The sequence below is a fragment of the Mytilus californianus genome, unplaced genomic scaffold, assembly GCF_021869535.1.
Source record: "Mytilus californianus isolate M0D057914Y unplaced genomic scaffold, xbMytCali1.0.p SCAF_22, whole genome shotgun sequence".
NCBI lineage: Eukaryota > Metazoa > Mollusca > Bivalvia > Mytilida > Mytilidae > Mytilus > Mytilus californianus.
The window spans coordinates 3,363,326-3,435,414 of record NW_026262671.1 but is presented as its reverse complement, the minus strand read 5'-3'; the positions used below and the strand labels follow the sequence as shown (position 1 = coordinate 3,435,414).

The following is a 72,089-nucleotide window of genomic DNA, read 5'->3' as shown; positions in this document are numbered from 1 at the left end:
TATATATTATTATTTGTTCATGTTGTAAAACAATGCATATCTATCATTTTTTAGCACCGAAAACACGTGAATTTGTATTGAGACACAGTTCGGTCGAATACAATCAAATGATCTAAACGAGTTTCAATACCAAATTCACGATGACACATTTAAATAAAGGCCTAGACTAACTTTGACAATATTTTTTTTGTTCGAAACAATGTTGATTACTTTATCTGTATATGAATAATCCCATCTGAGATACCAGGCTTTACATTTTATACGTCTGAAGCGCGCCTCGTATACAAAAGACCAATCAGTGACGCTCGAATCAAAATAGATAAAAAGACCAAAAGAAGAACGGAGTTAAAGAGCATCGAGCTTCCGGAGATGACATTCATCTTTTAAGAAACTAAGAAAATAAATTACACAACGTGAAAAAAGATATATATCACCACTTTAAAAAAAATTCAGACAAATTATGAAACGCCAGACATTCAAGTAGACTTTGATTTGAGTTTTAATAAATATTGTCTAATATGCTCACACAACTACAAAACTAAATAAAAAGTAAGTTAAATCGTATTCTATGAACAACAGATATTGGTTATCATAAGTAACCCGATATCAATTAATTTTCAGCTCAACGTAAAAGATTAGTCTTTACCAAAAGACAATGTTTTATATATACTTACGTTGCATGTATGATTCATTGCGATACGTTATTTTCATTGGCTAACAGCAATCTTGCGTCATTCTTAAAATAACATTCATTTTAAAAAGTACAAAGTTGAAGAGCATTGAGGACCTAAGACTCCAAAAAGTTGTGCCAAATATGGCTAAGGTAATATATGCCTGGGATAAGAAAATTCTTATTGCAAGCAGCTATAATAAAGCTGAAAGATATGTATAAGTTAGAGAGTATGATAGCTGTAAAAAATAAAAAGATAACTGAATTTGACAATGTATGGAATGTTTTCGAAAATCTTTTATCGAATACCAGCTAATGTCTATTTTTGTTATAATAACTTATGACTATTTAATTATAATATATTTTAAAGAAAATATTATTGTCATGTTATGTACTTGATCTGTGCTGATGGCTGTTACGAAAGAAATATGTCTAGTTAAATTTTGCAAATATTTTTCAACATAAAGATTTGATATTTAAAATATAGATAGGGATGTAACTGGATAATCCTTTTGTTTTTTTTTATTTTTTCCCCCTTCTTCTTTACTCTTAACTCGAATCTGTTAATTATCATCATTTATTTATTTATATATTTATTAATTTTTAATTTTTTTTTTCTTTGATTTTTTATATATCTTTTCAATAAAACATGTAAAATATTTCCAATTAAGATGTATTTATAATACTGACATTGTTTATATCTTATATGTATTATATTGTATGTATATCATGTATATGTTGTAATTGTATGAAATAAAAAAATCAAAAGTTAAAAAAAAAAAAATAGTGTTGCGAAAAAATACAATATCAATTCAAAAATTTATTATTGATATTGAAAATACTATTAACTAATGAAATGTGAACGTTGGTATTTGACAATTTGATAATAGTTCGATAATTTGTATTCGAAGGTCATACACTATGTCGTTATCATCGTCAGATGTACAACGATTTGTATGAAATAAACCATATTCATATTGGATATGATTTTTAAAAGTGATAGTGAAGCATCAAGATGGTTTTGTTTTGACAATTAATAACGAATAATGGATTTCTCTATTGAAACAAGTAACAAATAATAGAATAACTATATTATCTAAAATATTTGTGTTTGAATCTTACAGAAACACTTCAGATGGAATAGTGTTGTATAAACAATAAGTATCAGCCGCTCCATGTATCATTGATACAATTGCAATAGCTTGCAATTGTATGTTACATAACTATTTATACTAGTCACTGTCCTCATTAATACGTTAATATGCAAGAGAAGTTTTAGTATGTATGAATCGCTTTTTATTTTTCAAAAACATTAGAACATATGTCCATTTCAACACCAAACCCATTGTAAACATGATTTTCAACTTCAATAGAGCATTACAGACTATTACCATGAAGACCGTAAAATAAAATAATCGGATTGCTCCTGGTCCTAAACTGATACAAATATAAACTGGTTATGGCATGTTATAATTGTGAACCTTAGCATCGTACAAAAATAAACATTAAAGGGTTGTAAAGACCGAATTTCTTATCCAATAAACTAAAACAAAACCTCCAGACTACTGATTAATGTAGGTGAGGTCTATTTCAGGAAAATGGTTGAGCTACATGAACCTAAGGTGAACATTTCATCTAAACTGATCATAGTGGTTTGGTCATGCATTCAGATGTGCATTGAAAAGTATGATAATTATAAACTCCTCGTGAAGTTCGAGTTTTTCAATTTTTTATCCTCTCTTCGATAAACATAAAGTTGCTTCAACAGAAAAATCCTCCAACGATATCATCTCTTATGCAAAAATCATTTTTTAGGAATCTCTTACTAAATAACTTTTAATTTTGCACAATCGTAAAATTGTAGATGTCATTCATTCCATTGGTATTGACATAAAAAAGGACGATATCAAAAACAGCGTAATATATGTGAACGAAACATCTGGAGCTCTTACAGTCATTCTTTCCACACTAAAAGATTGCCGTCAGAAATAAACTGACGAAAATATATAACATAGGTTATAGCAAATGTGTAGGTGAAATGAGGTTTAGTTTAATTACTGGAAATATAAAAAATATCCGTGATATTTAAAATTACGGCTTTCAACAATTCGAAATACCCGAACCATTAAGTCACCTATAAAAATCCCTAATATGACAAAATTCGAAACAATCCAAAATGACCCGATACATAACAACAACGACTAAATTACAGTCTGCGGTTTTGTAACAGGCACACAAAAACTGTGATGTAGTTATCATGTTTGTGATCGACCTTTGTTCCCCTTACCTGGGACAGTGGTATTACAAGATAATATCAAAATAAACTAAAAGTCAGTTGGAAAGGCCTGACTCAGTAGAAAAAGTTGATTTTTCATTTCGAATTGTTAATTATCCATTTTTAGATGGTGACGTTCCGTTGTCACCACCTTATGGCGTTTATATATCTCAACTTGTTCAATTCGCTCGTGTATGTAACAACGTATTTGATTTTAACGAAAGAAATCTTTGTATCACTGAAAAATTATTACACCAGGGTTTTCGATATCACAAACTAGTCCAAACATTTAATAAATTTTATCATCGGTAGAAGGACATCGTTCGTAAATATAAATCAACATGCAGACATCTTATACGTTCAGGTATTTCACATCCAATCTGTTAAGGTAATAGTCTATACAAAGCACAAAAATATCGACATTTACCTCAAAAGCTAACTAAACCTTCAAACAGACTTATTTAGTAGGAAAGTAGTTATGATTCTGTTGTCAGATCATTAAAGATGGCACATTTTGGTATTAATATCGATTCACTCATAGGGTCTTTGCATCGGAAATAAACACATTTATTCTAAAATCAGTTGTTGGCATGACACGGGTTATGTTCTTCTCATATATTTTATGAGGGTATGATACTAAATCCCTAACGAGAGGGATTGTGCTTGATTTTAATATGATGAAGACATAATCTTTCAATCAGTGTATTTGAGGTCCTGAGCTGGAATGTCAGTAACTGCTAGTAGTCCCTTGTTAATCTATGTATCATTGTCATTTTGCTTAATTTCTTTTGTTACCTATTCTGACATCGGACTCGAACTTCTATTGAACTGAGTTTTACTGTGCGTATTGCTGTGTGTTTATTTATTCTACATTGACTAGGAATATAGGGGGAGGGTTGAGATGTCACAAAACAAGTTTAACCGCGCCGCATTTTTGCGCCTGTCCGAAGTCATGAGCCTCTGTCCTTGTTAGTCTTGTATGTTGTTTTAATTGTAGTTCATTTATATGTTTTGGAGTTATTGGGACGTCCATTTTTATTGAACTAGTACACATTTGTGTAGGGGCCAGTTGAACCCCGCCTCCGGGTGCGGGATTTTCTCGCTGTGTTAAAGACCCATTGTTATCCTGTTTTCTGCTCTTTGGTCTGTTAACATCTATGTTTATTATATATTTAGTAAAATATAGGACAAATGTATATATATATATATATATCACTGCTGAAAAAGCTTTAACCAAAAAAATAGATAATACCAAAAGCAGATTCAAAATAGAATATAATTGACCAAAGCTCTGCTGGTCACATTGGTGTATTTCACGTGAGTATTATTATTAAAGAAAGAAATGAAACGTCTGCAACACAAGTAGTGACAACAAGATTTATCGAAAGTCCACGTTGAGACATTTAAAAAATTTCCGTCAATAAGATTATGTAGATCTGTTTTCTATGAGTAGCTGCAATCTGTAGATTTAGAGGAATCAGTTTTCTTCAACAATCATGATAGATTAAGGTCTTTGAGGTATAACGCCACTAATTCATAGCCCAATCGCATTCTATGTAACATATTGTAATTTCAAACATAAACGGCTACTTTGTCTTAAGTTTATACAAAATGACAGCTATTTCATGTCAAAACTATACCTTATCCTGACTTGTGCTGAAAAATTCATCATACCTTAAATTGCCTATTAGAGCGTACTGGTTCCCGGAAGTTAATTAATACAAAAACAGGATCTTCTGATCTGAACAACAGGGCAAATGTACCCTTCTATTAAAATTTTATATACTTCTTTACTATTCAAAAGAAAATTTCAGCAAGTGTTCTACAGTGATCCCAGATCCCCAAGCTTTCATTTGATACCAAAATTACTCAAATATTTCACCTATTGACAACGATACAGCTATACAGCTATGCGTATGAACTATTTTGTTTCAATATGTACTACTGTCTTGTATGTTCTTTCCGATCGGGCCTGGATTAGTGGTTCTTTACCTTGAACGATCAACTGTTTGCTAATGTTTTTTCAAAATTTTCTGCTCTCTTACCATTAATCCTGTTTGCCGTCCAAACGTGTTTACCAGTAACACTTGATGTCAACGGAAATCGATACTGATGAAACATATTCTAGAACACGTGCTGAGTACATGATAACTATTAGATACGTTATCGATGAAAGTTGTTCAGATACTCATGTTGTGTGCACAGATATCAGTTGTTACTGCAAAAATATATTCGAGTTACAAATGTTATGCCCGCGGCAATCAATATCCAGAGGTATAAACGGTAGTTTTTTCCACGTGTTTCATGCCCTGACAATCGATATCCAGCTTCACTGTCAAATGTATTCCTGATATACGTGCTGTGTACTACAATATTTAAATCAGCCATTACTGATGAAAGTTATACGAGTAACACGTGGGGTGTACAGGAATATTGATATTATACTTTATTCTAGCTGAACGCGTTTTGATCGCAAACAATCGATATATTTAGCATTCTGGTGACAGTCATTCCTGAGACATGTCTTTTTATGTTGTAATGTTACACTACTGTCTCAGGTTAGGGTGACGGTTGGCGCCTGTTAAAACGTTTACACCCGCTGCATGGTGAAATAGGATCTTAACACGTTTGCGGTCACATAAGATCACACCAGTTCTTGGTTGGGTTCGTGTTGGTCAATGATGATTTTGTTGGTGGTTTGTTAAAATTTAGTTTTATGCTACAAAGTTAGTAGTTTCTCTCGACTTATAAGTTACAAATGTGCCCTTGGTATGTGCTTTTTTTTAAACAAACCATTTAAATGTAGGTATAACTATGAAATTGCTATGTTAGAAAAAAATATGTATATAATGTTTATAAACAAGTCTAAATTGAAAAATACATACATAATTTTAGAACATCTGTTTAAAACCATATAAAAATCATTTTTTTGCGAATTTCAGCATATAATTTGCAAATCAATTAATATTTGATTTGATTTATTGCAATTTTTAGTCAGAAGTCACTATAATGTCAATGTTGATTTTCATGAGAGTAATTCGTTAAAAAAACTTCCCTTTATTGATATTCCTTTTTGTCTATTATGATATGAAACTTTCAGTTTGTTCCATTTTATGATCTGATTTAGTCGTCTTTTTATTATTATGAAAACTGTGAGGCTTCTTGCATATTCCTTTAGAATTCTTTTTGGATTATGGAACATTTTAAATGCAGGTAGGTAAAAATGAGAAAAATAATTCCATCAAATAATTAACTTGATGAAAAGAAAACATAAGGGTTCAACAGTTAATTATTATATAAAATATTTCATTCATTATAAAATACATTTCTTGAACTTTCATCGTCAATATTAACCATAACAACGTTCAAAAGTAGTAATAAAAACTATGCTTGCAAGATCAATCAAAGGGTTATTTTTGACTATATCTGTCAACTTTCTTATTTGGGAATAAAAAGATCCCAATTTTAAATGCAAATAACGTACTAGATACGCGAGGATCAAGCTTAAAACGTATAAAATTATATTGTGCAACATAGCCCAAAAAATAATATAAATGATATATGACCATAATGTTTCAAGATGACTTTACAAATTTGAGTTAAAACTATAATATTCGATAAATTGACATTTAAAATAAAAGAGAGGCGAATGATACCAAACGGACATTCAAACTCATTAGTAAAATAGTAAAGAAAAACTGACAAAGCCATGACAAAAAACTAAAACAATCAACAACAGTATACAGAAACAACATAGGAAACCAAAGACTAAGCAATACGAGCCCCACTGAAAACCTTGGGTGATCTCAGGTGTTCCGGAAGGATAAGCAGCCTCTGCTCCACATGTGATACCCGTTGTGTTGCTTATGTAAGTACAAAATCGGTGATAAGTCTAATTTGGTATGTCACATTTACACAAAATCTACATCTTATTCTATTTATATTTTATCAACAAAACTGATACGCATTTATTCAATATAAGTTTATATATTTAATGTTTTTACATTTAAAATTTTTGTTCTATCTATCAGATGGTAAAATAAAAATGTTTTTAAATTCGCTATCTTCACAAGGAAGTTTTATTTTATCTTTCGTTCATTTATAGATTCTCGTGGGACAGTTTGTTAATTACATTGTGAAAGGAAATTAATTATATTATTTGTAAAGAAACTACTTAAGCCGTAATTCATGCATTAAAATGCTGTTTATAAATACAATAAACATGAAAACGAGAGGAAAAATTGAACTAAATACACAATATTTCCTCTTTATTCAAAATTAAACATGCATCAAAAATATCACTTACAATGTCTAAATATACACTAAACCGAGTCGATGGTAAATGTGTGATTTAAAGCATCTATTCTGCTACAACCAATATCTATTTTTGTCAGAGACATATGTTGAACCGCATTTGAATTGGCTTTTAGTAACTACTAGTACTTTTATATCGGTTATTTGTGTCTATTCTTTTATGTTAGTTGTTTTATGCCATGCATCGATTTGTTTATTTAAGTCAATTGCAATAGATATTTACATGCTGTTCTAATGTTGTGCTGTTACACCACTATCTCAGGTTAGGTGAGAGTTGAGGGCTCACACACATACAGAATTTACCCGCCACTTTCTTTATATGACTCTCCTGATAAAGAGCCTGTAGTTCAGTGGTCGTTGTTGGTTCATGCCTGTCATATTTATCGTTCGTAAATTGTTTTGTTATTATGTAGGCCGTAAGTTTTCTAATTTGAATTGTTCTTCATTTTTTTGTCGGAGTTTTTTATAGTCGATTTTTTTTTCATTGTCGAAGGTGGCTTATTATTGATTATATCCTATTCATGTAAACTGTAGCCGGTAGTTGTCTCATTGTCAATCATGCATGTACTACACCTCTTTATTTTCATATACTTGTATGTCTTTCTTGTTTTAATGTGTTATTTGGTTAATGTTTTATTGTTTTATACTCTGACATCTTTTTCATCAATGTTTTTCAAATTTCATTACAATTTGTTATGTACATGTATATATCAAGCTTCCTATACAATGGCCATCGTTGCAGAACGTTTGATGGTCTTGAAATTTCATTTTATGATCTGATTTAGTCGCGGGTTTCCTTTTATTATTATGAAAACTATGAGACTTCTTGCATATTCCTTTAGAATTTTTTTTGGATTATGGAACATTTTAAATGCAGGTAGGTAAAAGTGAGAAAAATAAATCCATTAAATAATTAACTTTATGAAAAGAAAACATAAGGGTCCAACAGTTAATTATCATATAAAATAATTCATTCATTATAAAATACATTTCTTGAATTTTCATCGTCAATATTAACCATAATAACGTTCAAAAGTAGTAATAAAAACTGTGCTTGCAAGATCAATCAAAGGGTTATATTTGACAATATCTTTCAACATTCTTATTTGCGAATAAAAAGATCCCAATTTTAAATGCAAATAACGTACTAGATACGCGAGGATCAAGCTTAAAACGTATAAGATTATATTGTGCAACATAGCCCAAAAAATAATATAAATGATATATGACCATAATTTTTCAAGATGACTTTTCATATTTGAGTTAAAACTATAATATTCGATAAATTGACATTTAAAATAAAAGAGAGGCGAATGATACCAAACGGACATTCAAACTCATTAGTAAAATAGTAAAGAAAAACTGACAAAGCCATGACAAAAAACTAAAACAATCAACAACAGTATACAAAAACAACATAGGAAACCAAAGACTAAGCAATACGAGCCCCACTGAAAACCTTGGGTGATCTCAGGTGTTCCGGAAGGATAAGCAGCCTCTGCTCCACATGTGATACCCGTTGTGTTGCTTATGTAAGTACAAAATCGGTGATAAGTCTAATTTGGTATGTCACATTTACACAAAATCTACATCTTATTCTATTTATATTTTATCAACAAAACTGATACGCATTTATTCAATATAAGTTTATATATTTAATGTTTTTACATTTAATTTTTTTTTTCTATCTATCAGATGTTAAAATAAAAATGTTTTTAAATTCGCTATCTTCACAAAGAAGTTTTATTTTATCTTTCGTTCATTTATAGATTCTCGTGGGACAGTTTGTTAATTACATTGTGAAAGGAAATTACTTTTGTTATTTGTAAAGAAACTACTTAAGCTGTAATTCATGCATTGAAATGCTATTTATAAGGACAATAAATATGAAAACGAGAGGAAGAATTGAACTAAATACACAATATTTCCTCTTTATTCAAAGTTAAACATGCGTCAAAAATATCATTTACAATGTCTTAATATACACTAAATCGAGTCGATGGTAAATTTGTAATTTAAGGCATCTATTCTGCAGCTGTGCAGCTATGCTATAAATCTTACAGTTTTTCTGATCTTAAATGTATGTTTATTTGTTTATGCCCGTTTGTGATGAAATAGGTAGACATGAAAAGGTAGAATGTTCAACACCACAAAGTATTATTTGTTCATTTCAAATCCTTGAATCTTCGTAAACTGGATGCGATTAAAAGCTTATATAAAGTACAACCACTATCTATTTTTGTCGAATATGTTGAACCGCATTTGAATCGGCTTTTAGTAACTACGAGTATTTTTATATCGGTTCTTTGTGTCTATTCTTTTATGTTAGTTGTTTTATGCCATGGATCGATTTCTTTATTTAAGTCAATTGCAATAGATATTTACATGTTGTTCTAATGTTGTGCTGTTACACCACTATCTCAGGTTAGGTGAGAGTTGAGGGCTCACACACATACATAATTTACCCGCCACTTTCTTTATATGACTGTCCTGATAAAGAGCCTGTAGTTCAGTGGTCGTTGTTGGTTCTTGCCTGTCATATTTATCGTTCGTAAATTGTTTTGTTATTATGTAGGCCGTAAGTTTTCTAATTTGAATTGTTCTTCATTTTTTTGTCGGAGTTTTTTTATAGTCGAATATACGGTACGATTTTTTTTCATTGTCGAAGGTGGCTTATTATTGATTATATCCTATTCATGTAAACTGTAGTCGGTAGTTGTCTCATTGTCAATCATGCATGTACTACACCTCTTTATTTGCATATACTTGTATGTCTTTCTTGTTTCAATGTGTTATTTGGTTAATGTTTTATTGTTTTATACTCTGACATCTTTTTCATCAATGTTTTTCAAATTTCATTACAATTTGTTATGTACATGTATATATCAAGCTTCATATACAATGTCCATCGTTGCAGAACGTTTGATGGTCTTGAAATTTGGTTAATAGTTGTATTGTGGTGAACGGCTACCTTTAAACTAACATAAAAATAATATCTCCTTGGTTAATATTTCTATAAAACACAATGATACGAATTTATTCTTAAATATGTGAAAGAATTAAAAAAAATAGCTAGTATATTTTATGTTTTCTAATGATTAGAATAAAAAAAGGATTTCCTATCAGATTTCAAATCGGACATAAATGGATAACCATCTGACAGAGATTTGTGTGACATACATGTCATGTAGCAATAGATTAAACACCAGTGAAGAGTAGACAAAATCAAATTGCAGTGACTAAAGTAATTATCAAATATACAACATTCGTACATTGTACATGTATACATGTTACAGGACAATATAAAATGTATTTGTAGAAACAGAGAAAACTGAGACTCGCTGAGAGTTTTTTCTCTTTCATAACGAGTTCAAATGAATTGTATAGTTTCCTACAACATGTACAGGTTCTCTACATCTTATGTATTTTTTAAATACAAACACTAGTACTTCGCCGACGTGAAAACTATTCCTTATCACTAGATTTTAATTTTTAGAATATAATTTTAAAGTCTTAAATTAAAATGAGGTCACAAAAAAATTCAAAGGCGATGTCACAAGTAGTGCGTTTTTGATTGAATGACGTCTGCTTATTTCCACGGTGACGGTCTGAGTCATTGAGGCTGTGTTTCACATTTGCAGTCAACGTTTCATAGATGTTTCAAATGATTTACATTGAGCATTTTACGACAATTTTGGAAGACTTTTTGGAAAGTTGAAACCGTCAGAAGATATTTCACGTTCACCATGGAAACTCAAATAATGTGTTGTTACTTGTATCGTAATCCCAGTACTTCATATGCATTTATCATTTTAGAACCTTACACTATGAAGTACAAGGAGGGAGAAACCGCCCATTTAACGTGTTCAACGAAATACAACGAAACAATGGAAATAGCAACAATCAAATATGAATATGGATCTTGTAGTCACAATCATGTATATGGTATTAAGAATATGTGTAATGGAAACACAGAATGTATCTTCGACGTTACTAACAGTAACGTTGGAAGTTCCTGTGGTACTAACGGATTGGCAACATTTGAAGTCGCATACAACTGCTTACGTGAGTTTCAAATGACTTCCCTATCTTATTGATTGTTTAGATCTGAATTCATTGTTGTCGTTTAATATTTTTGGTGTGCCTTCATGAACGATTGATCAAGTTATGTATAATTAAAAAAAAAAAAAAAAAGGTTTAAAAGGAAAATGTATAATTCAATGATTTTTAAGTTCTTGCATTTTGCAATTAACACACCACATATGCATAATAATGTTTATTTTAAGTTAAAAAAAAAAAGATCCTCAAATATTACTGAGAGGAGGTGAGAGGCAAACTTACTATGACAGTAAGCAAAATACGAAAATATTATAATTGTATAGACATAACTGTCAACATCAAATTAACTTTTGTTCCCGACTCCTCTTGGACAAATTAAACCAAAATTCGTACACATAATGCTTGGAAAGAAATCAACAGTGACTTTTTTCTACCTATAAATATATTTATACTACCCAATACATAATCAGTTTTTACAAGAGAAGTTAAACAATTCCACAAAGCAATCACATTTAAGTCAAAGAAGCACAATCGGAACAACGACTGTTGACAAAAAAACAGCCTTAATAACACGACATGGACACTTATGAAATCAACCAAATATGGCTGTGAACCTGTGTATTCCAGCTAATTTGAACCAAGCTTGGCTAGAATTATGTACTGCAGTCTACATAAAACATGGTTACCATAATCAGCAAAAACCTTGATTATGGATTGAACAATTTCAGACATAACGATAAATGAGATTAGAAAAAAAACTCGAAAAAAAAACCAAACAATTTCATTCATATGTGAACATACATTTAAGTATTGCAAACAATACAAGTTATTTTGTTTTGAAAGATTCTTACGTATAATGCAGGATGTATATGTCGCTTGCAGTTGCGCAAGTACGTTTTGTCCAATTTAAATGGAAAATATTTTTCATACGTTAAAAACAAACATTTAACAGTTCGAAAATAATGAAATATATGTTAATTGGTTGTAAGGCAAATGTTTTAACAGTTATTAATAAACAGCTGTCGATATGTCTGTAATTACAAAATGGCATTTGCTATCGCTGAAGATAGAGCAACGTGCCCCCTAAAGTATCTGAGTTCAAAACAGAGTTGTTGTGAGTTGTTTAATATATTAACATTCTGAGTAGGTTAGTTTTGTAATCGTTATTGCCCAGCTTTCTTTGGTTTACGCTTTTTAATTGTCTCCTTGAAAACGTAATAATTATGGTACTTATTATTGGGAAGATGTAACCGACAAATTCTAAATTTAGAGATAACTATATTGTATTTGAATCTTTGCGGAAGTCCATCGGTAGTTTTGCTGTCGCAAATTTAGTTTACCTCGCGACTCGTAGCGGAGACAGGTAAACGGATATTAGCGACATTTAAACTACTGATGGACGTCTGCAAAGCTTCAAATACAATACAGTTATCTCTATTCTAAAGCAATGTAAAACAAACAAAAATTACGCGAAATGATGTTATCTTCTTTGGCGCCTAAACTAAATGACGTCATAAGTATTCATCCCGCATCAAACGTAATCACCGGGTGTTTTCTGGCTTCTTGTCCGCTTCAGAATGTCAAACAAAAAGAAGATTTGTAGGTGCAAAATGGGTGAATTTTGCTTAATATTGGAGAAATTACATTTCAATACATTTCGGTATTCAAAATGTCGGCTTCGATAGTTACAGACAGGGAGATAGAGAATTGTACGCTTATTTTCATCCAATCAGAACCATTGATACAAAATAATTGAATTAGAATTCTTGAATAGTCAGTTACCATTTTTTTCTGATTTTCATTTCTCAAAATGAAATATGAAATGATAAATATGTAATAAAATTCCATCGATTTCTTAACATCTGTACTAGGAAAAAAAAAATTACAAAGTCCAACAATATCGGAGCGCATTTTTTAACGACTCTTCAGTGACGAGGCCAAAATATTCCAAAATCCAAAACCTAATACAAACTTCTAAGAGCTGATAGAAGATGAATCTGATTTATGCAAAAAAGAACTTAAATTCTTAAAACGATATGATTTCTTAATTTTAAATCTATGAATATCATGAACACAGTATCCATCATTTTAGAAGATTACCAAAATACTAAACTACAGAACCTTTATTTGTGCTTGACTTTGTTTTCAGAATTTGATACAGTTCTTTTTTTTTTATGATGAGTTATCTTTACTAGGAAATGGTGGCTGGTCAGACTGGGAAAAAACATCAACAGCGTGTCTTGATAATTGTGGTCGTGCTTTACAAAACATAACACGCACTTGCACAAACCCGTCCCCAAATATATATGGAACTCCTTGTTATGGGATCAGTTACGACGAACGGATATGCAATGACTTTTATTGTCATAGTAAGTACATATGTTTATGGTAAATTAAGTGTGCATTATTAATTTAGTCTTAGATGCATGATTTTCTTTATTACTTGTTATTGGCTTTGAACTAACTGTCAGTAACTGCGAGTACTCTCAGATCTCTACTTAGTGTCTTTTTGTTGTTGGAATGTACAAGTACCCGGCCACGTCCACTCTGTGTTTTTGTTAGATATATTTCTATTTGTATCCATCTGATGATTTAAGCCTTGTTATATGATTTTTATAGTTCGTTCTTATGTTGTACGGTTACACCAATGTCCAAGGTTAGGGGAGGGTTGGGATCCCGCTAACATGTTTAATCCCGCCACATACTGTATGTATGTGCCTGTCTCAAGTCAGGAGCCTGTAATTTAGTGGTTGTCGTTTGTTGCTGTGTTACATATTTGTTTTTCGGTCATTTTTTGTATATTTATTAGACCGTTAGTTTTCTCGTTTGAATTGTTTTACATTTGTCATTTCGGGGCCTTTTATAGCTAACTATGCAGTATGGGCTTTGCTCATTGTTGAAGGCCGTACGGTGACCTATAGTTGTTAATTTCTGTGTCATTTGGTTTCTTGTGAAGATTTGTCTCATTGGCAATCATATTTTAAACTTAGGTAGACACGCATGCACCATAAATTGGTCGACGTAAAATGAGTCGCTACATTTAACATGTTTATCGTCATTAAAGTACATTTCTGACACAAAAGAGTGCAAAGTTTGTTGTTGTGATGCCTTTAATAGGTAATGTCGCAAAATCTATGGTCAAGTGTCACATATTTTCAAATTGTGAAAGAGTATGAATATTAAAGTTTATAAGAATGAAATGCATCCTTGATCATTAATGACACATATTTCCAATAACGACCATCCATTCGCGATGTTAAACTTTTTGACAAAGGAAGTGCCACATCGTGTTCTACTAAAATACGAATTCATCAACAATTATAGTATCATAGATATTCGCCAAAAAATGTCTATCTGTCTATTTTGAGTTTGTCACACATCTATAGGTAATAAGTAGATAAAGGAAGATGTGGTACGAGTGCCAATGAGACAACTCTCCATCCAAGTAACAATTTTTATAAAAGTAAACCATTATAGGTCAAGGTACGGTCTTCAATAAGTGTCTGATCATCTAATAATGATATTTTGTAATGTAATACATATCTAAAAATTCAATAAAAACAATCCTTCAACGTCCAGGGTAATAAAACCTCAGAATTCATTTGAAGACAATGTCTATATAGGACAAGTATTTAACGCATTAGAAACAGCTATCGTAGGAGAGTCTGCAGCTTTTTTTATAAACAAGTCGAGATGATACTAGAAAGGTCAAATATATTTTCTTCGTAATAAGTTCTTGCATTGCTAGTAGCAGTCTATTGGTAAATTGTCACAGGTTTTTTCTGATTGAATGTTTTGATATGATATTTTTTCTTTCTTAGAAACGGGACACATCTGTAAAAATCAAACACTTGTGTTGACATGTGCAAATGGATACCTACAAATGAATATTGCAAGATGGCAGACAAGTGACAATTGTGATGGATATGTCTTTTCAAAATTTTTTGACGTTATCCAACCTATGAAACAGCTTTGCGAAAACAGAAAGACTTGCACCTTTACGGCAAATGATGACATTTTTCAAGTATCTTGTTCCAAACGTATGGAAACCTGTTCACAATTTGCATATACATATTCATGCATAAGTTAGTATTTTTTTTATCATCAGACATAACGTATGATTCATTTTCGTGAACTACAGTCTACTTTTTCCGCATCTTTGCTAGCCAAGGGTTACGATCCAGTCCCTTCCTCTCCATCCTTAATGTATAAAGATATAATTTTGAATCCACGAAGTAATAGATTTTCATTGATCGCATTTATAACTGGCTGCATCCAATCACAAAGCGCCTTTAGGATGATCAACTGTGAATGAAGAAAATTAGAATAAACAATTGCCACGTGCTGATTGCTCAACAAGTCTTTACCCACAAAACATAGGACGATATTCAAGGACAATTTAAAAAATTCTAAAGAACTAATTGAATTTCTTGGGGATGGTTTTCACTCAAATGTTGGAATGTCAACGTCTATTGTTCGGTTCCTGCTTCACGAAATTTGTAATTACTAGACAAAACCGTTTTTAAACCTCAACACTGAAGAGAATTCAAGTGCCTCATTGGTTAACAATGATGAAGTCGGAATAGGCATGATTTTTATATAATAATAGATGGCGCAGCATTCTAATCACAAATATTGCATTTAACTGCCAAGGGTGTAGAGGAGGGGAAAGGATCGTAACATCTGGCTAGCGAAGATGTTCTTTCCGGTTATTTTCATTGTTACAGAACAAAGATGAACTTTTTGGTACGGCATACAAAAAACGCAGATATTGCATTTGTTTTCTTTTTGTTTAAATTTCTTTTGTTAAGCAGGAACGAAATGTCAAAGTTACAATATTAATGAATGTGTAACATGTTGCAGCGGCAAAATGGAATGAATGGACTAAATGGTCGGAATGCTCTAAATCCTGTGGAACTGGTAAACAAGTAAGAACACGCAACTGCTCAGATCAGTTTAACACAACAGATGGTCATTTCGTTGACTGTGATGGACCGTCTACAGAAAGAAGACTTTGCAACACTGTCAATTGCCAATGTTCGTATACAATATGTTTGTATTTACATTTGTTAGTATTTGTTAATACATTATAAAATTGTAAACGAAGAAGTAAGCACATGCGTCTTTCCAGTAGTTTTTGCAGGACTCTTATAGGTAGTAAATAATGTTATGCATTTCCTTTAACATTATAGTATTATAAATATATACGCCAATGGTTTGTTTATCCCAAAAAAAATATTTTGAAATGTATTATGAAATTATAAATGCTTATAAATGGCTTAAAATCTTATTATGAATAATAATTCAATATTATAAGTTTTGATTTCGTTTTTCAATACAAAATTACAAGTCCGAAACACTTTTTTATTCACTTTCTTATTCACCAAAGGCAAAAATGTCCAGGGCTAAATAATACTTTAGTTTTGTTGATAATTATAAAAATGATTGAAATTCACAACTTAAGTATTTGAATTATATCAAGTTTCCTGTAGCTTGATTTCTCTCTTTGTGTGAAATAAATGCATCATATATCATTGAACATAGATTAATGTGGCCGCTAAAATAATGTTACTGCAAAAATTCCTTCAATGATATAAGAGCATGTTCATTGTATAAGCACATTTTCTGATATTATCTTTAAATCAAAATTAGGTAAAAGGTAATGTTCATTATTTTGTCATTTAACACATCATTTAATGCTAAAAGAACGCTTTTACATTTCTTTCTAAGGGAGGTCATCAGAATGCAGTTCAAAACTTTTTCCTACAACGGGAACAATCACTAACATGCATCGATAACATTCAATTTGGGAGCAAACCTTAACTTTCAATACTGTACGGATTAACCAGATCACTTTTTCAACGTACCTTTTAAACATTGGTAGATTGATACAAATGAATGTGTAAAAAGGTACCTGGAAATAAATGCGCTACTTTCTTTTATTTCACAGATTGCAATGATAGTATGTTTACACACCAGATGTCGAGTAATATTAACCTGAAGAAGGATTCGTCTGTTGGTAATATATAAACAGTTTTTTCTCCTTGATATTATTGACTTTGCGAACGGTCTTTCTTTTTCATAACTGTATAACTAGCAGAATAATTATTCGAACGAAGAAAAACGTAATTCGTTGCGATTGATGAGGAAAAATAAAACAGACTATATTAAATATTTCTTAATCAAATCAACAAAACATAGAAGATGAAATAATTGTTGTTTAGAAAAAAAAATACTGACATAAAAAAATTTCAGTTTGGGAAGGGCGTGAACTAATATGCAATATTGTTTATAGGTAAATTATCTTGTAAGCTGTGGTATATAATTACATAATGACAGTGGCTGGAAGTTGATTCTAAAAATAATTTTAAAAACCTGATATTTTACATATATTATTTCATTGTTTAATTTTCTCTTCGCTTCTTGTAACTCTAGTCTTCTGATAAATTCATTGTTAACCTGTATTGATGTTTACTTTGTTTATGGTTAAAATCCGCATCTTGACTTTTAGGCATGGGATATCTAGGAATGACAGATATATATAAAATTAAATGCTGTGGTACATTGAACATATTCAATTTTATTCCCCTAAATTCTGGAGTGATTAAATTTATTGTATGGAGGTGGATAAGAGGTCACAAATATAAAGTTGTCGGACAGAATACAATATTTATTGCAGGTACGTAAATAATTTTAAAAAATATAATGCACAGCTTTAAAAATAAGAAAACAACACATCATAAATTTCATGCGTCCGAAGCGCTTTTTTGTATTGACCTTCATCTGGAACGCTTCAAGCCGAATATTTAAAAGTGATTAAACTCATCATTTTGGCTACAAATCACACATCAGTGACGCTCGAATCAATATATGTTTATAAAATAAACTTAATCTGATTTTTTTCAGAGCCAATGATACATAATGCATGAACCACGTCAGGGGCATGACAATTGTTAACATTCTCTCTATTGGTTAATATAGTAAAGTGTTAGATTTTGTCAGGTGCTATGACCTACCCCGATTTGCGATTTGTATTTCATAGTATGCCAATAAATCATCACAAAGGATATTATTATTTTGAACCTTTCTAAATCCTTCATTACACTTTATGCTGTATAACAGTATTATGACAGCAGCTAACGATATTTACATGTAATTATCGAATGTTTCATAGGAAGTTAACTGATTCAGGCGGTTGACTTGACGTTATAAAGATAATTAACTCCTTTGTTATTTAGATGTACATCGTTCATGACCGAGAGTTGAAATCATTCCGCAGTAAAGGACCTAAATATCGTCCCCCTTCAATTATTAATTGGAATGAGTGTCGTAACATCATCCACGACTCACTATGTACTTACTGCTTGAAATGGATAAAACGAGAAAAAGTTGACAAAAATCTTTAGATTCTTTTTTTAATTCTGTAATGAGCATAGTTGATATTCGTATAAAACATTTCAAAGAACATTTTACTCCTAACAACAACCATAATAGCCCTATTTCTCGTATCAAACATAAGCTAAAAGAACTCGACAAGGAATTTGTTTTTGTCCCGGCTGAAAAGGCTTCTTATAATATCATTATTGTTTGATGTAAATTTTACATTGAGGTTCTGCAAAAGGAAATCACGAATTCACCAACATTCCAACTGACTCCATTTTCAGAAAATGACATCTGTAACAAACATAAACTTTTAGCTACCTCTTTTCAAGCAGAACCAAATGCAATGACAGTTCCAACTGTGTAATGGCTTCCGAAACTGCACAGAACACCTTACAAATATAAATTTATTTCGTCTGCAAGCCATTGTTCCACTACTAAACTGTCTATTCTACTTACCAGTACACTTGGTACAATCAAAAACATCGTTATAAATTGTTTAAATAAGGTCTTTGAAAAAAGTGCTATCAATTACTTTTTAAGTGTCAAAAATTTGTTGGAAGTACTTGATAAATTGCATGCTTATATTGGTGATATCTGTTCAAAGTTTTGATTTTTCTACCCTGTATACCACTTTGCCTCATAATCTTATTATGAAATAAATTAACACACCTAATTCCAAAGCCAGATTGCGAATATATATGTTCAAACTCTTTTAAGTCATTTTTTAGTAACAACAAACAAAAGAACTATGTCAATTGGACCTTCTTTGATACTATAACTACCCTTCAATTTTTACTTTATTTTAACATTTTTGTTTGCTATGGCGATTCCGTATATCGTCAAGTTATCGGAATTCCAATGGGGCTAACTGTGCACCACTTATTGCAGATCTGTTTCTGTATTGATATGAGTTACAATTTATGACTAAAATAAGCAAAGACCTATCGAAACAACATTTGATAAAAAAAATTAATAACACTTTTAGATAGTTGGATGATATATTGGCTCTCAATAATGACGACTTCAGTATGTATACTTAAGAGATTTATCCTGCTGAACTGACTTTAAATTAAGCTGATACTAACAATGAACACTGCCCTTTCCTGAATCTTGATATCTATATCTTTAACAGGAAGCTTAATGCCAAAATTTATGATAAAAGAGAAAAATTTTCATTTCCTATTGTTAATTGTCCATTTTGAGATGGTGACGTTCCCTTGTCACCATCTTATGGTGTTTATATATCTCAACTTGTTCGATTCGCTCGTGTATTAACAACGTATTTGATTTTAAATAAAGAAATCTCTATATTACTGAAAATTATTACACCAGGGGTTTCGATATCACAAACTAGTCAAAACATTTACCAAATTTTATCATTGGTACAAGGACATCATTCGTAAACATAAATCAACATGCATACATCTTATACGTTCAGGTATTTCACGTCCAATCTTGTATGATAATGTTCCATACCAAGCACTTACATGTCGGCTTTCACCTCAAAAGCTAAGCAAACCTTTAAACAGACTTATTCAGAAGGGATATCGTTACGATACTGTTGTCAAGGCATTAAAGATGGCATATTTTGGTATTAATATTGATTCACTCATAGGGTCTTTGCATCGGAAATAAACACATTTATTCTAAAACCAGTTGTTGGCATGATACGGGTTATGTTCTTCTCTTATATTTTATGATGGTATGATACTAAACCCTAATGGGAGGGATTGTGCTTGATTTCCATATGATGAAGATGTAATCTTTAATCAATTTAATTGATGTCTGGAGCTTGCATGTCAGTAACTGCTTGTAGTCCTTTGTTAATTGATGTATCATTGCCATTTTGTTTAGTTTCTTTTGTTACCTATATTGACATCGTACACAGACTTCTTTTCGACTGAGTTTTATTGTGCGTATTGCTGTCCGTTTGTTTATTCTTCATTTGCTTTATAGGTATGAGGTATAGGGTAGGGTTGAGATCTCACAAAACATGTTTAAACCCGCCGCATTTTTTGCGCATGTCCCAATTCATGAGCCCCTGCCTTTTGTGAGTTTTGTATGTTTTTTAATTTTAGTTCATTTATAAGTTTTGGAGTTTAGTGTGACGTCCATTTTCACTAAACTAGTACACATTTTGTTTAGGGGCCAGCTGAAACCCGCCGCCGTGTGTGGGATTTTTCTCGCTGTGATGAAGACCTATTGGTGGCCTTCCGCTGTTTTCTGCCCTTTAGTCGGGGTGTTGTCCCTTTGACACATTCCCCATTTCCATTCTCAATTATATGTAGAAAAATCTAAGAAATAATTTGTTGATTTTGTTTTTGTTTTCAGCGAAAGACATTGGCAAGCATATTCAATACAACTTGACACAATATGAACGTATAGCTGTGGTGCATGAAGACATAATTGGATGGTCAGATAATACAGTTTATATTCTTCCTTCAGATGTTGTTGTTACAAATTGAATCAATCAGAGTCCTATCAAAATTCTAGATTCTTGTCTCAAGTGATGATCCACACAATTATTCAACCTGAAGTAATTTATAATCAAAAACCGCTTCCAAACAATAGCTTAAACCGTACAAATCAACAATGAAGTTGTACTTAAGTACTGTAAAAATCGTGTTGTTGTTGTTTACTGATTCAGTATTTTTGAATTATTGATTGTACAAGTAACGTGATGCATCTCATCCTGTCAACACTTGAGGTCCTATATTATTTAATAATTTTTGTACATTTTGTTTCTTAATATGTTTGATTTGAGGGGGGTTCTCTAAATCCAGTCATCTAACTTTATGACAGATCGACTGAAAATTGTAATGTATACTAAAAAATTAAACGATAGTAAAAAAGGTAAACATTTGCTGGCTATACTGCGAAGTTGGTTAGTTACTAGTATCTGACAAAAAAGACAAGGGACTTATTTTATCATTAAAATTTACGAGTGTAAATTAGTAAAAAAAACTTAGTTTATCAAAGACAAAAATATCTTGATGATATATATTTATCGGTCGTCCCACTGTCTATATCTCTCTGTTCAGCTCTTAATAAAATTGCTTATCACGGCTTTGTGACGTCAAATACGTTGACCCGGCCTTCATAACTTTGACCCGGACTCGACTACGTCATAATGTTTGAACCGACGTTAATACGTTTGACCCGAACCTATCAAGACGTCTTCCGGTTTGCTGATGAACAAAGATAACACTTGTTTCTATCATACAAAATACGCAAATACAAGCCGATGAATCAATTATCGGGTTATCTGCATATTGATATTGTAGAATATCAGCTGCTCGACACAATATAAAGCCTTTTTGAACTCGTTCGCTGCGTTCACTCGACGAAAAGCTTCATATTGTGACTCGCAGCTGATTTTTTACGATATCAGTATGCAAACAACCTGATAAGCGGTACATATTTTTAAACATAAAAAAATAATAAAAAGACATAATCATATACATTATACCTTTATTGTTAACATACATGTAGGGCTATGCATTATACGTGAAAAAAGGATATAAGAGCATAATTAATACGTAAGAAAATCAGAGCTACCTTTTCTTCTTTCAAATGAAATGGTCAAACTTCTACTAAAATGCATCCCTCCATCTCAGAAAGAGTATGTATGTATTCCTGGTCGAGTTTTGTCCATTGTCTGTCATGATCTATGACTGTATCCTTTACGTGTTTACATGTCAATCAGAAATGCTTCCCCTTTTTGCTCAATCTTTTGTTTTCTATGTTATATATGTGTGCTGTTTTTCTTTTCTTCCTTTTTTGTCTTTTAACCTGATTGTGTCTGTTTTGTTATATTTTTGATGATTTTGGTTACTCTTGTAACTTAAGAAAAGGTGTTTCCATGTTATGGATTAACACTCCTGCGGTTCTTTGCAGGCAAATGATAAAAAAAGATTTGTTGAAAATGTTACAGGTACCACTAAGGACGTGGCAAGCTAATTACGATAGTTACAATCACGAGCTAAAATCATGTCATTTACAAACCATGAGTCATTTCCAAATTAAAAACAAACAATGAATGCTACCAAGGTTTTACTATTTGAATTGTTTTACACTTGTCATTTTGGGGCCCTTTATAGCTTGCTTTTTGGTGTGAGTCAAGGCTCCGTGTTGAAGGCCGTACTTTGACCTATAATTGTTAACTTTTAATACATTTCGACTTGGATGGAGAGTTGTCTCATTGTCACTCAAACCAAATCTTTTTATTTATATTAACATACAGAAAACAATTATATATTTACACATATTAATACAAATGATAATAATAAACGTTAACCTTAAATTATGATGTTTGCGTTAACAAAAATTGTGTTTCACTGTTTAGCTGTGTGTGATACTCAAAATCTCTTTTTATTCGAACACAGCTTTGTCTACATTTAATCTTATTATGATCATTTCTATATAAAGCAAAATAGATGATGCATCTTCACTGGTACTATATTACAAAATAATTTATAAGACAGATTATTAATGTTTAACCTTCCTAGCGAAAATGAGCGTTATCCTTCTCTAATTACAGGTATGATGATGGCAATAATATCATTGGATACTATGATTGTTTTCTGGCCAATGCAAACTGTCCTGTATTTGCATTGCTAAACAATCAAAATCCCATAAATAATGGTGATGAAATTGATACAGATGGCTTATTTACAATATCTGACAAAATATTTGCGTTAAACTTTTCTACAACTGGAAGTAAGATTATTATTTTATGTAGCTGAAACGTTTCGAAAAAAGGAGACTCAGCAATACAGAAAGAAAGAAAAACAAGTAGATGTACTGTATATGTTTTTCTTGGTGAAAAACAAACATTTGGATTGTAAATTCCCATTTCCTTATATCATAAACTACTGAAAGAAAGTTGAACCTTCTTCAGACAATGCGTCAGATGACGGCTTGGCAGTTCTTTATAGGCTTTTGTCGTTATTAAGCTCGCAAAGTTATGATCTTTTTTTAATTTTCAAATTTTATGTCATGAACCTGTTGGAGGTAGTTAAAGAAACCAAAGTTATGCGCACGGTAATCACATTATAATATGTTTCAATCGTATTTCAACCGGGACTTCATTAATCAATTCGGAATTGATTTTTTATTGCAGACGTGCCGATTGAATTCCAGTTAGCAGATGAATTAATTGACATCCCGGACCATTCTGCAGTAGACACTTATGTCACGAGTATTCGAATTCTAGACCCAGATTTCGGAGATTTTGTTGAGAATATAAAATTTGACTATGACAACCAATATTTCTACTTTGATACAAAGTTAAGTAAGTATTACAGGCTTCCACCAATTCAATATAGTCACCGTACGCTTATTATGGCCTGTTGATCCTAGTAATTTCTATAGATTATTTATCATTCTCTGTAATTTTTATAGCTGTTGTTGGATACTAGTATATAAAAATGGCATAACATCGCATTCAAAACATAAGGCTCAGGTATCGGAAAGAATTGGAGATTTAAATATGTGTTTTTATGTTTTGAAATTTACAGTTGCTTTTCTTAAGCTATGACAAAAAAGACCCTTAAATTATAATCATATTTATCTAAGGTCAACTTTGTATCGTGAAGTTGAAACCTCAGTTTTAAAATGATTTATGAATTTATGAACAGACAGTTTTAGAAAGGTTTGTTATAAATCAAGTCACGCCCAATTTACTGACTACTAAGCTGATGATACGCTCGGGAACTTATTGTTCACCAGCAACGGTATCGACCAAGTGCTGTAAAAGTGTAAATGTTATTTAAGTTTTTTTACGTCTTTTATCAATTATTTGTTTTTAAATATAGAAAATCAGAAAATTCCTAAACTTTTTAATTTTTATTCTTATATTTTATTCTGGATGAAACATATGTTTGAAATTGGAAAACAGATTTTATGGGCGCTAAGTAATGTAAGTTGAACTAGAACAAAATGTATTGAACTTGGATATAGCCAAAGTTGGTGACAGTCATACAAAAAAAAAACGAACTCCAAGGAAAATTCAAAACGGAAATTCCCTTATCATGCTTCTCACATGGCAAATTCAAAAGCGCATTTCCTTATTTGGAAATTGTGATTAAACCTGCTTTTATAGCTGGCTTAACCTCTCACTTGATTGTTTTCTTTTTCATTACAGGAAGTGTACATGTAAAGACCTCACTACCACACATTAAAGGAAAACAAAATGCAACTCTAAACTATACGTTTACAGTTCAAGACTCGTGCTTCAATTTTGCTAAAGTTAGCACCACCATAATAGTGTACAATGCTGTAAGTATTGACATAAACCAAACAACAAATAGTTGAAATTTACTTCTCTTGACTTTGAATTTCCAATTTACGATGGCTTATATCATTCTTTTTTATTTATACCGTAAAGCGAAATATTTGGTTGATTTTAAAAGTGGTTAAAATTTTGTTTGTCTGGCACTTGAGTCAATCCCGAATTTTTAAAGTTCTGTTATGGATATCAATGTTTTAGGGATGATTACAATATTGGATGTGAGGACCTACCAATTATATAATTTGTGTAATAGTATTTCTCCCTCATTATGTGAAATGAAATTAACCATGTTCCCAATTTATAGTCAAGATTTTCGAAAATCTGTCTTAATAATGATAATGTGTTGTTTTGGAGTATTTTATTTAATTTTATCTGTATTTGGCAAGACCTTTCCTTAATGCTCTTCAATTTCATGCTTTGTTTATGTTGTGTGACCTTTTTGTATTCAAGCTTCACTGATTAGTCTTTGGTAGACGTAACGTGGTTATGGCTTATACCATTTTAATTATATTTCCTTGAGAGTCATATGGCGCATTGAGTACCTGTATTTTAGATACCTCCTCAACTGAGTAAAGATCGATAATCATAATAAAAATATATCGTGATTATAAAACATCAAATAACATTATATTCTTGGCGTACATCGTCCGTCGTAATAAGCAAAAATTATCAGCAAGTCAAGATCTACAACTAAGACAATATGGAGGAAAGAGTTATTACCCTTAAACTATGATTAATACCATTTTTGTTTTTTGCATTTTGTCTTATATGATAAAAATTATAATATATGTAGATGAATAGACACTTCAAATCACAAAAATTATCCTCAAGGCAAGAGCTACAAACAAGACAACTTTGCCAATATAGTAAGTAGACAGTCAATTCTTAAAGGAGTGATCGCCTTTAAATGAGGTTTTCTCCCCTCTTTTGTTTTTTGAGGAAAAACTAATGCAGATAGAGAGAAACTAAACAAACTAAATGATCAGCAATACAAGATCAACAAAACAGAGATTTTTGTCATAAATTCTTTCTTGTCTACAATGTTGGAGAGTGTCCTTTGTTGAATGTGTACACAGACCAAGATGAGCGCATGAGCCTCTGATTAATTTATATATAGTAATTGATGAGTTAAAAAATTTCTCCTCATGTCTTATTCCATTAGAAAAATTCATACGAGTATCCAGAATAGTGAGAGAAAAAATCATCAGCGCTCTTCTTTTAACAAATTACAAAACAGGTCAGAAGGACTAGCTTGAACTGTAATTATTGGCTGTCCTGAATTTATTTGAGCCTTTTGTAAAGAGTTATGATACCCATGCTGGTGATACAATGTGATAGCTGGTGGATATTTAATATTCATAATGTCGGTCTGTCTGTCTGTCCGTCTGTTTGTTTGTAATATATCTACAATCCTTAAGTCCTCCCAAAGTAGAGAATGAATTTAAACCAAACTAATGATATGTCTTGTGAGGGGTGTAAAATTGTGCACCATATGTTTGTTTTATCTATTGAGGGTTTATTAAAGAAACTTCGGACCTAAAAGGAGAAAATATGTAGTGATGTAGTTTATCTACCAGTGGTCTGCAACTCCTCTCCAACCACTAAAGAGTTTTATTTAAAATGTGTATGATATATTAATTCAATTTTTGAAGTATGCATCATATATTTAATTTCTACTAGGTGAGGCTCAAGAGGGGGATTATTGACAGGTCCAAATATCAGAAATGTCATCAATATATGATAGCACCTGCGAAACCACAATTCCTCTCAAACTAATAATCTTACATTAAGTATTTGTTCGCTTGCCGAAATAGGAGTTATTTAAAATTTTGTAGATATCTGATTAGGGTTAAAGAAAAATCAAATGGCATTCAAATATTTTTACCACCTCAGAAAGAATAGACTTAAAAATAAGTACATTTCACCATTTCAGCAGTTTCGTGAAACATCGGATATTAAGACTAGAATGAGCAAATATAGGGAAAAAAAATTAACCTGAGGTATTCACTTTTTTTGAAAGTTGAAAAACAGGATAACAACATAAAACAGTAACATGTAAATAAACCTTGGTATTTGTCAGCTTAAAACTTCTGAAATTGGCTAATAAGCAGCTTTATTTTGACCATAAATGTCTATACATAGATGGCGCTCCATAAAGATACTACTATGAAATATTTTGCAAAAATATTTTGCACAGAGAGCAGTTGCCATGAAGGTTTCATGAATGCAAAACCCAGGTCAATATGATAACATTGCATGACTTTCTTGCAGACTGGCTCCTAATATTATTAATAAAATGTTTTTTTCTTTCTGGTTTTTTTTATAGCCACCTGTTGTGACAGATTTACCAAAAGCAAAAGAATTAAGCATTGACCCTCAAAACCTTCAAGAAAATTCCAGGTTTCACTTGTTCAATGTAAAGGATCCAACAGACGATAACGTATCATGCATTTTGAGTAAAATATCTCCTTCGACAGATGAATTAGTTTTAGAAATTGACAGCAATGGTATATAATTTAAAAGTTTTATAATCAGTCATTATAAACCAATCACACAAACAGAATTACGCTGATCATTAATCGTGGAAAAGTTTTATTAATACATATTTATGACAACGATGACCCGATTTGAATTTCCCATATATCCAAATAGAAATAAAAGCAGTACATGTTGAAAGTTATAAATATATAGTCACCCGTACTTTAATCGTCCAGCCATTTTTTTCAGTGCTAAGAAGGATGTTCATTATAAATTGCAATGGCTGTATGAATCTGCAATCATGTTAATCTGGAAACCAATGATTCATGTTACAGTTATTTTCCATTCGTTTGATGTGTTTGAGCTTTTGATTTTGCCATTTTATAAGAGACTTTCCGATTTGTATTTTCCTTGGAGTTCGTTATTTTTTGTTATTTTACTTTTTATGATCTTTTTTCTAAATACACAAATTCAGCTTTTGCGTATTCTCTCCTGTTAAACCACTCAGCAGAAACTAGTTTTTTTCTCCTGTTAAATCACTAAGCAGAAACTAGTTTTTCTCTCCTGTAAAATCATTCAGGAGAAACTAGTTTTCTTGCCGTCTCAATTTCTGGAAACAATCAATCAAATAACAAAAAGTAAAAAAATGTTTTTTCAGGAACTGCTAAGAGCTTCATCGAGATAGCAGAGGCTTTTGACAATCCTATATAAAAATAAAACAAACGCAGATAAAACCATGGCAATAAAAAAAAAAAAAACCGGCAAAAAGACCAACGAGAGTTGATATAACATAACACTAAAAACCTAGAAATTTTACTTTAAGAACCCAGCCAAAAAAAATATAAAATACCAAATAAAAACGGGGATGAACTCAATCTCAAATCTTTTCATTCTTGCAAATTTTCGAAAATAATCATTATTATGTTACAATTTTTAAAGTAATTTGGGTAAATTTATGAAGACACGCTGTACCTTTTATTATGGTACGAGTTTTATCTGTTAATAAGTTGTAAATATTAAATAAACATAACTGATCACTGTTGAATACAGCTCTTTTAATTTACAGAGGCATATTTACTGGTATCCAACTATACGAAAAGTAATTCAACATTAGGATATAAGCTCATCATTGTATGTCAGGACGAAACTAATGAAATAGTAGTCGAATTAACCGTGTATTTCCGTTCAAAAAAGGACAGTTATACAAATACAAAAAATTTTCCGAGTATAACACTGATAATTATTTTCGGTGGTTCATTTGGTGGACTGCTATTTATTATTCTAGTTATAGTTATTTCTTATTGTATTTGGAAATTTTGGAGGAAACTAAATATGGAGACAAAAGAGTCACAAAAAAGAAGTCGACATAGACAGTATATGTCTACAATAGATGTAGATTTTGGAGTTATTACATATGATGACCTTGAACAGAATAGAGACTTAAATGCACCACACGATTATGTCGAATTGTCAGATCAAGATGCACCCATATATGAAAATGTACAATCAGGCATGATTATATCTCCACAAATGGAACAAACATTCCAGCATTGACACAATCTATTTACTTGTAATTTTATGTCAATATTGAAAAAAGTTAAATTGCATTTATCTCTTTCTATTTATTATTATAGTAATAGTTTTTGAACAAGGTCAACATTGCACGTATTACCGAATCATGATAAATAAGCATAGTTGATTTAAAATATGTATTCTTCATTTTGGATTGACTCTACACAAATTTTAAGCTTGTTCTCAATAATTGGTATCCCGTTCCCTGACTTCTTTCTACGCAATGAATTGACTTTTTGTCAGGCAATCCCTTTATTTGTCATCTTTTAAAAGCCTGCATCAAAAAAAAAATGTCTAACAAATTTTTACTTTTGTGCAACACTTTTTAATAGTTTTTTCCCCTCATACTTTTTCCTATAAAAAATCTTGAGATTTTGATTCCGTCAAATTCTATTTTCTTCAAATTTTGGTATCTCAAACATGAGATTATGTGTCAATTTTGATTTCGATTTTAAGGTTTTAGTTATTTTCATATAGTAGCCGTCAACAACGTTGTTGTTATGATATAGTTGCCTGTCAATCATTTGATCGTCAAGCTAACGACAGTCGACATAATTTAGTTTGCTTTTAAGTATTTTGTGAAATTTTTACACATTGTTTTGGCTTTTGACAACATGATATCGACAAGTAACCGTTTGATTTTACTATGTTTTTGTTTACTTTTTGATACAGAGTAAGTTTACTTATATCCATCTAAAAATGGGTTGAAGAATCAAATGACCTGCGCAATACTCCATTCATAGTTTGTAACTTGACAAATTCTTCCAATAACTATGAACGTACGGATTTGCGTTTACACAGATCGCTAGAAAATCATTCTACTAGTAAGTATACCCCTACTTAATGGAAAATACATCACGTTCTTCCATCCATTTGCCCAACACGTGTTTTTGTCACATTTTTCTCAAGTACTACCAAACAGAATGACTTCATCTTTAGATATCCGTTTAACAGTGATGTAATTTGTGAGCATTTTTTTAATCTGTCAGACACCTACTTCCTGTTTACCATACTTTGATATTTCTAATTTGGTAATTAAAATCAATTTTGTGGTAACACATTAATCAGTACTACTGTACATAGTTTAGCTGCTTCGCAGTCATAAATTATAATGTGTGATGACATTTAAGATATATCAGACACATACTGTGTGTTGTGGTGGTGAACATGACAGGACAATGCCTCTATTCTTGTTATATTTGAATTAGCTGTAAACTCTATTATTTCTTTATAACTTCTTTGTGCATACAAATTTATTGTGTACATTTAGATATTTACAAGTCACTTTTAGATAATATTCTTCTATAAGTGTTTATAAATGACTTGGACATATCTTTTGTTTTGCAGTACGTGGTTATATAATCCCTTTTCTTCCGGTTTTAATTTCTGACGATAATAATGTGGACTATAAGGCTTTTAGCTCTCGTCCTCAAAATATATAATAATATGTGGAGATCTACAATTGCAGGTTAGTGAAAAACAAACGAAAAGATATAAATTAATTTATGAATATGAACTTTGTTTTTGTTTTAGATATGTTGCATTCTTCAAATAAGGAACGTAATCAATCCTTACATATCGATACTTTTATGTTAGTACTTAAACATTAAGGGCATCCGATACAGGTTTGATCCCATGGTGATTCTTTTACGAAAATTTGCATACAAGCTATTTTTCATTTCGTCAATTCAAATAAAACTTTTTTGTTTCAAAAGATAAACACAAGCGGTTTTGTTTTTGTAAAAACACTTGAAAAATCTTCTTTAAATAAATATGCTCTAAATTTGTAAAACAATTCTTTGGAGACAATATATTTTGATAGAAGTTTTATAATTTTAGACAAAAAAAGGCATTTTTTGCTGTATATTTATCTAATTTAAAAAAATTTCATCGGTGACTTTTTCATAAAAATTGGTACAAATAATCTTCATACGTAATCAAACATAATGTCATTTTGAAAAAGAAGGGTCCATGAACTCGTTTGCAAGTTAAATCAGTTTAAATGATAAAAATCAGTCGAAAAATGTATCTTAGCCGATATATCTCAGTTTGACGTCGCGAAAAAAAACATTTCACGTTAGGAACGTCATTACCTCCCTTGTAACTGTATCGTATTGGTGTTTAACGCCACTTTCAACACTATTGTGCTATTTCATTGTGGTCTGGTTTTAGGAAAGGAAGCCGGAGTGCCCAGAGAGAACCACCGACCTTCGGTAGGAAAACTGCCAATCCAAGTCAATTAGGATTGGAGTCGAGTGCAACAAGACATCGATGAATCGATGTGTGTTTAACGTCCAGTAGTATATATTATATGCATATTAGGATGTGATTATGTTGATTTGATAGATTCAAAAATGCTCTGTTCTTGACAGACACGCTGAGCCGGATTTTTAACGTTCTTGTGCACAAGTTCATGTCACAATGCAAAAGAAGAGATATCACAGAACCCGGAGAATTTGAAGTGTTTCGTCTTAGTGTAAAGTGTTAGGAGGTATTTGGTTTTTCTTTAAATTCATTAAGATAAAGGAGAGCAATACAGGTGTCCGATGAATAATATTTATATTCGTCTGCATCATTTAATCTAATCATCAACGTATAGTTATTAGCAAACAACACGTTTAAGATAACATATAAATAGCCTCTCTCTATCCCCTCTCTCTTTCTTCCTTTCTCTCGCGGTGATCGACTAATAAACATTTGGATTTCTACCCTACTATCAATCAATTTTTTTTTTCTATCATGGTTTGCACTTCGTGTTAATTTATTATGCCAACAAAGCAAAAAAAAAATGTAAGATAACTTTCTCATTCAAACCATTTGGTAGTTGATAAACATATATTTTTAAAATGCTTATAAGGGAAAAGATTTTATATCATTTAAATATATGCTAACGATCTAATATGTTATTTATTCGTATCTTATTTGAACACAAAGTACTTGTTTCCGCTTGTTCGAACATTGAGTTATACATTAATAGAATTCTACATTGATAACAGAAAGAGGAAGTATCCATATAATCATTAAACACAAGTGCTTCCTTACTATTGGTAAATATTATCTACTCTTCTTTATCACGCAATCGCTAATGTACAACTACAATTTTTTTTCATTTTTTAGCTGATGGACAATACTGATACAGATTTATTCTAGTTACAACAAATATATCACAAAACATTTTTATCTCGTGTATTCGTATTCACAAATGTATTCAATATTGCAGCATATTTAATGAGTGTTACATTGTAACGATTAGTTCAAATACGTGATAGTCAACTTGGTATATATACGTATTGGTCCGTATGGGTTGATCGAACAATGTTATAAAAAATAAAAAGGAATGAAATCTGACAATGATGAAAATGATATATTTCAAAGAAAAATTGCATTCATGTATCTTCCTTTGTAATACCGTTTACATTTGAATTAATCAAAATAGTATTAATGCTATTTAACCATTTATATTAATAAATTTAGTTATTATAATAAGCCAAAGAACATTTCTGTATAGTTCATACATGTAAATTATCTACAATGACATGTGAACAATACGATGCTAACGTGTAAAAGAGACAGGTTTATTATGTTTAATTAATTGAAGAAGTTTGTTCATTGCGAAATACTGTTATCTTATTGAAGATCATTCATGATTAATTCTGAATTTGTGACGGATTATAGCATGTACTAATCCATTTCGGGTAGTTTAGATGTTTTATTACTTAATGTTTTCCCGTGTATCACAAACAACAAGCACTTATACTTAGACTTCTCTGTTTTAATACGACCCATAGCTTTTCAAGTTTACCAAAAGATGTAATATATCGGACCGACGATCCGTACGATGTCCTTTCACATATTAATGTTTATTTGTATAGTAAAATTGCTTTGAACAATCAAATTGAACCTAAATTTTATTTTTAAACGTTATCTGTATACAACTGCTCACCTACTGCACACATATCAAATAACTTCTACCTTCCGATGTGTCTGGGATTTGTTAATGTCAATACAAATTTTATTTTTTTCAATTTCTATGTCAGACATATGTACTATTTCAGATCCTATTGTAAAAATGTGCAGAGAGGGAGAACGTGCACATTTAACATGTTCAGTAGAATTTAAAGGAACAATTGACATCACATCGATAAATTATATACATGGAACGTGTAGTCATAGTGAAACATATGGTATTAGACATTAATGCAACGGAAAAACAAATTGTAGTTTTGATGTCTTTAACAGCAACATTGGTAGTTCTTGTGGAGCAAATGGAAGAGCAACATTAGGAGTTAAATATAACTGCACACGTATGTGAAAATTATTAAATTGACAAATATTTTTAAGCGAATGGTCTAATGATCCATTTAAAATATTTGTAAACCGTAAATTTGTTTTGACATTCCAAGTAGATACAATTTCCTATAAGTAAACTTGTACGCTATGTATCTATGGTCTTTTTTAGATCGTTAACCGTCCTAAAATAAAAAAATGAAGAAATCTTTAATAGTACAATTTGTAATTTGAATATATTTATCGTTGATAAACACTGACTACATGTTAATTTAAATTGAAACACGACTTGTTTAAATAAAATCAAATGAACTAGATCGCTTTCTTTATCGACTCTAGGTCAACACATTTATGTAAAGACCTTTGTTATATTTGACAATCGCAAACTTTTTTTTCGAAACAATGTTAGTTTTCACATTTATATATAGATTAAATGACTAAAGATAACATATTTGTGTAAATCTAATACATATTGCCAAAACGAAGCATTTGAGGAAAACTGCAATAACTAAGTCAGTGTAAATTATAATATGAAAAGGATGGAAAAGAAATATCTAAACTATTTTCTACTGATTCAGTTTAAGTGTAAAAATATCATATTTTAAGGAAATGGTGGTTGGACTGACTGGAATACTTCCGATTCCTGTCCAGTAACTTGTCGTGGTACATTTCGGAACGTCACAAGAACGTGTAGTAACCCTTATCCAAATGAAATAGGAGATACATGTACAGGTGAAGATTTTGATAAAAAAACATGTAACACAAACCTGTGTATTGGTAAGTGCATATTATTTAGAAGCTTCCGAAATAAACATCCTTCAATTAACATTTATCGTCTATTGAGAGTTAAACTTTAAGGTAAAACAGATGATTTCAATTTTTAAATGGGATCATTCCATTTTCATATGCAACAATTCAACAGCACCTCAGTTAGATTGATTGATTGATTGTTGGATGCTTAACGTCCAGTCACCCCAGTTAGAAAGACGATTATTAATCGACCAACGTGTTATCATTGTTGGATATCTTAGAAAGCCATTGCCCCCTTTCAACCAAACATGAATTGTTAACATGTAAAAAGTTATCATTCTTCTTGTTTTGTAAACACAAAATGCTTCTTCCATAAAAACGAATTATGGAACACTGTTCCCTGTTACCGTCGTATACGTCATACACTTTTGATATTTGTGCATTTGGAGAACAAGTGAATGTTCCATTATAGAATAATGAAATTTCGATGCACTACATTGACTAGTCGAAAGATCTATTTTCGTTATTTTAGTTGAAATAGCAGAAATAATATTATTCTTATCTTTTTAATTAATAGTTGACTTTTGTCACTTGAACAATAGTCGTAAGTCATTTGATTTGATTTTTAGAACTCTTTTTGTCAAACAAATGAGACGGAGAATCTTACATGCATATCTCCCTTTTTTTTAAGAAAACGAATAGGGCATATTTGATCGATATGTACTACCTACTATTCCCGGACGGAGATGACAGCCAACATTCCGTTATTAACTTGTAAACTACACACAAATCATGATGATGAATTCATTTCAGCTGATTATTCATTTTTGAATTGAAGTAGAAATCAGACCAGTCTGAGATCTTTTTGGCTACAATTTATGACCCTTCTTGCTTAATTCTTTACGGATATGATTATCTCTGTTTGCCAAATGGTGTGCTACATTGTATAACCAAACCTGATAAAGGCTACTCCAGAAATGTGCATCACTCACGCTACAGTAACAACAATCCTGTATTACGATTGACGAGCTTCTTTTTTTCAAAGAACACGCTGACCTGACTTTTCACATTTGGAGTACGCCTCTGGCGTATAAAATTGCAATCCTGGTATCTTTGACGAGTTAATGATCAAACAGATCTTGTAATCTTTTAAAAACAGAGAAATTACATTTTGAAACAATTTTGTAGATCATAATACTACATGTTGAAAATTTACTTTCATCTGGAACTGTCTAGATGGGCGCATCACAGTAAACAAAGCAGTATAGGAAACAAGTCAAACATGCGGCGTCGGATACACTGGTTTCAAATCATACAACGTGATTAACCATATGAAAAGTACCTGTGATAACAGAAGAAATTGTTCATTTATTGCTAATGATCATACTTTTGGAGAATCATGTTCAGATTCGTATTCCAGATGTACCATTTTTAACTATGTTTACACATGTATTAGTAAGTGTTACATCAGTTATATAACGGAATAATGTCAATCCAGTCTTCATTGTATTTTTTTCTTAATTAACTTCTTCGAATGTTGGGGCTTACTACATGTGAGCATGCTACGTGATGAAAAAAGTAAAATAACTAAAATACCGAACTCCGAGGAAAATTCAAAAAGGAAATTCCCTAATCTAATGACACAAATCAAAATCTCAAATACATCAAAAGAATTGATAACAACTGTCATATTCCTGTCTTGGTACCGGTATTTTCTTATGTAGAAAATGATTGATTAAACGGTTTATAGCTAGTTAAACCGTTTACAGGAATAATGTTTATGTCTATGACATTCAATGGTCGGTCGTCTCTTTATTGTTTACCAAATACGCATTTGGCTCTGAACTGTAAAAATGTAAAATGTATAAAAACATACTTAGCCTTAGTGTTTTACAACAAGGTCCGGAAACAATAGGATGTAATTTAAGGTCTATTGGTTCTAAAATATACATGAGAAGGCATATTAGAAACAGCGCTAAAAATCTTACTCCTCAATTTTATATTTTTTCGATATATTAATTTCTACATGCGTCAACCGAGTCCGAAAGAATAATAAAAGATGAAGAAACTTATTAAACATTTCCAAACCAACACTAGCCAGAAATGACAATAAGAGAAACGTCATATAAGAACAATCAAACGTTGTCCATAGCTATGTCGTCAGGGACAACATCATCATCCCTGATGATCGAAGGTGAAACCGATAGGATAATAGACGTTATGGTTAAATTTTGTGAAATTAAATCATATAGTTCAGAATATTTTTTTTAACAAATATTGTTTTTTCTAGTTTGCCCATAAATATTTTGACATATGATGGAGCCAATTTGGTGCCCATAGCAGTTGCAGATAATGATCTCCATCAGAAGTGAAGTTGTTGTTTTTTAGTACCAGCGTGAGCAGGCCAGGCATTCAGTAGGTGGATATTTCACTGGTCGGGTATTCAAAATTTCTTTACATGCATCAATGCCATCTGCATGTGAAATATTCGTATAGAGGGAGGTGACGTCCATAGAGACAAGTGTCGTGTCGGAGGGAAGTGGATTTAAGGCCTGCATTTTTCTAAGATAATCGGTAGTATCTTTGATGTGAGATGGAAGTCAACGAATTCCGATAATTTTTCTGTCGGATGACCGTTCGCTGAAACTATAGGTCTTTCTGGGTTATTGGCCTTATGAATTTTAGGTAAAAGATAAAATCTGCCCGGTTTTGAATTTTCTGGTTTCAAATATTCAAGAGTCTTTTCATCGATGAAACCATCGTTGTGCATTTCTACCAAACTATCAGTTATTTCTCTGCTAAAAGATGTTGTGGTATCAGAGTCTAGTTTTTGGTTGAACCTTGCATCGCCAAGTTGTCGTTCAGACTCTTGAATATAGGCAGATTTATCCATGAAAACCACTGCACTGCCTTTGTCTGCAGGTTTAATGACGATATTGTTGTTATATCGTAAGTTTTTCTATGCAGTTCGTTCTTCATTGGTAAGATTGTCAAAAGGTTTATTGTTATTTTTAGTATTTCTAATAATGTTCGATTTGAAATTGTCAATAAATGATTCCAAGGTGGCATTTTTGCTCGGTTTAGTGATCCAAGTACTCTTTATAATAAATTTGTAGTTGTTCTCGTCTTCTGAACTTTCTGAGTCACTATCCGAGCTTCTGTTGTTATTCTCCTTCGACGCGAAATATTCCTTAATGCATAGACTTCTGGCAAAATTGTCAAGGTCTTCCGACAATTTAGTTTCATTGACAGGGGCAGGTAGAGGACAGAAATTTAAGCCTCTCGAGAGAAGAGATGTTTCAGCTTCCGTTAACTGGTGTTTGGAAAGATTGACCACAATGTTGGAGGTTGAATCAGTCTCTTGTGGCCTACGTTTAAAGCGTCTTACTCGTTTCCTCTTTTCCTCAGATGGTAAAGAAGGATGGATATATTCGATGCCATCCCTGTGGAATTTTCTTTTCTGCCTTTCACTCAAATATTGGGATTGTATGGTTGTTATGTTTTAGGGCGAGCATTGATAGCATCACAATTGTCAGATGTGAGATATTTTTCTACTCTAGATCTACTAGGTAGTTTTGCAAATAATGTGTGGAATATTAAAATCGATTAACTATAAATTAATACGCGTGTACATACATACACACATATTTTAGATGGATAGATCGAACGTTATAATACTGTTTATAAAGGAAAAAACCTAAAAATGTAGCAATTGGTGAACATTTAGGAAACTTTCACACTTCTATCAAGACAATATTTTATCCAACCAGAGGTCTAAAAAAAATTGAAACATTGCTATTGCCTGTATTTTTCTTACTGTAAAAGTATCCGCAGAAATCAAATCCAAAGGATCTTATAAACAAGAGAAACATTGTACCGGGTATATAAATTGATTTGATAGGATCTGGTTTGACATGCCAAATCATGTTTTGTCGCGGACACCCTGTACCGATCCGTTTTGTCTTATAGTGAGAACCAAACCCACCATAATATCAGACTGTTAGGTCGTAACATATCAACATTTATATTTGATGGCTTTGTATATCTCGTCCATCAATAAAAATGTGTTTAAGACTGAAAATCAAACTCGATACTTTGCGCAGTACTTTGACTATTCTTACGGATAACGATTATGATATTGACTTTTAATAGCACTGTAATGTGCGCCATTCTCTTATTTAGACATTACATAAGGAAGAAACCAACTCTACTCCACAGCTAAAACATCATACGAAGACTCCGAAGCGATAAAACAGTTCAACTTTATAAAAGCAGCTGATGATCTAGGTCTTACCCTTAACCATTTTAAACATGCTTCTTATTCGGTTACAACTTTCCTAACAAATCTTTTTGGAAAAATTCTGTTAGAACATAAGTCACTGGAAATTTTAAGTTTGCTATTCTAACTACATGCCTAAAATATGGAAAAGATCCATCAAACATGGATAAAACAGAGGTATTACATAGTTACATCAATTATCTACATACTCTTCAAAGGCACCATCTTACCAATTCTTAGTACTTACGTAATACAATCTACTAATTCAGATTCACAGAAGGATTGTGCATGCTAATGGCAGCATGTATCATCAATGAAGCAAAAGCTGAAACAATCATATTATGTAAGATATTTTTTTTCTGATGACATAAAATAACAAAAAGGCTTTTGACATAGTAGGCATTTGATAACGCTAGACAAATTTTATGAACGTATCCCAAAAATGTCATTGCAGTCAATAATACAAGACTGAATTAACATAAAAAATCAAATGGAAAGGAATTCATAGTCATTTGATATCAAATAAGAAGTAAGGCAATGATAGATATTGTCACTTTTTCTTTATAAACTGTACGTGAAGGTCTCCTTGATGACTTGAAATACATCAATATAGGTCTCAAGATAAGAACAATCTTTGTAGGCTGTTCAATATGTGCAGACTCATTCTTTGGAATAATTTATCTTGGGGCATCGGTGCCTGAGGGTTCTTTGTATTCAAACTACTGTATCACTAGCCTGTCAACATTGAGGTTGTGAGATAGAATCCCCCACGTAGCAGATGCGCTCGACTCTAATCTTAATTGACTAGGATTGTCAGTTTTCCTAAAGAAGGTCAGTGGTTCACTCAGAGCATTCCGGCTCCCTCCATCAATAAAAATTGACCACCACAAAATAGCACAATAGTGCTGAAAGTGCATGGTGTTAAGCACCAATCAATCAATCAAGCAATCAAGAAATCAATCAATGGTACCGTAAAAGTGCGTCTGATTACAGAAACTTAACTCTAACAGTCATTAAAAGTATATATCCAGGAGAAAAAAAATCTCCGACCTGTAAATGTTGTTACTTGAAAGACGAGTATGAGGTGCAATTTTTAGCTTGACTGCCCTTCATTATTAAAACAACAGAAATTGAAAGAGTATATAATACACATTATTGGTTCTTAATCTTGGACAGGCGCAACCCCGGATATTGTACATCTTATAATTGACTGTAGTATCATTATTTAGGAAAGAAGACATTATCAATATTAAACAAATGGCATCAAATCTATGTTAAAAGCTGCATACTCATTGAATAAGGCTATAACAGCAAAAAATATGTATACGTAAAATTCGAAATTGTGGGGTACTAAATTATTACACATGTATGTGGTATTCCATGATTTGGAGGATAAACATGCAAAAGAAGAGGTAGAAGAAGAAGAAGAAGAAGAAGAAGAAGAAGAAGAAGAAGAAGAAGAAGAAGAAGAAGATGAAGAAGAAGAAGAAGAAGAATAAGAATAAACTACACTAGAAAATAGTATTTGATGACGGAGGAGCTAGACAACAAGGTCAATCCTATAAATGATTCAAGGTACGTTTTTGTCGTGATAAAGATTCAAAGAAAACTTTCAGTAATGGCAAAAATATATATCAAAGACTGGTTGGCTCTTAATCAGAATAATGTGTCCTGATAAGGTGACAAGTTTTACTGTTGACTGTAAAATCATGAACTAGCATTTTAAAATGTCGGCTCAGCATGTCGCTCTGTACAAAGCAGGGTTTATATTCATATATCATTAACACGTTCTCGTCTTAATATACAATACATAACTTTTGTTACTAGACGTAAATCACCAATCCGTCATTATTATCATTATCAAATTGATAAGACTATTATAAAAAAAATAGGGTGAAAGCGTTATCGCCTGTGTCACAATTGAAGGTTTTTACAAGGAAAAAAGCGTTTGGTCCTGTTGATTTATATAAATCTTTTATAAAAGCAGGTGCATACAGCTTTTAAATGTGTGTGCATCTTTAATATTTTAGTTGATGTTTAGGTTTAAGGCATTTTATATCAACTCCAAACTTCAGCAGTTGATACTGAAAATAACATTTGAATAAAATGGATAAATAGAAGATATTTAAGAGACTTTATTCATTTATATATTTTCAATTTGCAATAACATTTTTTATCTTATAAATCAGCAGCTTGGCAATTATTCATTGTCAACCTTGTAGCCATTTGTCCCTTGTTCGTAACATACCTATAAACTTGAATAATGGGCACACACTACTCAAGTACTGAAAAAAATAATGCCTTCATATTAAGTCACCGCCTTGGAAATGATTGCTTGTAACCATGTGTAGTTTTCACATCTTTCAGACATAACTTACCTATTTACCATACTATGAATTACGTATGGTGTTAATGAGCTTTGTTCGACAACGTATACATTTCTGTATTTATTGTTATAGTTCTTTATACGTATCTATGCGTGCAGGTTTGTTGATTATCATTTAATATTTTGATGTAAACCAAATATAAGTACATCTCAACGTTATATTCTTTTATGTTGGTCTTTTAAATGAGTATGACATTTCTTTTGTTCTGCAGTATGCCACATATTGTGACTACTATTCTTGTTTAATCCATGTACTTCCTGGTTTGAATTAACAGCAATTATAATGAAGACTGTAAGGTTTTTAGCTCTCGTGCTGCTAAAGATTAGTGTAGGGAGTGCTACAACTACTGTTGCAGGTCAGTGAAAACGGAAAGTAAAGATCATTATAACAGAGTTATGAACAGACGCGATATGCTGTATAAGTTAAATCTATCTAAGTTACTATCAATTTAAACAATCATTGTCCTGCAATCAAAGTCTGCTCTATATCAAATTGTTTAAGTTGTTTTTATTCTGGGAATGTTATATTATGTCCCAAGTTTATTATCACGTTCGTAAATTAATTAATTGATGATTGTCTAACAAATCGTTTTAAATCTTTTGCTTATGTGTTATATCATTCCATATAAAAAGTGAAAAAGTATACATATAACGTGTATAAATACAAAATAAATGTTTATGTGCAACAAAATTAATTCATTACAAAACAACAACAAAAAAAGAAAAGAAAGAAAGTAAAAGACATAAGTTAATTCATCAATCTATGTTTATATATGTTTTAATCCTTAAATAGGGAATGAAATAGATTTTGACGTATTTATTATTTTATCTGAACATACATTTAAACATAAGTAAGTCCAAATATATATCGATTATCACACAGGTTAATTACGTTTAAAGGTTGATGGTATCAAGTTTAAATAATTTTATCTGTCAATTTATTATACACATTTCACGAATATAATTGTTTTATGCGTGGCTTCAACGGTTAAGAAGCTAACTTAAGGTATGTTAAGGTAGATTAAGATCTGAATTAAAAACAATAGAAACTTCTGATACTTTGACTTAATGTAGTTTATATCATGTTTTGTTTTTAAATATAATACAACAATGGGTCACTGTGCTATTCTGAAAGATACAGGTTGAGCGAAATTGCTAGATTTTGAATAATTTATACATGAAAAATACACTTTTGTGAGGTGAGAAATTCCCCTTAACGATTTAAATACAACATTAGAATTGAGAATGCAAATAGGGAATGTGTCAAAGAGACAACAACCCGACCGAATGGCAGAAAACAGAATATTAGATGATAGCTCTTATAATGATCTTTCAAACAAATAAAAAGAAAAAAACAGGATAAAGGGACAAACTTTCAAATTATGTAAATGCACTAATCATCATTTTATAAAGTTGAATTATCTAAAGTTATCCCACCTTTTATTGTTATGTTAAACATTAAAACAATCAAAACAATCAAAACACATTCAGTATTTGTCGGAAGGGGTCGGGGTGATAGATCTGGTTTTCTTCTTTATTTTCTTGTTCTTTTCCAAAAAAGATATTTAGAAAAAAGATAGGGTGTTGAAGTTGTTTTGTTCTTTGTTGATTTTTTTTTTATCTGTTGTTTTTTGTTGTTTTTTTGTTGTTTTATTTGTTGTTGTCTATTTCTAATTTTTTTTATTTTTTTTTTCAAGTTTTATTTGTTTTTTTTTTAGATTTGTGTGGTTTATTTTGGGTTTTTTTTTTTTTTTTTGTCTAGATGTTATGCTTTTTATGTTTTGTTTTTTTTGTTTTTTTTTCTAGATGTTATGCTTTATATGTTTTTTTTTTTATAAACAAGGCTTAATATGAGGGACAACAAAATGATCGTATTCAACTAAATTCTATTATTACGAGTGTCATATCCATGTTATCTGTCAATATGAAAAGTTAGGATGCACATCTTAAGCTTAAAATTTACAAGGATTATTCTTTTTGAAAAAAAAATGATAATGTAGTAGACGTAAAACTACTTACCCAACTAAGGTTCACGTTTACATGTTATGACCGAAGACTTTAAAGGTCAACTTGGTATGAGTGATTATCTACTTTTATCACAATAATAATAGAATGATATTTTACAAACTTTATGAGCTTTTCAGAACTCCGCCATTTATAACACAAAACATATACAAATGCATGTATCATGTAACTTTATTGTCTGGTATTTGTGAATTTTAATTATTTATTCACGTTTTCTCTTGTTATTATTATCACTAAGTTTTTGTAAAGTTTAAGATGTTGCTCAGTGATACATTGTAGGAAATATGTTTCATAAACAAAAACCCTCTTTTAAAGGACTCAAATTCAACATGATGCAAATTAAATCAATTAAACACGAATCAAATGTAAAGAGTTTCAAAAGCAAAGTAAAGTTATGTAGCATTAAGCTGAAAAGATATGACACGAAATCATTACACGCATACAAAAAAAAATCAAGAACAAAAGACTTTCTGAGCCTTTTATGATTAAGTAAGAGGATACCACGTCTGAGAATATCATTGAATATCTTATTAATTTTAAGATTAGCGGGTTCGATTAAAATTCATCGTGATGAGGACGGTATTTGGTCAGCATGAAATAAACATAGTACTTGTTCTTTTGGGTGTGGCGGTTGAATACAATCAAGGTTAATTTTATGCAATAATTCGGCTTTAAAAAAATCATGACCAGCGCTAGGTTAAGAATGTTATACAAACATAATTGATCAATTAAGATAAAGTTCCCTCCATCACATTTTTATTTGCTTTGGAATTGACACTGGTGGCTATCAAGTATTCAACGGGCTATACCAGAGATGAATATACGAAAATTCTAGCAAAATGATACTATGAGATGTATTTAAGAATCTTTTTCCCCTTTAAATGCATACACATGATTATATAGTGTATATTGCCGCAATGTAAGTTTTTTTTTTTTCCATTTAATGTAATCGTCAACATTTCTGTATATAGATATAAATCTTTATTTACATATACATAATCAAAACGTGCATGTACAAACTCCGAAGAAAAATGTAAAAAGACCTGAGGGAAAGTGTACACATCGTGCACATTGACATCTTATGCATGGTCTTTTATGATAAAATGTTTGTTTAACTTCTCGTTCGAATATGTTACAGTTATCACTTATCTTAATATGGTCAATACCCTGACAAGATCACCATACCATGTACTATTTTGTACAGACGATCTCTTCGATGTCATTTACACGTATTAATTTTCTACTGTTATGGCTACAATTGCATGCATATATGAATCAAAATGGACTTTAACCTGTCCTAAGTCAGGAATCTGATTACAGTAGTTGTCGTCTGCTTATGTAGTTCATACGTGTTTCTCGTTTCTCGTTTTTATATAGATTAGACCGTTGGTTTTTCCGTTTGAATGGTTTTACACTAGTAATTTATTTTTGGGGCCCTTTATAGCTTGCTGTTCGGTGTGAGCCAATGCTCCGTGTTGAAGGCCGTACCTTGACCTATAATGGTTTACTTTTATAAATTGTAACTTGGATGGAGAGTTGTCTCATTGGCACTCATACCACATCTTCCTATATCTATTTAAATATAAATTTTCAAACGTTACATATATCTGTTTATTGATGCTCAGTTACTATATAGATGTCAGATAAAACTATTTTAAAGAAAGAGATACGAGGGATACGTCAATGAAACGGCAGGATTACGACACGAACAAATCGTACATTGTATAGTAATCTTGATGTTTTAATGTCGAGATTTCTCATTTCTTTTGTCAGTTTTAAGTTTTTTTCTATCTGGAAGTCAATAATTTAATTTTTGATTTTTATATGATTTATATTATTACATGTAATATATTTGCGCTTTCAGACCCAATTGTAAAAATGTATACAGAGGGAGAAATGGCATACTTAACATGTTCAGTAGAGTTTGAGGAAACAATGGAGATCTTATCGATTAATTATACTAATGGAGCATGTAGTCACTGTAAAACATATGGTGTTAGAAATTTATGTAATGGCAAAACAGAGTGTAGCTTTGAAGTCAGTAACAGTAACATTGGAAGTTCTTGTGGAGCGAATGGAAGAGCAACATTAGAAGTTAAATATAACTGCATACGTATGTAAATATATCTAGTTGATCATTACCAAAGACATCCTTACAAATATATTTCAACCCTTTGACAGATTAAAACTGAACAAATTTGAAAGATGTAGGAGGATTATGCAAATTGGGCATTAAAAACTATTAAGTCGAGATAAACAGACAATGATATAAGAAAAAAACGAAAGGCGAAAAATTCACAACTAAAACTGGGGATGATTTAAACTGTTGCGAAGGGTAAGCAGATCCTACTCCTCTTGTTCCACCCGTTATGTTGCTCATGGCAAGACACATTCGACGGTCAGTCTCATTTTGGGATGTCATAATCAAGGAAAAGACGACAGGAATGGGTTTACGATAACTAGAATATATTCGTTTTCATCTGTGAAACAGATATTCAACACAGTTAACAAACTCATGATGACGTCCGTTAAATTTTCAAAGAAATTTCATTAACTTTGGTAATCATCAACCTTCTATCATGGAAATCATGATAGGAAAATAGGCTCTGGAATATCGTATCAAATGAGATATATATATCCTCCATATGAAGGCGAAGCTTGCAGTTTGCTTCATAGAAACAAAGAATTCACGTTTGGAAAGGTGAAATTATCACTTTTGCGTTAAATGTTGATCTCATTGTCAATTTCTAGATGTGTTGAGATATGAACTAAATGCATCCAGTTCAATTTGATAGATTCATTCGATATACTCACAAAACTTTGAGTTGTTAAGCGATAGAACATCATCTGAAAAGCGGAAGCTGTAAATCGTTTTGAGACTCTTAGAAGACATTAAACTTTTGTATGCCAGACATGCATCTCGTCTATAAAAGTGCCATCAGTGACACTCAAACTAAAAACCTCAAAAAGGCAAAAAAGAGTGTGTGTGCTATTGTATTTCCTTTGTCGTTATATATCTTTGACTATTCATCGTTGATGAAATACCGCCCACTACAAGTGTAATTTCAAAACGAAAGTAATATGTTCTTTCATTCTTCTGAAAATATGTCCGTTCCACTTGTTGCAAGTCTTACAAAACAGAAAGACTTTATATATAGTCAGCTGCATAGCAGCGAAAAATTTAAACGTGTGCACACTTTTCTAACTTGTCGGATAACTACAAACTAATTGTCTCAACTTTTAATTATTCAATTTGTTAAATAAACGTTTGTGTCGCACATTTTTCATGTAGTACTGATTTATAGATTTTAAGATATTGTCTCCTAAATGAATATGTTTAAGGCAATGGTGGTTGGTCTGATTGGAACACATCCGCTTCCTGTCCAGTAGCATGTGGTGGGGGAATCCGGAACGTCACAAGAACGTGCAGCAATCCTTATCCAAATGCAATAGGAAGTACATGTACTGGTGAAGCTTTTGATGAACAAACATGTAACACATACAATTGTATTGGTAAGTCAACATTGTTCAAAATGTTCTGATTAAACATTCTGCATTTGATCTTTATGGTCTTTTCAAAGCTACATTTTAAGACAATAGTGATGATTTTATATATTTTTTAGTGTCATCATTTCATTTTATTGTAGCAACATTTCAGCAGCACCTCCAACAAGAGCAACCAGTTGATACGATATTTAATCGACCAATTTGAATTATGTCTGTGCCTTATTAGACAAATACAAAACCAAATATGATCCGATTGCTTTCATATTTTACTAACTATTCTTTTCTGTAACATGTTTTAATAAAGCAAAATGCTTCTTTTATTAAAAATATTTGGAAAATGTTTTCCATTAACCATCAGATGTACGTCATATAGTTTTGATACTTGTGCATTCTATTGACACATTAATGTTCCTTTATAGGTATCACATGTGCAGCGGGATCTGCTTACCCTTCCGGAGCACATGAAAGGTCCCCTAGTTTTGGTGGGGTTCGCGTTGCTCAGTTTTAGCTTTCTATGTTGTGTTTTGTGTGCAGTTGTTTGTCTGTATAGCCAGTGCGTTGTCAGTTTATTTTAGTCTGAATGTCCCTATGATATCTTTTGCCTCTCTTATTATTGTTTCTGAAATCTGAAATATAATTCTACATTTATAGCTAGAATAACTGATTGCTATTTGTAGTTTGTTCGGCGTGTAGTGGAAAATATTTCAAATATGTTCAGGACGACTACTAGAATGATAATAATGGTTTATTTGAAATAGAAATATTGCATACTGTTCTTCATATTTCTAGAATTGATGTTATTCTAATCCCTCCATTTTATATCATACACAATAATTGTCAAATTATGAAGTTCTTTCACAACCAAAAATATTAAAAAAAATTGAAGTAACGACGCAAACATTTTAAGTCTGACAAGTATACCTAGAGAGCAGTCGATGTGCCTATATTTAATTAAAATAAGTAGAGACGATACAACTTATATCCTTTAATAAGTAATTGACTTTTGTAACGTAAACACTAGTTTGAATGTATCGTTTTGATTTTTATAACTCTTTTTTGTCGAACATAAAACGGAGAATCAAAGATTCATATCCACAATTCTAAAAGAAAACAAATGTAGAACATGCCATCCCTAAGGCTGTTCCAAGTACCAATGAATATTCTCGGACAGATGTGACTTAATCAACTTGAACATTATACACAAATCATGATCATGGATTAATTTCAGTTGATTATTTGTTTTTTAAGTTAAAAAATAGTTTTGTTTTTACTTTAATGATCGATTTTGTTGAAAACATACTTGTTTACCAACTATTGAGCAACATTGTATGAACAGACCTGATGAAAATTAATCCAGAAAAGTGCATCACACAAACTGAAAGTCACATGTTTTTCTGTCTTACAATTGATGTTCTTTTTGTCAAGAATTTTTTACCTGATTTGTTATGACTATAATTGTATAAAGAGGAAAATTACAGCTTTTTTAAATTTTATATATTTTGTAGATCAAACATCTGCATGTTTGAACGCAACAGTTAACTGGAACTGCCCAAACGGACATATCGAAGTAAATAAAGCAATATGGGAAGCAAGTAGATCATGTGGCGTGGGATATAATAGTTTCATTTCACATAACGTGATTAAACTTATGAAAACTACATGTGACAACAAAACAACCTGTTCATTTGTTGCAAATGATCATAATTTTGGAGTTTCTTGTTCTACTTCGACCTCCAGATGTACCATTTTTGAATATGTTTACACTTGTATAAGTAAGTAATATCCAAAGATACAACACAAGAATGTCAATCCAACAGTCGTCGTAATTTTCTTTTGATCTGCGAATGAAAATTCTTGAAATTTTGGAACTTACTTATGTGAGCATTCTATATGAATCGTAATCACGGTCGTTCGTCCACTACTTTTCTGTTCACCGAATACTGATATGGCTCGAGATCACAAATTATGCTTTGTTGTGTATTGTAAAGAACAAAAGAGGCAAATAAGTAAATTATACCTGCGATTTCTCAAGATATTAACAGTGGTTAAGTTTAGAAATGTATTCTTTTGGGACAGACTAATTTCGAGACGCTGATAGACAAATTCATCGGCCCTTACTCTAAATATGGACAATTTTACGATTAGGGGATTTTTATTTTAATTTTACAGCACCAGACGAAATCGTTTTGAATCTTCTAAACTGAACCAAATAACTACTATACCTTCAATTTCTTGACAAATCTTTAAAGTTTAATATTATCTCCCTACATTCTATTTTACACATATAACACGGAAAATAAGTTTAAATGCGTCCATTTGAAGAAAGTTTGCAAAAAATACACTGTCATCACTACAAAAAACAAAGATCAATAAATGTGTTCGCGGACAAATATACTTAAACAATCTGACCATGTATCTATTCTTTCTATATTTTCGGGAATACGAAACAATCGGTAAAATTACAGATCAAACGACTAAACTTGTATTTGAAGATTTAATACCACTAAAACATGTAACAATTGAGATGAGACATCGACATGTGGTATTGGTCAATCACTCCGTGATGGTGACCATCAACATTATGCAATGTCGTTTTCAGTCTTTTTTCCTCATAACTTTATTGGAGCAGTATTTGTTTAAGAAGCACACCTCTATTGATGAAGTCAGTATTACGAAATGTTTAACTGAGATATATAAAGGCCATACGATGGAGGGTCCATTGCTTATCAACTGCCTATGAAATGAACACACATAGTGGGGGTGGGGATATAGTAATGATTAGAGAGGAGCTTTCACATCAATATTTAAATTGACTTCTTAATATTATCCATGTCGGGGCCTTTTATAGCCGACTATACGGTATTTTTTTTTCATTGTTGAAGGCCGTACGGTTACCTATAATTGATTACATCCACTTTATTTGAACTTTGGTGGATAGTTGTCTCATTGGCAATCTTACTACATCTCCTAATTTTTATATTCTTACTTGCTTATCTTTGCTGCATTTGATTTTCTGTAGTTTATTCACATAAATCCTACATTGTTTCAATTATAAACTTCATATTCGTAAATCAGAAGTTCTATTATAGGTATATAATTGTCGGGGCCTCCTCTTATACAGACAACTACTTTATAATTGTACATGTAAGCCTTATGGGTTGCATTACTCCATTCCATTTTTATCTAAAATGTTAACATGCACTCCGTTCACATAACACCGAAAGTGCGCCAATTAGTATTAAGCTTGTCGCAAACACGACTCATATATTGTTGCACCAATTAATTTAAATCTGAAAAGTTTTATTCTAATATTGCCAAATATTACAGAAGCAACTTGGGACGACTGGTCAACATGGTCAGAATATACAAGATCATGTGGCAGTGGTATCCAGACAAGACGACGAAAATGTTTAAACCAAATGAATACCACGGATGGATATATTTCCGAATGTGAAGGAATTGGAACTGGTTCTAGATCTTGTAATATTGAACCATGTCCATGTAAGTTAAATCCCACATTTTGTTTTAACTTAATGAAAGATTGATAGATAAAATATGTTAAATCTGTGTTTTCAATGTGTTCTTGAAAGTATTTACTATAGTCGATTGTACCGGAGCAGTTAAATAGCGAATTTATTTACAACATTTCATGGTTTTATCACTATATAACTTTTTGAATCTCCATTACACTTTCAAACAATATTTTGAAAGAGAAGTTCTCAAATTAAATGAAATGTTCCTTTGAAATAATTGATTTCAGATTTATTCAATGCAACTCATAAAAAGCCCCTTTTGTAACGAAATAGGTAAACAAGGTAGGTCTACCTACTGGAACTGTGATCAGATGTCCAAAATTGTAAATTATCTCCATGAAAACATATTCATGTATTTACGTTTCAGCAGTAATTGATATCAACAGACTGTAGGAATTCCTATGGACACCGATTGCGGTCATTTAAGAAAATGTGATATGATTGTCAATGAGACAATTCTCCACAAGAGACCAAATGTCACAGAAATTAACAACTATTTGTCACCGTATGGCCTTCAACAAGGAGTAAAACCCATACCGCATTGTCAGCTACTAAAGGCCCCCAAATGACAAGCGTAAAACTTTTCAAACGAGAAAACTAACGGCCAGATTTATGTACAAAATAATGAACGAAAAACACTTATGATATACAGCAACAAACGACAACCACAAGTTTACAGGCTCCGGACTTGGGACAGGCACATACAGTATGTGACGGAGTTAAACTAGTTTGGAGACGCACCAACCTACCCCCTTACATTGGACAGTGGCTTAACAGTACAACATAAGAAAAAACTATAAAAATCAGTTTGAAAGGACATAACGTATCTAACAAAAACACAAAGTGGACGTGTACTTATACATCCCCACAACAAAAAGACACTTAGTACAGATCTTAGAGTACTCGCAGTTACTAATATCTAGTTCAAAACCAATAACAACTGATAAGAAAAAATACATGAATTGTTATGAATTACAATTATTGGCTATATTATCGAATGATTTGTCTAAATTGCATTTAATTGATAAATTTTATAGTTTAATATCTTACGGTTACTTTGATGGTATATCTTAACCAAGTTTACCGTCTTTCAATGAATAAAATACAAATTATTTTAGATTTAGGATATTTCAGTTCAACACTGGAAACTCACAGATAAATTTTACTGTCAAAGCAACGATTGTCCCCCTTATTTGGACGGTGATGTGCATTTGAACCCTCACAGTATTTCCTAACTTGCTTGTTATATCCTGTCTAAATTAACGTTTTAAACTTCGATGCACGTAATATATGCTAAACTAGTGAATTATTCAGTCATAGATTTCGGTACCACAAATTACCTTTAATTTTAACTAAATTGTTTTATAAAAACATATATTTTTTCAGTATTAAGGCAAGCTTGGCCATTTGCCCCCAAAGCTTTCAAGCTTGGAGGGATTGCTCGTCGTCGTGTGTTGTTTCTATTGTACTAATATTTTAATTTGACATTTGAGTGGGAGCAATGCCGCTTTGACAAGCTTTACTTTTGAAGACATTCTGAACTTAAATCCTCTCGGACCGATTGGCACAATATTACATACTAATGTTTTAAAAAATATACGATCAATTAGCTGAGTGTGAGGACATTTCATGGATGATAATTGATATTTTCCATGTGTCGCAGCCTTAATCACATACTCCTGTCGTCGTTTGCAACATCATCAAATTTATTTTGAATATTGATTATTACTTTCAATGAGCAACTTGACTGCTGTAAATAGTCAAAGAGTACCTGAAGATCTTCTAGAGCACCTGAATGAGTTTATTAATTTTGACATGCGTCTTGCTACTCAAACTTTTGTTTTTGGTAAAGTGTTCTGTGGGTTATTTCTTGTCTTTTCGTTTCTTTTCCGTTATAGTGTTGGTTTTTTTTTAGATCAAGGTTTGTGAATGCCCTTTTGTATTTTCTTTTCTTTTTATCAAAATAACTGCCAATTTCCTAGTTGACATGTATCTCTGTGTTTGAATATTTATTATTTTCCGTCTATTTTTAATATCATAAATAAAAGTAGATGTGGTAAAACGCATAGACGACACCAATCAAAGACATACAACGATAAGATAATTAGAGATCAGCATTCAACCTTTATGTTTTTCTTATGTCAATTTGGTAAACATCTGTATTGCACTTGTAATCTAATCTGGCAAACTCTATCTTAAACCTGTCGTTCTTTCTTATACTTAAGCGGCCGTATAGATATAAACTAATATGCATGTATAAATCAATTATCAACAATTAATAATATGCATTTTATTTTCAGATTGTAATGACAATACTTTTCAATATACTTCAACCCAATCGTCTTTAGATCTGAAAGCAGATAAATCTTCTGATAATATGTTTTTATTAAATTGGAGTAAAAGAATATAAAATATAATAAGATCAGAATAGTTTGTTTTAAATAGTTGTTGCAACTAAATATTATCGGTTGATATTTATTTATGAAGAATTCAACATTTTTATTACTCAATTGGTATATGGCACATTTGATACTTTCCTACAATCAGCTTATACTCAACTCATTAATCCTGCCTCGTAAATGTCTGTTTTGCAATCACATATGTTCTAATTGATGCATAACGTATTTCAGGGTCTGGTTATTTACTGTTGAATGGAATATATACTGTAAACTGCTGTGGTAGAATAAAAATGTGGGAGTTTATTCCTGTAAATACTGGCGGTTTAACATTTGTTATCATGAGAAAGACGAATGATAACAAATACAAATGTATTGGCTCAAACCAAATACATATCCCAGGTATTAAACCGATAATAATTTCTGCTCTGTGGAAAATATGTTTGAAATTATAATTATAACAGTACTATGTCTACAATAACTGACTATCGTGTGAATGTTGTTGATGTCCTGATACAAGATCAGTTGAACCAAACAAGCACCACATACAAATTAAACACAGCGGCATATATATATATATATATAAGAATAAGGTGTTTCCACCTTTTCGTGGAAATACCATTTCACTTTTCATTTTTGTTTATAAAATGTTTCGCGTCATGTTTATAAGATGTTAAGAATATGATATCCAAAAGCTTTTGATCTTGGGAACTCACTTTTTCTCATATGGGATATATCTCTCTGTGTTTTTTTTTATCTCTTCTCAGAAACCGTAAAAGATATCGCTTCAACATTGTTTTGTAGAACCAAATATATATAACACCCAGGTGGTACACATTTTATCAGAAGATGTTTATATAGCAGTTTTTCCGAAGTAAATTTTCAAGATTTTACACTATTAAAAGTTAAATATTTGCAAGACTTTAGCAAGATTGATGTTAGTAATCTAGCACGTTTTGCATACGGAAGACGACTACATCGAATCGTGTTATTTCACATGAGTTGTTATTGGTATCTATGGTGATAATCTACATTGAAATCCTTTATGAAAAGTGAATTTCAAAGTGAAATAATAATTGGGACACCTGCATTTAACAATCAAGAGTTATTATCATAAAAATGATCTTATATAACTTATTGAAACTTTTAATAGAGTTTTCTTTCATCTTATTTATATATGCTGGTCTTTTTCGAACATGATACTTGTAAGTTGTCTTTGTGGTCTGTTGTACTTTCCAACGTGTTGCCTCTCTGTTTTTATTTTTATGCATTTTTACAAATTTTCGTTTCAATTTGTAAGAAACTCATTCTGCAATTCAATTATATAATTTCTAACAGCAACAGACCTTCGAAAATCAGTCCAGTTCATTGTGTCTGAAGATAAACGGATTGTTATAAGCCAGGGAGACGTAATTGGATGGTAAGTAAAATATGTTTTCTCACTTTTATCAAAACATTATCAGGAAACTATGTTATTGTAGAAGAAACTCATATTTGATATTCTAAAATGGAAATAAATGCAAAGGTTTGCAATGTCTCAGCGAAACATACTACATTGTATTTCTCCTACAATCTATAATGGCATTGTGGTAAAAAACGCACATATTTCAAATACGACGACTTATGTATTTATAATCTTCATAACCGACATTGGTATTCCTTTTTGCTGCCTTTCCCACATCATCAAATTAGTCTTATTACCCAATATTAATGGTCATGAGCAAAACTGGCGCCACTAGTAGGTAGGAAAACTGTTGACCATGGCGGAGGATCAACGTTTTTTTCCTCGGGATTCGTGTTAGCTAGTCTTTTTGTTTTTTGCTTACTGTTGTTTTAATTGCGGTTATTGTATTGTCTGTCTTATTTAATTCATATAATCAATTGCAACCTTGACATCTTGTTTCTTTTCATTTTGGAATAGTATCCTTAAAGGTATATACACAAAAAAGAAAAAAAATGTGTCCCCACGAACAATCAAATAAGAAAACTTAATCTTTACTGAATGGCTTTTGTTTTACTGTGATTTTACCATTGTTTTACAAAAGAGAGGTGAAAGATACCAGACGGACATTCAAACTCATTAGTCGAAAATAAGCATACAACACCATGGCCAAAACAGAAACAGACAAACAGACAAACAATAGTACAAAAACACAACATAGAAAACTAAAGACTGAGCAATACGAACCCCACCAAACTCTGGTGCCATATGTGTACCAGATTCTGCTTACTCTTCCAGTTTTACAGGTTTTCTGTTTGAATTTGAGGTGCTTCACCATTATGGTTCTACATAGCGTTTTGTAAACTGTTATTTGTTTTTTTTTCTTCTTCTTTAGTTTGTTTTTGTCATGGTATGATTGGTTTCTTTTAGATTTTTGTGATATTATTGTTTCTTTGGTATCTTCTGTCTTTTTTGTTTTTTATTAAATTCTTAAAATAATCAATTTCTGAAAGTAGGCTTCAAACCAATGAATGCACAACATTTGGATCAAGCTAAGGAACACCACTTTTTATGTATATAATTTAATTTTTGTCTTCCGTTTTAACAAAGATTGGAATAAACGATAACAGATTGTCTTTGATTTTACAGGCAACATACAATCACCTCCTTTTGTACGCTGAGCCCATGTTTATTGTTTACCTACTTTGTTTGCAGGTTTGATAGCGGCAGAAACATTGTTGGATTCCAAGATTGTTTCCAAGTCAATGAAACGTGTCCACTGTCGTTTAGACTTAGCAATGATGTCGGTGAAGGAGATGTCATTGATATTGAAAGTTTAAGCAGAATGTCAAACAGAATTTATACCATGAATTATTCAACAATTGAAAGTATGTCAGTGTATTTTGTTATTATGACAAAATGATATGCGAACCAAAGTTTTGTTTAAGGTTACAATAAATCAAACATGTGAACGCTGAAATAACAGACCAACAATAATTGTAATAGCGCTACGATTTCATGAAAATTGTCTTTGTCCTAAATTGGTATCGGCAATTTCGAATATTGTATTGACCTTTTGAAACAAATTTTATTGCTACTAATGTATCATCTGTTGAAAAGTCTTTTCAATTCCAATTGTATTAAAAATAATTGGTAAAAATTAAATGTTTATTGATACATGTCGTACAACCAAGCAAAACACGGTAGAATGACCCAATGACCCATCGTGTGACCCAATGACATGAATGAGCCTGGCAACTTCGAAAACAAATATTTAATTCGATGTCTCAAATAAGCCTTGACGCGACTTCTTGTTTCTGCACCACACACAGCGAAATTTGCAACCATTGGTAATAGTTGTGGTAAGGATGCAATTGTCTGTAAGTACAAATTACAACCTAGTTATTTAGTTTATGTAACAATACACAATACATTTGAATCGTTGATTATGAATTGCACAACAAATAGCCAGAAAATTGAACAAATAACAAAACTAATAAAAAAGAGTTCGCCGTTTTAACAAAACCTAATGCACAACCCTGATTTGTATTTAAAAAATTGATACTTTTGATATGATTTCGCATTGCATATTTTAGACAGACCTATCGCTTTTGGTTTACCATCTGAACCTGTCACCATTCCCGATCACTTAAACGTGGACTCATTTGTGACCACAATACCCATATCTGATCCAGACTATGGAGACTATATACAAGATTTCAAACTAGACTACGACAATGAATATTTTTATTTTGATACCACACTAAGTAAGTAAAAAGTAAAAATAATGGTGTTTCTTTTAATTATGAAAAATGTCTTTGTAACTTATATGATAAAAGTGTCTGTGCGATGTTTCTAAACACTCTACGCTCGTCTGTAAAATGTTTTTTTTCAACAACCGTAAATTCATGCAATCACTAGGTCAACTTAAACCTTAATATGCAGAACTATGGAAAAAGGAGTTTAATGTAGTATATTGTATTCGACATCTCAATCAATCATACAATTAGCAATAGCATTTGGACAGACGTAATAATTTGTTTTCTTTAAAGATAACAATTTTATGGAAGTTTGAATTTCAATAATAATTGCTTTTATTCCATTTTTGTGTCGGGATATTAGTACATGCAAATATTGATGTGATTTATAATTGTACAATAATAAGTTACATATCATATATGATTTCATACTTGTTGGCCTATATCTTTAATAAAGAAATACTCAGAAGTTATGTTATATGTCAATTCTTTAGAAATTGAATTGTTGTTCTTCCGTATGTTCCTATACAATATTAGAAGTCATCTTTCAATCTTTAGTTCGAAGTTTATGTTGTAAGGGTTAAACAGGGAAAAGACATCTTTATAATTGAAAATAAAACAGACAAATAGATAACCGAATTTAAAAATATTATATGAACATTTCGAATAAAAATCCTTCAATCGAATTGTATTCTTACGTTTTTTGCTAATTTGTTAAAGATGTAGACCGATAGTTTTCTGCTATTTTATAATTCAAGATGGTGGAACACCGATATATTACCTTAACTTACATCCTTTCAAGGTTACACAGTTTGAGAGTGTGTTACAAATGATTGCAAACATATACATATTTAGATGAGAAAATACTTTTACTTTTTGACTCATTAGAGGAATTGACAAGAACATGAAGTAAGCAATACAACTAATGTCACATGCAATACAAACCTCTCGGGTCACCTGTCTGTACCCCGTTTTTCGATTCCAGCTACTACTGCTGGAAGATTAAGTTTAAAGTAGTCGCTCTCTCTGTATCGAAAATGAAATTGAATTGATGGGTATTATTGCCAAAAAAAAAACCAACCCAACCTAACTACAGTCGAGCCTCGTTGTGTCGAACTCGGTTGTGTCAAAAACTCGGATGAGTCGATGTAATTTCTTGGTCCCGGTAAAATTCCCGTTTGATCAATGCATATTTACCTCTGATGAGTCAAACTCGGTTGATTCGAATGCTCGGTTAAGTCGAGTAAACTTTATAGTCCCGTCGATGTAAAATTAATGTAAAGTTCAAAATTTAAGAAATTTCTAAAGATAAAGACTTAATGATAACAATTCAAATCGGATGTATTTCTTATGCAACTTAATCATTTTCAAAAGAGAATAAAGCTGTATAAACATACTTGTTTGTATAACAGTCAAAATGACATGTTTATGGTGACCGGTAATTAACACCTTTGTTGATCGTCCAAGCGGAACTTTAATGTGTTGAACATATTTCACCTGACATAAAAGCGAAACGAATTTAAATGACCCAAGCCGAGTTTAATTGAATCGTAGAATAAACATTCATTAATTACATGTAAAATAAATAAAAGAATTAAGACAATTATGATCAATTTATGATAATTAAATAATAGGCAGACGACCCTTGATCATCAGAATTCTTTGTGAACTTGTTTCGTTCCTCGAGTGATTTCATAAATTATACAGTCATGTTATAGTGACTGACCTTTGTAAATACTTGTGTATTGATTTTATTTGTGAATGAATTGTATCTGTTCTTGTTTGAGGGACCAAAATATATTGAAATTGAATACACACTCATAACGTGTAATATAAAAAAAAAATATTAATAAGACTATAATGTATTGTTTTTATATTTCTTGATATACGATAGTTTCATAGTTACAAGTTTTATGCAAATGAGAATTTTGATATTATGATAAACAAAAAAGAGGCGTTTTCTTAAAGGGTTTGCTTTTTGGGATTTGTTTGTTTTGTACATTAATCAACCTTTAGTTTTCTCGTTGATTTCTTATTTTTGTTCCATTTTGTCATGTCGGGGCCTTTTATAGTTTGGTTTTGTTCATTTTGGAAAGAGGTGACTTCGATGCTTATATCTACTTCATTTGGTCCCTGGTGGATATATTTGTAGTTGTATCATTGGCAATCATACCACCTCTCCATATTTTTTTGTTATTTTTTAGTTGTTACTTTGTTTGGTTTACAATGTTTGCATAATGAACATTATTATTAATATAATTATTATTATTATCATTATTATTATTATTAAATATTATTATTTGTTTTATTTACATCATCATTATTATTATTATTATTATTTTTATTATTATTATTATTATCATTATTATTATTATTATTATTATTATTATTATTATTATTATTTTTATTATTATTATTATAATTATGATTATTATTACTATTATTATTATTATTATTATCATTATTATTATTATAGGAAGTGTTTATGTTAAGGAAGCTTTACCACACATAGTAGGACAACATAATACAACTCTCAACATACTTTTGACATGTGAGGACTCATGTTTCAATTCTGCCACTGCAAACATTACTATAACATCATTCAATGTTGTAAGTTCTAAATAATTTTAAAAGTTAAGTACGTATGACTTCAAATAATCTGATTTGTCAACCGACACATTTATATACAAGAAGTTTATTACGAATTAAAATCGAAATCATACAAAAAGTCATATGACATTTAATAACATAAAAAATGAGAAGATATCAAAGGGCATTAATAAAAAACTCGAAAAAAAAACAGACAGTATCATGACGAAAAATAAAATCGACGAAAGAACTAATAACATACGGTAACCTATAGCTGCTAACATATACGTAATTTGGTCTTTGGTAGATAGTTGTCTTATTTACAATCATATCACATCTTCATATTTTATATAAGGTTGGTTGTATTACCCAAAATCACAAAGTATATCAAAAATGCAGACGACATACAATGTATATCAATTTTTATGTTTCCAAATCGGAACAGACAATAATGCCAATAAGAAGTATAATACTTATGTAGGTTATCTGTTAAGCTGAGAGTGATGCTTGGGTTAACAGAATAGAGAATAATGGACAATAAGTGTAAAATAACGAGAGAGAGAAACAATAGAAAAAAATAGGCAACAAAAATAAGGAATGGAGAATAATGAGGTGTTGAATTATAAAAAGTTGAAAACAATAGGTAAAATAAATAAAGAATAGAGAAAAAAGGTCTAAAATATTAAAGAATAAAGATATGAAGGACACCTTATCCAGACCATCATAAGCTTGCACTCGGTGGTTAGATCATGTCATCAAGAGTATCTAAAGACCCAAGGCTATAGAAACAAGGAGATGTGGTATGATTGTAAATGAAACTACGATCCACCAAAGTTCAAATGAAGTGGATGAAACCAATTATAGGCGAACGGTTGAAAAATAAAGACCGGTTGAATAGTTTACCACGTTTTCCCCAATCTTCAAATATTTGATTTCAATATTGTCAAGAGTCATTCCCTATGAAGATTTTTGATGAGCATTTCAAGTATGTAGGATGTAGGATGAGTTTCTGACTCTTTCAACCTTTCCCCTTTGTTTCGTTGTAGAAAAAGCTTACAGGATAAATTTATGTTTATGTTTAGCCGAGTACAATGAAAAGTGGAAGTATAAATAACACTGGATAAATGTAATGTACTTTTTCTTTGTTCACCTTCACCAGGAAACAGCTAAATCAAATCTAAACACCCTTGACTAATTTTCTATTTTTGGATTTGCTTGTCCTCGTAATCAGTTGTTGACAACATATGTGTTACACCAATACTTAGTTACTCAATTAATAACTGTCCTGTTTTAAAATACAAGTGACTTAAAATACATGTTTAGGAATTATCTCCCATACTCCAGTTCGATCGTCTTAACTATGAACGACACAAGTCTGATACATAACAATAGAAAAGTATACTATTTGATATCATGATTCGTATTTGTGAATAAAATAGGAATAGATAAAATGTGTTACATACTAGTATGCCTATGAAACAGCAGCTCTACAACGAAAATCACCAAAACATAACTCGAGGTCAACCTACAATCTGCATGTACAATAAAAAAGTTAACATTTCTTTCCTTATAAATTATAAAGTTTACATATTGATTGTTGCAGCCCCCTGAAGTGAGTGACTTTACAGATGAACTGATGATAGACCCAAACAAACTTTCAAATGACTCAAGATTTCACATATTCAGCGTTGAAGACCCCTCAGATGATAATATATCTTGTGGTATGAAAAACGCCTCTTATTCTACAGACATATTTGCTTTAGAGATGGACGACAATGGTATGTATTGGACTTTTGCATCATTAAAGAAACACACAAACAAACATACAGACATTGAAATAATGAAAGGAGGACCGACCAGTTGAAAATTAAAGACACGTTGAATAGTACACATGCAGAAATAGAAAAAAAGATACGCAAATAAACAATTTATATAACACAATATAGACCCTATAGGTAAATGGGTTACGGAAATGTGTTTGACTGGAGTTACTAATCGGTCGTTTGATCCTTGATAAAAGCAGATATAATTTTAGTTGTAAATATTGCAGGGAAATGTAGCCACGTACTGACGAAATTGAGACAAGATTAAGTAATGTATTTTCAGAAATAAATAACATATTTACAAAGTATCCATGAATTTAGTAGCAAGCTTTTTGGTAGCATATCTTACCGTGTGTCACGTTTTCACTTTCATCGCGCATCAAATACCTGTTTATCGAATATTTATATAGTTTTACACATAATGATCATTTACAATGAATCAGTTCTATGTTTAGTTTTTTGTAATTGTTTAATTAATCACTAAAACTGTTGACAATCAAATATCTTGTTTTATAGATATTTATTTACGTTTCACCAACCATACAGAAATTTCAAATAATTCATCATCAGAATATAAACTCGACATTTTCTGTGAGGACGGAACAGAAGAAACAGTATTCAAACTGACTGTCAATGTTCATTCAAGGAAAAACGATCAAACAAACATAGGAACCGATCCTGATGTAACACATATAGTTATAATTGGTATTTGTGCTTTTATAAGTGTACTCTTTGTCGTTCTGTTCATATTAGCTTTAATTCTGAATTGCCGAAGCAAACGTATGATGAGAGAAAGTTCAGAGGGAAGAATTAACACTGACATGTCTACAATAGATAAAACTGTTGAACCGAACCCAGATGTTGAAATGGAACAAACTGTAAATCAACAAAAAGCGAATGTTTATGTTGAAATGTCTGCAGCCGGTAAGCCCTAAAGTGAAAATGCATGACCATATGGAGACGTGCTATAGTAGCCCCTGTAATCCAGCGTGGAGTGATCCATTAGTCTTTACGTACTTTTCGCAAGACCTTTATTATTATTACTAAATTGTTTTAATTTCAATATTTGTATAATAAAGTATTGTACTGCATCTTATAAGTTCAGAAGATAAGTGTTTCCGTATGTAAGTACTAGAAGACGTGTGTGACTAAATTGAAGATGAATACGTGACTCTTATCCTGGCGAAACATAATTATAAGATAAACATTTAAATCCAGGACATATTATACCCTACAAAACAAATATTCAGGCTAACTAATAGAGTGACACAAAAATTCAGAAAGTGATCTCAATTGAATAAATTTGATTACTGTTCTACTTTCGTTATAGGTTTCTGACGTATTAACATTTAGATTAATAAAAAAAGTAGTCGTATAAGACGACCCAGAAAAGATTCTAAAACAGTTTAGACAGTTACATATTTAGAAAAGTAGAAGATATGGCAAGATTGTCTAGGAGACAACTATGAATCAGCAACGAAACGACGTAGATGTAAGCAGTTCAGACTCACCGTATGGCCTTCAACAATGTGCAAGACCTATACCATTTAGTAAGCAATAAAAGATCTCGATATGCCAAAATGTTCAAGCAAGAAAAACCAACGGAATGATTTATGTACAAAACAATACGAAAAGTAAATATGATAGACTGCGACCAACGCCAACCTCTGAATTACAGGCTCCTGACTTGGGACTGCCACGCAAACAATACGGTAAGGTTAAACATGTTTGTAACCGCTTAACCCTAACGTTAGACAGTGGTGTAACAGCTCAACATAGATACAAATGGTAAAAATCAATTGAAAAAGGCTTGACTCATCATAATATCGACATAAACCACAAACAACACATAACAAACATACTAAAGATGAAGTGCCGATCTAAGAGTACTCGTAGTTACTGAAAGGTAGTTCTAATTTAATTAAATTCATCATTATGTTATATTACCATCAATAATGCCTTGTATCTTTTATGATAAGAAGAAGACTAAGGAGGAACATATTTTATAGAATATAATTTGCTCATTTATTGGCCCCCGTCGTTGCTATCGAAACCATTTAAAGTATCATTTCCCATAAAACTCTGAACTAATGTCAACATTATTTGGGCTGAATATATATCTATCTAATTTCTATTTCTACCAAAACTATTAGAATTATCCCTAAAGCAATTATTTTTATTGATTATTTACCATTTTTTGGCGTTAATGACAATTATCCTGAAACCTGTAATGGATAAAAAAAAAAAGATAAAAAGAGGTATTTGCCCTTGAGTTATAAGTTTGATATATTTTTATGCGTTTTTGTTTGTTTGTTTCATGTTTTGTTTTGTTTTGTTTTTGTTGTTGTTGCTTTGATTTTGTTTTGTTTTGTTTTATTTTTTGAGTTTTTTTTGGGGGGGATGGCAGGTGGAAGGGGATGTTACAGGAAAACAGCTGAGAGTACTTGCTCTCAAAAGACGATTTGTGCCTAATTTTATCCTGCTTTAACTCTTTATCTTGAAAACTAAATAAACAAAGAGAAACTATCAACAGGAATAGGATCACTAAGATAAAAAAAAAAAGTGGCAGAGCATACCAAAGGAAGAATCGAACCCATAAGTCAAAGAGCGACCGACAATAACATGTAAGAATAAGTCAAAATGATCGAAATTGTCAAACGACTCTAAATAGAAGTTTTTGTCCTGGAAGGAACATTTATGCAGGTTTTTTTTTAAACAAACATAACTTGTCCTAATAATGGTCTAAATACATAATTATGAAAATTGCATATTTGCCAGGTGAGCGTCGGCGGGTTTGGGGAGTCTCTAATATTTATAATCACGATATATTAAAAGGATTATTTCACAAAAAAATATAAATAGTACTCCAAAACTAAAATCCCGAACCCGGAGTCGGCCTTCAGCTGGCCCCTAAACACAAATGTGTACTAGTTCAGTGAAAATGGACGTCACACTAAACTCCGAAACATATAAATAAACTAAAATTAAAAAAAAAAACATACAAGACTAACAAAGGTCAGAGGCTCCTGACTTGGGACAGGCGCAAAAATGCGGCGGGGTTAAACATGTTTTGTGAGATCTGAACCCTCTCCCTATATCACTAGCCAATGTAGAATAAACAAATACACAGCAATACGCACGGCAAAACTCAGTTTAACAGTAGTCCGAGTCCGATGTCAGAATAGGTAACAGAAGAAACTTAGCAAAATGACAATGATACATAAATTAACAAAGGACCACTAGCAGTTCCTGACATGCCAGCTCCAGACCTAAATTAAACTGATTGAAAGATTATGTCTTCATCATACATTATAACTAAGAGTTCCCTCAACCAACATACATAGCTAAACTCAAGTCTTGAGTTTAGCTATGTATGTTGGTTGAGGGAACTCTTAGTTATAATGTCATATGAAAATCAAGCACAATCCCTGCCGTTAGGGTTTAGTATCATACCATTATAAAATATATGAGAAGAACATAACCCGTAGCATGCCAACAACTGGTTCAAAAATAAATGTATTTATTTCCGATGCAAAGACCCTATGAGTGAATCAATATTAATTCCAAAATATGCCATCTTTATTGACCTGACAAAGTATCGTAACTATATCCCTTCTGAATAAGTATGTTTAAAGGTTTGGTTAGCTTTTGAGGTGAATGACGACATTTGTGTGCTTTACAACGTCTCTCTGAGTAAAAGCACAAGATGATACTTTGTTTACTTGTTCTCAACCAGTTCTAGCAATCACTTCCTACGAATCAATTTGTAACACCCAGACAGCCCCGATACCCTTCTATCTACAAATAAATATAGGACAGACAAATTAGGAAGCGAGGCGACGTGTCTGATATAGATATTTGAAAAAGCGTCGTTACTTGCAAAAGTCCATAGCTGAAATGGTCCTTGAGGCCGGATCTAGAGCTCATAAACCATATTGTATGGAGGACATATAATAAATTTTGATTAAAGCGTCTCCTGCTATGCATGCAATATCCGCCATGCAAACCCACACTAAGCGAAAATATTACAATCGGGAATATAACACAATATATTTACAGATAACATGGATAAGACTATTATTTTGGTATATAAATCAATTTCAAGATATCTAAACATTCTAAAAGAGTGTAAGAGGAAAACCCAGAGGACTTATCCTATATGTCATTCAATTTGTCTTGAAATCAGAAAAAAGAAAACAAATGATGTAGGGACAGGGTTATCAACCATTTTCAAGATATTTGAATGTTATTAAAAAGCGTGATGGGATGACCATTCAATATTTTCATTCTAAAACCGCTAGGGATGGGGATGATACATTGAGACTCGCCCTATAAATCAATCAATTCGACTTGACAAAAAAACAAGAAAAGAAACATTGAGGAGTATGGATTTCAACCATACTTAAGATATTCGAACATTTTCAAATGCCTGATTAGATTCCTGGGGTTTATTCTACATACCAATCAACAGGTAAAACAAAAAAATACCTGGTTTAAGAAAGGGAATCTCAAGCATTTTTAAAAGAAATGTTTACACTTTCAAATGGTAGAATTTGTGCTGACCCATTCGTGTTCATCCTTCATAAATTCCTATTGACATGAAAACAAGAACACATCTAGTCAAGAAATTGGGATTCCAGCAATTTTAAAAATACTGAAACAATCACAAATCGTGCAAGCCAGCGATGACCCCGGGGCTCACTATGTATTTAATTTGATTCCGTCTTGTCCATTCAGATAGGTCATATGGTTCCATAGCCATTAGTGAAGCTTCCATTTCTCATGGGTGTCTATTGTAAAACCCTATCTTCGTTCGAGTTCTCACATCAGCCATTATTTGATCCCAATGCACAAACAAAATGGAGTATGCATTGTATTAATTTTAAGGTATATTCACATTGCTGTTTCTGAGAATAGGTGCGGATCATTTCATTCATAGTCATAGGTAGAAGATGAATTAGTAGAAGAAAAAGAAGCAATAAGTATGCAAGCTTCGCTTCGGACAGTTTCCTGTGAAAGGAAACATAAAGGGAGCTTTAAAATTAAGAATTCATAAAAGAACATAAAATTTTTTTTTTTTTTTTTTTAATTAATGCTGATGAAAGACTCAGAATATAATTGACGACTGTTTCAATTTTTATCTATTATCATCAGCTATATCCACTACACTAACTTTGTTTTCGTTACGCTAAATTTACAATCTGCTTGTACACTTTTCACTAGTTTGCTCACGGACCAGCAACAAATTGTTAGTGTACCACCAAAATTATCACTTGCCAAATTCTATTTTTGCCATCACATATTAGTTCATTAACGCATAAACACTTCTCTCAGAGTCTATGATATAATTATTCTGTCGTCGATCATAATTATTCACTGTCGTATATCATTATTATATGTTCTTTCATTTTCTTAGCTTTGGTATGACTGAGTAAAATCGTATAACGAGTGAATAAAGCAGCGTGGGAGATTCCTACTCTGTTGAAGCACGTGATTCTATTGATGTTACCGCATATTTGCAGAACATAAAACCATGCCATTAGATTTCAGAATTTGAAAATCATCAACAAATTTTAAACTTTTTTTGCATCTAAGGCTCTATAAATGTCAACATTACTGGTGTTTACACTATTAATTTGTGTATTGTATTTCATTATTTCCGTTTACAATTACGGAAAGTGCTGTTGTTTAGGGTTTTAAATGAATTTATCTATAATCTTGTTTTAAAGTTACAGGTTCAAGCCTGTATGAGAAAAGAGTTTTTTTTTATATAAAGGACACCTTGGAAAGAAAAAAAAAAAAAAAAAAAAAACCAGGTAGACATTATTAAGGAAGATTTACAAGGAATTGAGGATCAAAGACTTGGAAAATGCGTTGCAAATATTCAACTTTTCTGAAAATAAACAATTATGTATTGTACATGTTGTATACAAATTATTACATTGATATCATATATTGAAGTTATATTTATTCTCATTATTAGAAATGTGTTTTATTCTTCTGTATCTATTACAACTATAATCATTAGTATTAATATTTCTTTTCCTTGTAGTCTGTTGATGCATACCACTATTGATACAGTTATTTAAGATAAAGATCTTTGAATTAACACAAAAGAACAATCCAAAAAAACATTTTGATAAAGTCTGTCAATCATTAACTCGTTGTAGTTTTAAGAAATAATGCAACATTTTTTTTCTACAAAATTACTTTTTATTTAGATTGAACAATTCTTAATGTCAATTTGACCGATCAGCCACATTTTTTGATAACTAGTTTGCATGAATTCTTGTATCTATGACATTTTTCAACGTGCAGAAGCGGTTGATGGCTCCAATTAATACTCGACATACCAGCAACATGCCCGAAACTACTATAATTCAATGTGTTGTGTCAAATTGACCCTTATTGACAAGAATATGTTCTGTGAAAAATGTTTTTAAATAGAATATTTTCACAGAATATTGTAAAGTAAATCCTTTAATAACTGTGACGTGTTTTTTTGTTACAATAATACTATTAAAATTATAAAAACAACTGTTTTTGATTCAGAGTATCGGAATCATGACAAACTCAAAACGCACTTAAAATTTATCTTTCTTTATGTCAGTTTTAAGGCTAAAGAGATAAAAAAAAACTTAAATGTTCTCATAATTTTTAGCGGAGTTTGAATAGCAGTTACACAACTTTATTACTTTAGTGCTTGATTATCAACATATTAGACCTCATATTGCTTAAAGGAAGGAATAGTTAAATATCAATGAAAAATACGAACATTCCTGTATTACTTTCTCATATATTTTCCTGACAATAATGGGATTTGCAAGAATAACTTCTGAATAAAAAAGAATTTTGATGATGTTCTTGCCTTTCATTTTTCACTTGCCGTGAAGTAGACTTACATACATAAATTCAATGATTTTACCTTTGGTTTCTTTGGCCCAGCGGTAAAATGAACAATCTGACACGGCAGAGAGATCGCGTAATCAAACATCACTGAATCGGAACAATGATAAGGGCTGGTATGGAGCACTAGCCAAGAGGGGTTTTTCAAGTTGGCCCATAAATATGTTGGCATATGACGGGGCCATTGATTCATTGGCGATATTGATTTCAAATGGACAGATTTACAAGAACATATTAATGAATTTCTAGGACAATGTAACTCTTTCCACCATTCAATAAAATTTACATATGAATCATCTATGGAGAAAATAAACTTCCTCGACACTACGAGTTACATCAAGAACGGAACCATTATAACGGACCTTCATACCAAACAAACGGACAAACATCAATTCCTTTCTCCTAAAAGTTGCCATCCTGAACACTGCTCCCGTCGCATCCCATTCAGCCAGGCATTGCGAATCAAGAGAATATGCTCTACTGAAAATACGCAAAATGCTAGACTTGGACAACTACGTAAACATCTAGTTGTTCGAGGATACAATAACAACATCATTGATAGCGCTTTCGAAAGAGCAAACAAACCTAGTCGCCAAGAACTTCTAGAGTACAATGATAAGAATAAAGCAGCTAACAGAACACCACTTGTACTCACTTACCATTATGATTTTAAAAATGTGTCTTCCATTGTTCAGAAGCATTGGAAAATTATAGAAAATGATTCAAATCTTAAAAAAGTATTTTCCTCACCACCAGTCATGGCCTTCAGAAGACCTAAAAACATCCGTGACAAATTAGTGACATTTGTATTAGCAAAGCAGCCTTCTCCATCTCCCGGTTGCTACAAAAAATGAGGTCGAAGGAACTGCTTGTGTTGTAAAGCTGCCAATACAAGCAGTTCTTTCATCAGCACCGTTACTAAACAAAATTATACCATCTACTCAAATTCCAACTGTAAAACGGAGAACTCAATTTATATATTAACATGTGACACTTGTGGCATTCAGTATGTGGGAGAAACAATGGACAAATTTAATATTCAGTTCAATAACCATCGTTCATGGTACAAAACCAACAAAAACTGTCCTCTCACAAGACATCTTCGTTCAACGAAACATTCTTTTGATAACGTTACTTTCAAAATCATAGAAGTCAACACCGAGTGGGACACCACGACGAGAAGGAGAAGAGGAAATTTTTGGCTCCACCAACTCCACACTTAAGAACCTGATGGTCTTAACGAAAAAGATGAGAAAAGATACTGGAAAGATAAAGAATAATTTAGTATACAGCATCGTCCTTTTTATCCTGTAATATTGGCCAATGGACGTTGCTAACTTCAACTACCATTTTTTGTAAAAATCTTGAACTTCATCCAAATTATGTATTATTTTCAAGGCAGCTAAATTAAAGTGCAACATATATATTGAGCTGCAAAAGTTTCTTATCATCTACATCCGATTTCACCTGGATAGATGCACGCTTGATAAAGCTAGTTAGTCTAGCGAAATATTGCGTTTATTTTCATCATTTTGTAAATATTTTAAACATTCTTATATTTACATACTAAATAGTGTGTTAAAATTACATTGTTAGGCAATCTATATATATATATATATAAACAAGTCTAAATTGAAAACAACGTTCAAACCTATGATTGCGTTGGATAAAAACCGCAATTTTTATACGTGTGCATGCAAAACAAATTTCTTGGTAGAGTGGTCTAAATACAGCACAAACAACATTTTCCAAAAGACCAAAAAAGTGAAAAAGTATATTTTAACAAAATGCATTTGACTAGCAGGTCGAACAACGGATGTTCTTAAACCCTGCTGACTGCCATGCCGATTGCCAAATAAACGGATCATCAGATGTAAAAATGGATCTTAATTTATTAATTAAATACCAAACACAATACAATAAACTTGCGGAAAAGATGGTATACCGCAAACATGAGGTGCAAACATTTGTACACCATATCCGGATTTCGACAATTAATGTCTCTTCAGTGATGTTAGGAATCGAAACGGTATTTGGAAGGCCATATAATTTACCTCAATTTGGGATTGACTCTTGAATTTTGAAGAGTCAAAATAGGATGAACGGATCATATAAACCCGAAGGCAAATATAATACAAGCCCAAACGAAAAAATATAAACAAGTCTAAATTGAAAACAACGTTCAAACCTATGATTGCGTTGGATATAAACCGCAATTTTTATACGTGTGCATGCAAAACAAATTTCTTGGTAGAGTGGTCTAAATACAGCACAAACAACATTTTCCAAAAGACCAAAAAAGTGAAAAAGTATATTTTAACAAAACGCATTTGACTAGCAGGTCGAACAACGGATGTTCTTAAACCCTGCTGACTGCCATGGCGATTGCCAAATAAACGGATCACCAGATGTAAAAATGGATCTTAATTTATTAATTAAATACCAAACACTAAACAATAAACTTGCGGAAAAGACGGTATACCGCAAACATGAGGTGCAAAAATTTGTACACTATATCCGGATTTCGACAATTAATGTCTCTTCAGTGATGTTCGGAATCGAAACGGTATTTGGAAGGCCATATGATTTACCTCAATTTGGGATTGACTCTTGAATTTTGAAGAGTCAAAATAGGATGAACGGATCATATAAACCCGAAGGCAAATATAATGCAAGCCCAAACGAAAAAATATAAACAAGTCTAAATTGAAAACAACGTTCAAACCTATGATTGCGTTGGAGAAAAACCGCAATTTTTATACGTGTGCATGCAAAACAAATTTCTTGGTAGAGTGTTCTAAATACAGCACAAACAACATTTTCCAAAAGACCAAAAAAGTGAAAAAGTATATTTTAACAAAACGCATTTGACTAGCAGGTCGAACAACGGATGTTCTTAAACCCTGCTGACTGCCATCGCGATTGCCAAATAAACAGATCACCAGATGTAAAAATGGATCTTAATTTATTAATTAAATACCAAACACAAAACAATAAACTTGCGGAAAAGATGGTATACCGCAAACATAGGGTGCAAAAATTTGTACACCATATCCGGATTTCGACAATTAATGTCTCTTCAGTGATGTTTGGAATCGAAACGGTATTTGGAAGGCCATATAATTTACCTCAATTTGGGATTGACTCTTGAATTTTGAAGAGTCAAAATAGGATGAACGGATCATATAAACCCGAAGGCAAATATAATACAAGCCCAAACGAAAAAATATAAACAAGTCTAAATTGAAAACAACGTTCAAACCTATGATTGCGTTGGATATAAACCGCAATTTTTATACTTGTGCATGCAAAACAAATTTCTTGGTAGAGTGGTCTAAATACAGCACAAACAACATTTTCCAAAAGACCAAAAAAGTGAAAAAGTATATTTTAAGAAAACGCATTTGACTAGCAGGTCGAACAACGGATGTTCTTAAACCCTGCTGACTGCCATGGCGATTGCCAAATAAACGGATCACCAGATGTAAAAATGGATCTTAATTTATTAATTAAATATCAAACACAAAACAATAAACTTGCGGAAAAGATGGTATACCGCAAACATGAGGTGCAAAAATTTGTACACCATATCCGGATTTCGACAATTAATGTCTCTTCAGTGATGTTCGGAATCGAAACGGTATTTGGAAGGCCATATAATTTACCTCAATTTGGGATTGACTCTTGAATTTTGAAGAGTCAAAATAGGATGAACGGATCATATAAACCCGAAGGCAAATATAATACAAGCCCAAACGAAAAAATATAAACAAGTCTAAATTGAAAACAACGTTCAAACCTATGATTGCGTCTGAGAAAAACCGCAATTTTTATACGTGTGCATGCAAAACAAATTTCTTGGTAGAGTGGTCTAAATACAGCACAAACAACATTTTCCAAAAGACCAAAAAAGTGAAAAAGTATATTTTAAGAAAACGCATTTGACTAGCAGGTCGAACAACGGATGTTCATAAACCCTGCTGACTGCCATGGCGATTGCCAAATAAACGGATCACCAGAGGTAAAAATGGATCTTAATTTATTAATTAAATACCAAACACAAAACAATAAACTTGCGGAAAAGATGGTATACCGCAAACATGAGGTGCAAAAATTTGTACACCATATCCGGATTTCGACAATTAATGTCTCTTCAGTGATGTTCGGAATCGAAACGGTATTTGGAAGGCCATATAATTTACCTCAATTTGGGATTGACTCTTGAATTTTGAAGAGTCAAAATAGGATGAACGGATCATATAAACCCGAAGGCAAATATAATACAAGCCCAAACAAAAAAATTTAAACAAGTCTAAATTGAAAACAACGTTCAAACCTATGATTGCGTCTGAGAAAAACCGCAATTTTTATACGTGTGCATGCAAAACAAATTTCTTGGTAGAGTGGTCTAAATACAGCACAAACAACATTTTCCAAAAGACCAAAAAAGTGAAAAAGTATATTTTAAGAAAACGCATTTGACTAGCAGGTCGAACAACGGATGTTCTTAAACCCTGCTGACTGCCATAGCGATTGCCAAATAAACGGATCACCAGATGTAAAAATGGATCTTAATTTATTAATTAAATACCAAACACAAAACAATAAACTTGCGGAAAAGATGGTATACCGCAAACATGAGGTGCAAAAATTTGTACACCATATCCGGATTTCGACAATTAATGTCTCTTCAGTGATGTTCGGAATCGAAACGGTATTTGGAAGGCCATATAATTTACCTCAATTTGGGATTGACTCTTGAATTTTGAAGAGTCAAAATAGGATGAACGGATCATATAAACCCGAAGGCAAATATAATACAAGCCCAAACGAAAAAATATAAACAAGTCTAAATTGAAAACAACG

At 31.7% G+C, this 72,089-nt stretch overlaps 2 protein-coding genes and 1 long non-coding RNA gene across 3 annotated transcripts; all 3 read left to right on the top strand.

Moving 5' to 3' along the window:
* The first annotated feature begins 23,294 nt into the window (after positions 1-23,294).
* Positions 23,295-24,974, top strand: LOC127732039 (uncharacterized). The gene is made up of 3 exons (XR_007996036.1): positions 23,295-23,420; positions 23,824-23,994; positions 24,847-24,974. It is a non-coding gene; the product is annotated as an uncharacterized LOC127732039 (long non-coding RNA).
* A 15,974-nt stretch (positions 24,975-40,948) lies between these two features.
* On the top strand, positions 40,949-52,389 carry LOC127732240 (hemicentin-1-like). Its single transcript, XM_052241321.1, has 7 exons — positions 40,949-41,101; positions 44,635-44,883; positions 46,113-46,283; positions 47,783-48,049; positions 49,605-49,778; positions 52,111-52,206; positions 52,358-52,389. The coding sequence occupies exons 1-7, from the start codon at positions 41,029-41,031 to the stop codon at positions 52,387-52,389; spliced, it is 1,062 nt and encodes a 353-aa protein (XP_052097281.1). The 5' UTR covers positions 40,949-41,028.
* A 38-nt stretch (positions 52,390-52,427) lies between these two features.
* LOC127732117 (uncharacterized) lies at positions 52,428-61,408 on the top strand. The gene is made up of 7 exons (XM_052241175.1): positions 52,428-52,608; positions 53,545-53,626; positions 54,863-55,035; positions 55,744-55,914; positions 58,382-58,515; positions 60,098-60,272; positions 60,834-61,408. Exons 1-7 carry the CDS (start codon positions 52,500-52,502, stop codon positions 61,250-61,252), a joined length of 1,263 nt encoding a protein of 420 aa, XP_052097135.1. The 5' UTR covers positions 52,428-52,499; the 3' UTR covers positions 61,253-61,408.
* Positions 61,409-72,089: the final 10,681 nt, after the last annotated feature.

Bases quoted from the DNA above. Each gene is read 5' to 3' on its own strand.
- LOC127732240 (XM_052241321.1), top strand. From the start codon at position 41,029: ATGAAGACTGTAAGGTTTTTAGCTCTCGTGCTGCTAAAGATTAGTGTA. The intron at 49,779-52,110 runs GTAAGTTAAATC...TTTTATTTTCAG, and splicing joins TAATATTGAACCATGTCCAT to ATTGTAATGACAATACTTTT. The intron at 52,207-52,357 runs GTAAAAGAATAT...TCCTACAATCAG, and splicing joins TATGTTTTTATTAAATTGGA to CTTATACTCAACTCATTAAT.
- LOC127732117 (XM_052241175.1), top strand. From the start codon at position 52,500: ATGTGGGAGTTTATTCCTGTAAATACTGGCGGTTTAACATTTGTTATC. The intron at 53,627-54,862 runs GTAAGTAAAATA...CTTTGTTTGCAG, and splicing joins CAGGGAGACGTAATTGGATG to GTTTGATAGCGGCAGAAACA. The intron at 55,036-55,743 runs GTATGTCAGTGT...TGCATATTTTAG, and splicing joins GAATTATTCAACAATTGAAA to ACAGACCTATCGCTTTTGGT.